This window comes from Schistocerca piceifrons, chromosome 7 (genome assembly GCF_021461385.2).
Source record: "Schistocerca piceifrons isolate TAMUIC-IGC-003096 chromosome 7, iqSchPice1.1, whole genome shotgun sequence".
Lineage (NCBI taxonomy): Eukaryota > Metazoa > Arthropoda > Insecta > Orthoptera > Acrididae > Schistocerca > Schistocerca piceifrons.
Genome location: NC_060144.1, coordinates 486,475,672 through 486,547,760, shown reverse-complemented (window position 1 = coordinate 486,547,760; position 72,089 = coordinate 486,475,672).

Genomic DNA, 72,089 nt, shown 5'->3' with positions numbered 1-72,089 from the left:
CAAGGGCCCGGGTTCGATTCCCGCCAGGGGCGGAGATTTTCTCCGCTCAGGGACTGGGTGTTGTGTTGTCCTAATAATCATCATTTCATCCCCATCGACGCGCAAGTCGCCGAAGTGGCGTCAAATCGAATGACGTGCAACAGGCACACGGTCTACCCGACGGGAGGCCCTCGTCACACGGCATTATTAACACTAAACTGACACACTATTTTTAGCGCAACGCAATCTGACTTTCAAAAATCCCTACAAGAGAATGGCCCTGACTAACAACAACCTATGCCTTTAATGAATCACTTATCTCGCAAAAATCTTCGTTACTCGAATTACCGCAATACAGCGAGCGCCAACACTGCCAGCTAAATAAAAGATTCTAACTACTGAAGGCACTAACTACTGATAGGCATAGTTAGCAAATGAAAGATTTTGATAGAGAACAAACAATGTATTTACCTTAATAGTCTTCAAAAGTCATTGCAGATATGAATCAGTTCATGACATCCAGTCTTACAAATTTACTGTCTCTGATGGACACACGTCCAGATCGTCCGCTCTCAAAACTCCACCGTCTCTCTCACCACACCCACCACTGCTGGCGGCTCACCTCCAACTGCGCAACACTATGCGCTGTTAACAGCCAACTGCCCAAGACTAAAATAGCGAATGTTCCAACAATGCCAACAAGCCACAGACTGCACACAGCACAGCCAGTGATTTTCATATAGAGCGTTAGGTGACGTTACCAGCATAAAAACCTAAACAGCCTACTTACACCTTTAATGTAATATTATACCTCTTAACATGACAACATTTTAAATTTTGGCAATAATTCTATGAAATACTGAAAACGAAATTATTGCTCCTGGAAGTTCTTGGATAGGCAACCTGCGACTGGAATTGAGTGATAACATGCTACCGTTATAGCCGTTCCCCGATGCAGATACACTTCAGTCGCTGCTGTCTAAGGACTGGACATTTCAAACTTCCGTTCATTCCGATGGTTCACCACCTCATAACGAGATAACACACGAGGCATACATGGATATTCAGTTTCCCTGGAGGTGGGTAGATCATAGAGCCCCAGTGGAGTGGTCGTCACGTTGCCTGTATTGAAGTTCACCAGCTTTCCATCTGTGTTGACATATGAAGGCAACTATGCATGCGTTGAAGATCAGAAATGTTGCACAGCACAGGGAGCGAGCTATTGGTGCTTGAGTTCGCATTCCGGTACATATGTTGGTTGAAGTCTATGAGGAATGGATGAAGCCGATAACCACCACCTTACAGCTTGTTGGACAACACGAGGACAACATCCTGTAGGCTTCATTTGTCTTGTTCTGCGTAAATTGTGACAGAACTCGAAAATGAATAAAATTTTGCTTGAGTGAAAGTCCATCACTGTTTTTGTCATATAATTCTCTCTTTCGTATGTTACATGACCTCTTTCTCAACATGGCGGTTTCCAAAGTGGCCACAGTGTTGATAACATTGCCTCGCATTTCATGGTAAACAAATACGCCACTGTTGTAAAATACTTTATTGACCGAAGTCCCGCGGGACAGTAGTCCCTATACACTACCGGGGTTTCGAGGCCATTGTCTCGTCATCAATTGTATCTCAAGTCTAGCAATAGCAGGACGTCATGTCCCTGCCCTAACAACTAATGGGCAAACATCTACTGTAAGTGGCCCCTATAATAACATCCCAATTTCGGATTCCAGCCACAATTTTGGATGTTATTTGGGCGGAAGTTAACATCAGACTCTAACGCTGTGCAGAGCACAGATGTGTCTGAACACACAGTGCACCGAACAGTCCTAACGCTGGGCCTCCGCAGCCGACGACCCATGCATGTGCCAATGTTGACAGCACGGCATTGTCAACTACGACTGAAATGGGCACGTGACTATCCGCACTGGATGTTGGCGCAGTGGCAGAGCATTGCATTGTCTGATGAATCCCGATTCTTTCTTCATCACACGGGTGGGAGGGCGCGAATCCGTTGTCTTCTAGGGGAACAGCTCCTTATCACCGTTACTGTGGGACGGAGACAAGCTAGCGGCGGCTCCATTATGCTCTGGGGGAACAATCACGTGGGCGTCCATGGCTCCATTCGAGCTGCAGACCACGTTCACTCCTTCATGACGATCATATTCCCCGACGACAGTGACATTTTTCAACAAGATAATGCGCAATGTCACAAGGCTAGGAGTGTGATGGAGTGGTTCGAGGAACACAGCGGCGGGATCCAGTTGGTACGTCCCCCCCCCTCTCTCCCCACCCCCAATTCGCCAATTCTGAACCCGATCGTACAAATCTGGGACGTCATTGAACGTAGCGCCAGAGGCCATCGCCCCTATCCCCGGACTTCACGGGAATTAGGTGACTCGAGCGTGCAGGTGTGATGCCAGCTCCCTCCAGTAATCTACGAAACCTCTTTCCTTCCATGCCACGACGCGTTGTCGCTGTTATCAGTACCAAAGGTGACCATAACGGCTATTAGGTAAGTGTGCGGCGGCGCGGTTCCTTCCGTCCCTTTACGACGAACCTGCACCTACCTGTGAACATTGTCTCAGCAGATCATCAGTATGGAAGCCGAACGAAACCTACTGTACTTCGATGTGAACCAGGCTGCAATTAAAGTCACTAATCTACGTTTCGGGAGAAAGTTTTCACACGAAATGAAAGGTTGGAAATTTTGTCCTTGATTAATATATTTTGAAACTTAGGTGAACAAGTATCACTGCCAAGCCCGTGCTAGTCTTAACACAGTCACTCACAATCCCTTTCACTCACGTTAGCAAGTTTATGGTGTTGCATTTCCCGAAAACGTAATAGCTACAAAGATACTGATTGTTTTTGATTGACAATGCTCGCCAAATATTAAGTCTGTCGGTACCTAATGCAGTCACAGTTTTTAGCCACCGACCTGCTCAATACGCCACGCGGAATTTATGTCTTTTCTCGTCACAAAATTCACTTAAAAATTCCGAAATTTCTACACACCCATCGGAATAATTATGCCGTCACTTTACAACACTTTTGATGTATGAAACACTGCTAGATCCGGTAACTTATCATTTCCGTCGGAACTACTACTACACACGTCCGAACGGCTAGGCTCCGACTCCTCTCTAGAGTACTCCAAGTCTTCTCTACCAGGAAAGAAAGGCGCGCGAAGAATATTGCTTTACCACTGGTCAGTTTACTCAACAGCCAATAGCAAAACAACTTTGTCCCGCGTCAGTCCGCGCTTTTCATCAATAACCAATCGCAAAATAGTAAGCCTAACGACTGCGCTTTTTACCGTCGAAATTATCTAATATCCTGAAGTTTTGTTTATGCATAAAGTTATTTACTATTGTTATTTATACCTGAATTAACTTTCCCTTTCCTTTACAAATCTATTCTACAAAAATCCCCTTTGTCCACATCAATACTTCTTCGAAATGTTCCCACACTAAATCCCACTACATAACTCGTTAAACAATTATCTTCATATTAACCTTAAACCACACTCACGCATCACTCATACTGCCAATACACATTCATAACATTTTACATACACAAAAAGCCGCTACGGTCGCAGGTTCGAATCCTGCCTCGGGCATGGATGTGTGTGATGTCCTTAGGTTAGTTAGGTTTAAGTAGTTCTAAGTTCTAGGGGACTGATGACCTTAGAAGTCTCATAGTGCTCAGAGCCATTTGAACCATACACAGAAAGACATAATAACACTTTATGAAAATACTAGAACAGTTTATGAAAAACATTCAATTACTTTAGTCCACTCTAGTGGGCACAATCGAAACTAAAGCGCAATACCCTGTCCAATACTGTCCTCTATCGGCTGATACATAAACTACGAGCGAGTCCAGTCTCGCGAAACCATCTCACTATCCAGCTCTGAGACACATCTCCCACAATAACCGCCTCCAAGGCAGGATCGGCATACGGAGCTACACGCCTCAAGTGGTCATAATGTTCTGGCTGATCAGTGTACACAGGGCGCGCGCTTTGCGTCGGTTGGTAACGACTTAGAAACTGCAAGACCGAAGTTAAAACCCGCTCGTCAGAACCTGACTAACGCAGCTAACGTAAAAGGCCTCCAACACGCGGATCATCAGCATGCGCGAGCGTAACTGCAAACGTACAGCTTGTTAGTCTAGAGCGGAAGCAAAAGTGCGTTGCCACACTGGCCGCGGCTCGCGAGCAAGAAAGCAAACCGGCAGAACAGCGACTACCGGCCGGGTTGCCTGAACAAGAAAACCTGACACACACACACACACACACACACACACACACACACACCACGAAAACAGCGAGTCACACTGTGAACTTCTAAAACGCAGAGCAGGTATTCGAATAGGCCAAGTAACGGTCAAAGCCACGCAGGGTTGAAGCTTGTACAGAAATGTACAGCCGATGTAAACCATATTACAAATCTCTGGAAACATTCTTAAACCTAATTCAATAATCCATCAGTCCATGACCTTACTGAAAACGGAAAAGCCAAAGAGGACCCATCTAATGGGGTACTTGCCGGGAAAAACACAAGTAAGCAGAAGCCACCAAAGTACAGGAAACTAACTCGCTATGAAACTAAATCACAGACGCTGAAAATTGTAGCATAAATACAACGCCGATACTCTGCGTTTAATAGTTAGAAAATATGATTTACAAGGAAACACGTTGAATGTAACCACCAGATCACAACACTTAAAAGGAGAATAGGATGTAGAAATGTCCTCCACAAAAGATACTCCAAAACCCGTGGAAGCTTCTAGTACACTGATAATATATTGCAACTCAGTGTTCAGAATACTCTGTAGATTAAACTGGCTTGCAAAATATCCACCGTAAATATCAATAGCTTACAGACAGACGTAAAAATACAATGTTGTTGTTGTGGTCTTCAGTCCTGAGACTGGTTTGATGCAGCTCTCCATGCTACTCTATCCTGTGCAAGCTTCTTCATCTCCCAGTACCTACTGCAGTCTACATCCTTCTGAATCTGCTTAGTGTATTCATCAATTGGCCTCCCTCTACGATTTTTACCCTCCACGCTGCCCTCCAATACTAAATTAGTGATCCCTTGATGCCTCAGAACATCTCCTACCAACCGATCCCTTCTTCTAGTCAAGTTGTGCCACAAGCTCCTCTTCTCCCCAATTCTATTCAATACCTCCTCATTAGTTATGTGATCTACCCATCTAATCTTCAGCATTCTTCTGTAGCACCACATTTCGAAAGCTTCTATTCACTTCTTGTCTAAACTATTTATCGTCCACGTTTCACTCCCATACATGGCTACACTCCACACAAATACTTTCAGAAACGACTTCCTGACACTTAAATCTATACTCGATGTTAACAAATTTCTCTTCTTCAGAAACGCTTTCCTTGCCATTGCCAGTCTACATTTGATATCCTCTCTACTTCGACCATCATCAGTTATTTTGCTCCCCAAATAGCAAAACTCCTTTACTACTTTGTGTCTCATTTCCTAATCTAATACCCTCAGCATCACCCGACTTAACTCGACTACATTCCATCATCCTCGTTTTGCTTTTGTTAATGTTCATCTTATATCCTCCCTTCAAGACACCATCCATTCCGTTCAACTGCTCTTCCAAGTCCTTTGCTGTCTCTGACAGAATTACAATGTCATCGGCGAACCTCAAAGTTTTTATTTCTTCTCCATGGATTTTAATACCTACTCCGAATTTTTCTTTTGTTTTCTTTACTGCTTGCTCAATATACAGATTGAATAACATTGGGGAGAGGCTACAACCCTGTCTTACTCCCTTCCCAACCACTGCTTCCCTTTCTTGTCCCTCGACTCTTATAACTGCCATCTGCTTTCTGTACAAATTGTAAATAGCCTTTGGCTCCCTGTATTTTACCCCTGCCACCTTCAGAATTTGAAAGAGAGTATTCCAGTCAACATTGTCAAAAGCTTTCTCTAAGTCTACAAATGCTAGAAACGTAGGTTTGCCTTTCCTTAATCTTTCTTCTAAGATAAGTCGTAGGGTCAGTATTGCCTCACGTGTTCCAACATTTCTACGGAATCCAAACTGATCTTCCCCGAGTTCGGCTTCTATCAGTTTTTCCATTCGTCTGTAAAGAATTCGCGTTAGTATATTGCAGCTGTGACTTATTAAACTGATAGTTCGGTAATTTTCACATCTGTCAACACCTGCCTTCTTTGGGATTGGAATTATTGTATTCTTCTTGAAGTCTGAGGGTATTTCGTCTGTCTCATACATCTTGCTCACCAGATGGTAGGGTTTTGTCAGGACTGCCTCTCCCAAGGCTGTCAGTAATTCTAATGGAATGATGTCTACTCTGGGGGCCTTGTTTCGACTCAGGTCTTTCAGTGCTCAAACTCTTCACACAGTATCATATACAATATTAAAAAGAGTTTACTGCTGACAAGGTGTATAGTTACATTATTAGTAGTTACAACAAAAGCAGCAAATATAATGTAGTTCGAAGTATCTGGCGACGGGAATTAATCATTTTCTTCCAAGAAAATATGATACTGCTCCCCGCATATTGCGAACGACAAGTGCGGATTTTAACTAATCGTGAGTAGTAGGTAAGAATGATCAAACGTCGAACTTCAACTACTGCGAAGAGAATAGATAGACTGTACCATAGTACGAAGCTCTAATCAGAACTCGAAGACTGTGAAATACGCGTGTAACGTTCTTTGACGTTAACGCCTGTCACATCATAATCATCACAACCCGACGGGAAATCTGTGTGGATGGCGGTATATGGTAGTTCAGTTACTCATTTTAGTAACAAAGATGAGGAATTAGAGGGAATAAATCTCTCCAACAGAGAAATATTGTTCGGTGGCAAACCAAATATACAATTCAGGAAATCAGTTTGGTACATCATCCTGAAAGGTTTTTGTACTGGTATCACGGAATGACGCTTCTCAAACTTCAGAACACAAAATGATATCTGCTGCAGAGTAGCCATTTTGAAACATGTGGCCGTAACCAAGCAAACAGAATAGAACTAACGCTAGGGGGCAATGAATGTATACTGGACAGTGTATTCGTTGCTCCAAGTGGCGCAGTGATACAGTACAATAGTTTCTAATACGCATATACTTTTTGAAACACCCTGTAAATCAAGGGTAATGGAATTTGATAGAATTAACCACAGTAATACTGATGAAGTTAGATTAGGAAATACTAGACTGGAAGTATTCTAGAAGTTGCGATATTTGGGCAGCAAAACAACTGACGATGGTAGCGGCAAATAGGATCTAAAATGCAGACTGGGGAAAGGAAGTAAATCGTTCCCGAAAAACGGGAATTTGTTAACATCTAATGTAAATTTAAGTGCCAGAAAGGTTTTCTTGATGGTATTTCTGTAAAGTGTAGGCTTCTACGGAACAGAAAAGTGGAGGGAAAACAGTTCAGAGGAGGAGAGAATAGAAGTTTTTGAAGTGTGCTGCTACAGAAGAGTGGGGAATATTACACTGAAGAGCCAAAGAAACTGACATACCTGCCTAATACCGTGTAGGGCCCCCGCGAGCACGCAGAAGTGCCGCAACACGATGTGGCGTGGACTCTACTAATGTCTGAAGTAGTGCTGGAGGGATTTGACACAATGAATCCTGCAGGGCTATCCATAAATCCGTAAGAGTACGAGGGGTGGAGATCTGTTCTGAACAGCACGTTGTAAGGCATCCCAGATAGACTCAATAATGTTCATGTCCGAGGCGTTTGGTGGCTAGCGGAAGTGTATAAACTCAGAAGACTGTTCCTAGAGCCACACCGTAGCAATTCTCGACGTGTGGGATGTCGCATTGTCCTGCAGTAATTGGCTAAGTCCGTCGGAATGCACAATGAACTTGAATGGATGCAGGTGATCAGACAGGACTCTTACGTACATGTCACCTATTGGAGTCGTATCGCCGGCCGCGGCGGCCGAGCGGTTCTAGGCGCTTCAGTCCGGAACCACGTGACTGATACGGTCGCAGGTTCGAATCCTGCATCGGGCATGGATGTGTGTGATGTCCTTAGGTTAGTTAGGTTTAAGTAGTTCTAAGTACTAGGGGACTGATGACCTCAGATGTTAAGTCCAATAGTGCTCGGAGCCATTTGAACCATTTGGAGTCGTATCTAGATGTATCACGGGTCCAATATCACTCCAGCTGCATACGCCATCAACAAGTGTCAGCGTAGGAACCATTCAACAAAACATCATCAGTATGGGCTTACGGACCCAAGGGCCCAGTCGTGTATCTTTGATGACTGCACTACGCTCTACAGAGCCTCCAACAACTTGAACGGTTACCTGCTGAAACGCAGGGTCCATGGATTCAAGAGGTGGTCTCCATACCCGTACACGTCCGTTCGCTCGATACAATTTGAAACGAGACTCGTCCGACCAGGCAACGTGTTCCAAGTCATCAACAGTCCAATGTTGGTGTCCACAGGCCCAGGCGAGGCGTAAAGCTTTGTGTCGTGCAGTCATCAAGGATACACGAGTGGGCCATGATATTTTGTTGAATGATTCGCAAGCTGACACTTGTTGATGGCCCAGCATTGAAATCTGCAGCTATTTGCGTAAGGGTTTCCACCTCTGTCACGTTGAACGATTCTCTTCAGTCTTGGTTGATCCTGTTCTTGCAGGATCTTTTTCCGGCCACAGCGATGTCGGAGATTTGATGTTTTACCGGATTCCTGGTATTCACGGTACATTCGTAAAATGGTCGTAACGGAAAATCCCCACTTCATTGCTACCTCTGAGATGCTATGTCCAATATCTCGTGCGCCCCGTTCAAACTCATTTAAATCGTGATAGCCTGCCATTGTAGCTGCAGTAAACGATCTAATAACTGCGCCAGACAGTTGTCTTATATATGTGTTGCCGACCGCAGCGCCGTATTCTGGCTGTTTGCGTACCTCTGTATTTGAATCTCTTTGGCGCTTTAGTGTTGATGGGTGGTAGATTGGTTAACTAACAAAGAGGGACTGAACGTGATAGTGGGTATGTAAGGTGTCAGGCAAATCCAACACCTTCCATGAAAACCCTGACATGATAAGCAAATCCAGTAGTATGTCACATAGCTCCGAATAAATCGTGACATTAAATTAACCAAAGTAATACGAGTAACGAGTGAGCAAATGGAATACCACAGACTAATACAAGAATGCCTAAATGCATGTCATACCTTCCCACCGTGAGACAGACGCAGTTCCTAGGGGAGAAACGAGAACAGAAGCCGAGAGCAGAACCGTGTTAAGCTATAAAGTTCTACGATAAGGGACGGACACCCACGTCGTCAGCCAACCGCCAAGACCACCCCCACCCCATGTTAAAAGATAGAGCCCTCCAGAAGAACAGTATAAATCTTATAACAACACTAAAAGGGCCACACCAGCTGCATGTTTTAGCGCGAGACCTTTACGCGTCTCTGTTACGTTGCAAACGTTAAAAACATTGCCCCACCACGAAAAGTATAACGTTTCTCATTGGATAGACAGAATTTTTGTAGACAGAGCTTAAGGTTAACATTGAGACCCTGATTGGTCAGTTGAAAACACAGCCAGATAGCTTTTTTTTAAACCAACTTAGGTAAATTGTAGTAACGAGAAGTTAGGAGAGAGTTGCTTCCGAGACGGTGAAGGTGGAGCTGCGCCGCCCACTGCCCTCCTGAAGCTGCCTAAGCAATGACAAGGTAATGAACGCACGCGATGCTGCATAACAGCGCATAAAGCTTCACTCAGAACTGCAGAAGTCTCATCTGTTTCACCCCCGTTTTGCGTAATACTAGTGTCGATCGTCAATTAAAGCTCATGGTATTCACATTTGCTACAAAGTTCAAATCTGAAACGCGATGATTTTTCTGTTGTATAATTATTGAGAAGCCACATCAGCCACTGTAATTTACGACAAGTCAGATAAGTAATTAAAGATAATTGAGGGTCACTGTAGACCATTTTGATGGTTTTCTCTCTTGTGAAACTTAATTTAAACTTAGATTATAGATGTGATATGGCATAGGTCATCCTTTGATCCATTGTCGAACTTGGAAACCCATTCAGGGAATATTCGTTCACATTTTTGTTGAACGCAGTTGATTTTTATCATCCTGTATTAAAACGTTTCCTTTTATCAATAGTGCAATTTATAAACATTGTTTTGTGAGTAGAATAAAATTTCCAATGGTAAACTTAACTGCTTTTTCGACGTTATTTTACCAGCTAACTAAAAATAGGAAAGCCTTGAACCCCTTCCACTAAATTTAGTTAGTATTAAGATTCTTTTACAGGGAGTGCAGTGGAGCTGACGCTGAAATCATTAAGTATTTGGTTATATCATCGCTAGTCTCACTGAACTCTTCTGAACTCTACATGTCATGTGTGGTCTGGCGTCTCCTTGCCAGCAACAGGTCCCAGGTTCAAACTAGCCAATTCCCTAAAAAATACGCTCAGAGCGTCGTTGCGTGAAAGTGGTAGGGAGACACGACATAGAACAGACAGACACCACGCAGAATGTTAGAGGTAAAATAAAATTATACCGCAATTTGACTAAAGTAAGAGATCGATTGATGGACCACGTCCTAAAGCGCCAAGGAATAATTAATTTGGGGTGGGGGGATGTGTGGGAGTAAAAATTACAGAGAGAGAGCAAGGGCTGAACACATTCAGCAGGTCGAAACTGATACATGTTCCAGTAGCTATGCAGAGGTGAAGAGGACTACACAGGATAGAGGAGCGTAGAGTGCTGCATGAAAACAGCATTGGGACTGAAGGTAACCAGCACCACCACGGTATGACTTGAGAATTTATGCGATTTATAGAAGTATCTACACGATGCTAATCAATGTGGCTGTGGGCAGGATGGTCCTGTGTGGCATCCCGTCAATCCCGTCTGCTACTCTGACAGCAACGGTACACACCGGACGCTGAGCTTCTGACCGTAACTAGTAGCGCCACTGGTTTGCTGCCGCTGCCGGCGGTTCTTCGACCGGCACTGCGAGAATGTAGTCTGAGGAGCAGACCTGCCGTAGCATCGCCCAGCGGGATCGCTTCTTTGCCGCTTCCGACATTCCTGAGGCACGTCTGAAGTCTGTTCGTCATTCCGGAGCCGTTCTCCGCCGTCTCCTCTCACGTTCCTGGGTCGTTGCAAGTATGCTTTCGCGGCTCTCTTCCTTGTATTGCTTCCGTGTTTCTGTCGCTTTGGTAGAACTCGGTCGCTAATATATTCAGCATGCCTTAACCCCTATATTGACTGTTCCATCTATACCAGGGCGTGCCAGACTCCATGCGGGCACAGTGTCCGGGATGCAGGCGGGCCAAAGTTCGGTCTGTCTCAGCTTTCCTCTTTCCTCTTTTCTTCACGGTAGTATCCCGTAAAGCGCGGCATTTCACTTAGTATTGCGGTGCTGCATTTTTCGGCCAGCACGACTGTTAAGTTCGGTAGAATCGTGATGTCAACGCTGTTTACCCTTGGCTATTTGTTCGTGATATAACGGGCGTTCACAAGTCCTGTGGCCGTTTGCACAAAAAGAGGTAGTCTAGCGATCTGTCGTCACAGATCGTAAAAAATTAACGTGATTGACAGAAGAGAGGGATGAGAATTGTCAGGATCTATTACGCAGTTGCACAATCGACATGTGCTGCGAATTTGCTGAGAAACGACGTTACAACAGTACGCAGAAAGAATTAAGACTTGCCGGACGCTGTGGCCGAGCGGTTCTAGGCGCTTCAGTCCGAAATCGCGGTGCTACTACGGTCGCAGGTTCGAATCCTGCCTCGGGCATGGATGTGTGTGATGTCCTTAGGTAGTTAGGTTTAAGTAGTTCTATGTCTAGGGGACTGATGACGTCAGAAGTTAAGTCCCATAATGCTCAGAGCCATTTGAACCGTCTTCGCCCATTTATGAGTAATACATCGATATGTGCTCCGACGCACATATCGATGCTATTTGTTGAATGGTTCACACGCTGTCATTTTTTGATGGCCCATCATTGAACCCTGTAGTAATTTGCGGAAGGGTTTCACTTCTGTCACGTTGAGTGATTCTCTTCAGTCGTCGTTGGTCCCGTTCTTGCATGATCTTTCTTCGGCCACAGCGATGTCGGAGATCTGATGTTTTATCAGATTCCTGATATTCACGATACACTCGTGAAATGGTCGTACGGGAAAGTCCCCTGTAGTGTTAGCAGTTAGCCAACACTACGAACACTACCTGAGTAAGGAAGCCGATATGCACGCGTTAACCCACGCAGGCTAGAGATAGGTCTGAAACAGGATACGTAATGAATGCTATAAAGAAAAGTACGTAGCTGCTGGAATACTTTACTTTAATCCATCATTGTTGTACATCGCTCTTGACGATACAAGTGAGACACTGTAGATACATGCAATGTTTCTAATGGCGCCTTGCTAGGTCGTAGCCATTGACTTAGCTGAAGGCTATTCTAACTATCTGCTCTGCAAATGATCGAGGCTTCGTCAGTGTGCATCGCTAGCGAAGTCGTCCGTACAACTGGGGCGAGTGCTAGTACGTCTCTCTAGACCTGCCGTGTGGTGGCGCTCGGTCTGCGATCACTGACAGTGGCGACACGCCGGTCCGACATGTACTAATGGACCGCGGCCGATTTAAAGCTACCACCTAGCAAGTGTGGTGTCTGGCGGTGACACCATATCCCCACTCTATCGCTACGTTGGAGATGCTGAGTCCCATCGCTCGTGCATCAACTATAGCACCACGTTCAAACTCGCTTGAATCTTGGTAACCTGACATTGTAGCAGCAATAAGCGATATAACAACTGTACCAGGCACTTGTTATCTTACATAGGCGTTGCCGACCGCAGCACCGTGTTCTGCCTGATTACGTATCTCTGTATTTGAATATGAATGCCTATACTAGTTTCTTTGGCGCTTCAGCATGTAATGACAATTGCCTTGACTACAGGAGGAGAACAGACATGTCAGTGAACGGATGGAAAGTTCATAATTTTGTTAAAAAAGATAATGGGGCTAGAGGGAGATTTGAACACGGATCTCTTTGTTTGTAGTCCAACACCGTGACAACACAATCATGTCACCGCATTCTTGCTATTTGCGCGTTGTTGTACGTCTTGACCTTCGACCGTTCACAGTTCCTAATTTTGTTCTTTTTTCTCCTTTTTCCATGCTCGATCTGTGTTCAGTTTTTGTCGGACTATCCACTGGGTCATTTCACCATTAAATCTACGGCGGGGGTGGGGGGTGGGGGGGGCTGTTCTATGGCTCTATGGGGAGTTTCCCTTGTTAGAAGTCAGGTAATCTGCAAAAATACAGTACCGGTACGTACTTTACTTTGTGTTCTCCGTAGGCAACGTGCGTAGTCTGCAGTACTTTTTTATTTAGAAGGTAAATAGTCACTACTATTACTGCTACATTACTTTATCAGAACAATCTGGAGACATTTTATTGGGCATTAGTATGGCGTATACACACCCTTCATCTTTACGACGCGTTGAACTCTGTTGAGGAGCTTTCAGCGAGGTGTCTGGATGTCTGTGGAGAAATGGCAGTCCATTGTTCTTCAAAAGTGAAACTTACTGATGTTAGACACTTAGGTCTGGAGCGAAGTCAGCGGTCCATCTCTCCCCAAAGGCGTTACATTGGGTTCAGGCTTTAACTCTCAGCAAGCGAGTCCCTTTCAGGAATGTTACTGTCCACAAACCATCGCCTCACAGACGTTGCTTTATGACAGCCGGCACTGTCATACTGATACAGTCATCGCCTCCGAGCTGTTCAAAATGCTGTAAACTGTGCCCATATTCTTTCTCAGCTTTCTTAAGGGCTAAAGGGGGCTACACCCTAAACAGGACGAACACCTCCATACTGTAATATCACCTCCTATTTACTTCAGTGTTGGCAATGGCAGGTGAAGTTCTTCAGGCGATCAGCAAACTCAGACCCTGCCATCGGATTGCCACAGATTCTAGCGTGATGAATCACTCCAAATCACTCTTTCCAGTCATTCACTGTCCAACGCCGTCGCTCTTAACACCACCTCAAAAGTCGCTGAACTCTGACTATAGAAATGTGTGGGTTATGAGGAGCTGCTTGACCATCGTACCGCATTCTTGTTAACTCCTTACGTAGAGCGGTTGTGCAAGCTAGATTACTGCTAACACTTGGGAACTCAGGAGTTATTGCTTCCACTGTTACGTTTTTTCAAATACCCTCCGCAATGCTCGATGGTCCCTATCCGTCAGTACGCGAGGTCTCCCTGGTCTAAGTTTAGCTGCGATTGTTACCTTCCGTCTTCATTTCAGTCACATCACCAACAGCCGAGTTGACCAGGTTTATAAGGGCTGAAATGTTGCTGAAGGATCTGTTAGTCATGTGACATCCAATGACTAGTTCACGTTCGATGTCTCGTAAGTGTGTCTGTAACTAAAATTGATCGGAAGACGTCCGAAGTCTGAACGAAACCGGTAATCGTTATTAAGACTAATGCGACAGCAAACTGCAACGAAATATTAGAAGATACGAAGTCGAAATACTTTAAAAAAGCCATATGTAATGGATAATGACTAAAACCATTGGTCATGAAATGTCTAAATTCTTCTTCATTCGCCACTATTCTTTTGGCAGAAAAACTGCCAGCTGTCTCTGAGCTCGCCGGCCGAAGTGGCCGTGCGGTTAAAGGCGCTGCAGTCTGGAACCGCAAGACCGCTACGGTCGCAGGTTCGAATCCTGCCTCGGGCATAGATGTTTGTGATGCCCTTCTAGTTCTAAGTTCTAGGGGACTAATGACCTCAGCAGTTGAGTCTCATAGTGCTCAGAGCCATTTTTTTGTCTCTGAGCTCGAAAAACTTGCTCTGGCGTTGTACTATCATTTCGTGATTTTTTTTTTTGCTTGTTTCACTTGCCAACGTGAAAAACTGAAAAAAATACGAAATTGTAAATGTTTATATGTAAATGAACGGAACCTGACTGACAGAAAATTAATATCGACTAACCTCATACAAAAGCCTGTTGTTGCAAAACACGGCGCGTAAAAATGGGATTCTTTCGGGGCTCATTCTTGTGTTCTATTGGTGATAGACAGGTAGGGTCAAGTGCGCTCGTCCTTAGGCTAGGGACCATTTGTATGCCCAACAGAAAGATCGTCTTAGTGTCACTATTGTACAGTACAGGGTAAAAATATGAATATTACAACCTTCCATCTTTTTGATTTGCAGCTCCTTGTATTGGCAGTGTTTGCAATTAATATTTTTTTGGATGTGAGGTCCGCCAGTTACGCAAAACACCGTTTTGCCATCATCAGTGGGTTTTCGTTTTTATTTATTCTACAATGTGAACATTTTTGTTAAATGATTATAAAATTATGTGCATTTTTAGTTCAAACAAAAGATCGTTTCTTTTTGTAAATACCTTTACAGTTGGTGTGCATGAATTTTATGGCTTACTTTTGTGTTAATTACAACAGGTAGCTTGTCATCTGCAACCAAACGATGTTGATGAGAAAGTTTTTTGCTAGGAGTTAACCTATCTTCTAGAATGTAATTTAGTTTTTCGCGATGTTTTCGCGCCTGTTTTCGTTTTCATTTAAGTTTTCGTGTGGCAAGCACTTCCGTTCTCCGCATCATGCTCAGATGTTGTAATGCATACGTAACTATAACAAGTATTTTCCACAAAATAACGTAGTAAAACACTTTTCACTACACCAGAACACAGTGTGATTGTGGTTTGTTGTGTGTCCCAGCCCAGTCAGTGTTGTTCACGAGAGAGTTCGGCGCCAAATTTGAATTTTGTTTGCATTTTGTCTTTGTGTGTATGTATTCCCTTTGTGTGTAATGGTGCGTCTTTACAGATTTTAGTGGTGCCGAAACATGTTTGGGTACTGAGAAAAACGGTGTTTTGCATAACTGGCGGACCTCACATTCAAAAAAATTACAACCTTCCCTTGCTTAGACACATGGAGCAAATCGGTTGATCATTCTTGCATTCGATGTGGTTTACGGTATTCCTTAAGAGGATTATGGAGGCACATTAGCTCGTGGGCGGTTCTTTGGAAACACCAGAAAGGATTTTTTTTTTAATTTTTCGTATCAAAACCGAGACTGCGGGTTTGAAGGCATCTGTGCACAGAAGTTGATGAAATTTTTAAGATACATTTCTAAGACCACAGTCTCGAACAACTTCGAAACTGTTCTCGATAGCTTTGTTTTGGAGATATAGAGGTTAAAAAAACTTTATCCTTTCTGTACACGTAAAATACACACTTAAAATCCGGCTTTATTTCAATTTCACGTAAATAAACTACCAAAATTTTATTGCCTCGTAAAGTTCTTCTCATATGAGCGACATGCCTTGCGGTGGCAGGGACAAGAAGAGGACCAATGGAAAAATGCTTCTAGCGGAACACAAAAAAGGCGAATAATCTCCTGTTTAAAAGACCGACTGAAAAGGGGTATCAGCTGCCTCATTTCTACCTTCCTCAGCACCTTTAAAATTGTGGCGTGTGAACATATTCGCGCTTTCTTATGCTGAGAGAGGGGAGAGACACACAGAGGCTGTAGGAAAGATGATATTTGGTTTGTGGAGCGCTCAACTGCGCGGTTATCAGCGCCTGTACAAATTCCCAACCTTTGCTCAGTCCAATCTCGCCACTTTCATCAAAGATGATGAAATGATGAGGACGACACAAACACCCAGTCATCTTGAGGCATGTGGAAAAGAGACGGAAAGTAATAAATACTGGAGGATAGAAGACATTCATTGTTGCATAGAAAGAGCGAGAGAGAGAATGTCAGTGAGAGAGAAAGAGAGGGATACGGTGGCAGCGGAACATAGTTGACAGTGACAGAACATTGCTAGGGAAAAAAGTGAAAGAGACGGAGCCAGTGGGAGAGGAATGAAGAAAAGGAGAAAGTGGAAGTGGGTGAGCGCCAGTGAAAATAGTACACATTATATGACACTGACAACGAGGAAGAGAAGGAAGGAATGAAGGAGAGTGTAGCAGTAAGAGAGAGCAAGAGGGAGACAGCTAGAGTGAGAGGAGATAGCAGCAGTCAGACAAAGCCAAGGAGACTGCGGCTGTGAGACAAGAGACAGTGATAGAGAGACACAGAGATAATGAGTATGAGTTAGACTGAGTGAGAGAGAGAGAGAGAGAGAGAGAGAGAGAGAGAGAACGAGCAAGTGAGAGCAGATGGGTGTGAGTGACTTTGAGCGATGGACTAAGGGTGTAAGAGAGATAGTCAGAGGAGTTTATGGGAATGAGAGGTGACTTTCACATTAAAAAGAACGCGAGTATGTTCACATGCCAAAATTTTTGGGAAAATTTTTACAGGTGCTGAGGAAGGTCGAATGAGGCTCCTGGTGTCCCACTTTCCAGTCATTATTTTGAACAGCAGCATGTTCGTCTTTTTGTTTTCAGATAGGAGCATTTTTGCGCTGGTACAAACCATACTCTATTAGAATGAATCTTTAACCCTGCGGCGGAGTCTGTACTGTTTTGAAACTGTTTGCCAGACTGTGGGAGAACGGCTGTGAAGTTTGCAATGCAGGAGAAAAGCAATGCTGTAAGCGAAGTTGTGAGGGCAGGCAGTAGGTCGCGTCTGCTTAGCTCAGTTGGTAGTCGGCACGGTGGGTCAGTGTTGTGGACCAAGAGGCTGGCCACACTCTGTAATAAAAAAAACGCGGAGTGCAGTGTACATCGATATGAGAGGTGTCATGCGGCATCCGCACAGAATTGCTGAAGGAAAGGCGATGACACAAAGAAGGAAAGAAAGAAAAAGTCGGTAAAAGGATGGCTTGCGAAATGGCAAGCCCCGCGTTTGAATTCCTGTCCCTTACACTGCTTTTATACTCTCTCGGTTAAGTAATTTGTGAATAATGACGTGGATAGTGAACTTAATAGTTTTCAGTTTCATATTGTAATAAATGGTTCAGTTTCCTTTACCTATCCCCTTCATCGAAACTGATTTGCCAACCCCCCAACTCCAGCCCCTACCACCTAACTTGGATGCAGGTCACGCGTTCTTGATCAGTATGGCGATATTTCTTTAGACATCCTTTAATATTGCGTTCTGTACAGATGTGACAGGCATATTTCTTTATTTTAGGTGGATATTTGTTTTATTTTTATGAAAATGCAGCCAGTGGTTATTAGCGGCGGAATAAGTAGATGTACCAACGAAGTTAAGAGCAGAAGAGTCTAAGAGGCGGGCCTCTGAAGGAACTGATTCCACAGTCTGGCAGTAGTGAACTGTTTCATCGAGACTAGGAATATTACTTTTCATCGAACAATAGATTTCATGTTTTCAAGCAAAGAAGTCAGGAGAAGTGTAAATAGAAAATTTTATACACGGAACGATGCTTCATTAAAGTGTCAAATATTTTTTTACGAGAGAGAAGAATTTCATTTATTGGTTTTCGTTTTCGAATTAAGTATCTCTTTGCCGTTCAGCGGAGGGTAATTGAATTGCTTGACGCTAATTTAAATTGAAACAACTAATTACTGTCGTCATTCCTGCTGTTTTACCGTCTGTTCCCTCTCGTATTGGCGATGAGAGAACATTGTAATTGTTTTGATAGTCTGTTGTTGTAAACTGGTTTTCTGTTCTTAAATGTGTGTGTGTGTGTGTGTGTGTGTGTGTGTGTTTAGTAACGTGAACCCGAAAACGTTGTAAGTTGTGTACTTACGTAAACGCTGTGAGGTGAAATAAGTCTCCAAATCCATCTGCAAAACCGTGAAAACCGTGTATTAAATACACTATCCTGTGAAATTCTGTATAGTACAGTATAGTACAGTGCAATGAATACTGCTACAATGCGTGACGTCACAGCGCTTGTCTTAAGCTTCGAACAACCAAAATCGACGGAATAAAAATTTTGCTTAAAATTAAAAATCGAATTTTGAAAGAATAAATATCCAAATGTTTTGTAAAAATTTCCCTGCAAATTTACGTACCAAAACATACTAAATAAAATTCAGAACTCCAAATGGCACACAAGCGAACACATTAACACGTAACACTGCACTGTAAAAATAAGACTGTCTGAAAAAAAATCGGAACTGAACTTTATCTAAACTGAACCTGATAATAATTTTAAAATTTAAAGCTTGACTGTGAACGATTTTAATCTCTCCTGAAGTTGGCAAGCTGGCACTAACTAACTTTCATAATAGCTTGTGGCAACGAAAACTCATTGCTGCTCGAAAGTGGTGAATATTAAAATACAGCGTAGCAGCAAACTAGCTAGAAAACAGAAAAGCAAGGATATGCAACTATAATGAGCACCCAACATGCTTCATATTGAAGGAATGTATTCCACTCAGTGGAATGTGGCGACATACAATCGAAAAACAAATTTTCGTGAGGCGACGGTGGTAGAAACTCGACCTACTAAATGGTTGGAAAGACCTAGCATTAAAAACTGCGTTATGACCGTTACTCTTAACAGTTATGTACAATCATCTTCACAAAAATCTGTAATTACATAAAAAATGATTCTACCACGAAATTAGTTAGTAGTGTGATTAAGGCGTAGTGACTCAGTAACTCTGAGCAGGTAACTTTCTTTAATCACGTCTCGACAAAATCAGACCCGAACAGCCTTTCTAAAATTCATAATAATTTACGCCGGAGCAAGCAATGCAACGACAACATTACGTGAATATCTTCACTCCTTTTAAATCAGTCTACCAAAAAGCAACATCCTCTGCACTTACATCTCTGTGCTCTGCTAGTTATTTCCAGAGCACAAAGCAGCGTGACCAACATCTGACACTTTCTTACTTCTCACTGGATGCTACAAGCAATAGAAATACTACTGATGACCAAAGATGACATCGCTTATTCTCGCAAGGGAACCTCCCCATCGCACCCCCCTCAGATTTAGTTATAAGTTGGCACAGTGGATAGGCCTTGAAAAACTGCACACTGATCAATTGAGAAAACAGGAAGAAGTTGCGTGGAACTGTGAAAAAATAAGCAAAATATACAAACTGAGTAGTCCATGCGGAACGTAGGTAACATAAAGGAGAACGTGAGGTCAGGAGCGCCGTGGTCTCGTGGTAACGTGAGCAGCTGCGGAACGTAAGGTCCTTGGTTCAAATCTTCCATCGAGTGAAAAATTTATTTTTTTATTTTCAGTTTATGTGACAAACTCTTATGTTTTCATCACTTTTTTGGGAGTGATTATGACATCCATAAGAAAACCTAAATCGGGCAAGGTAGAAGAATCTTTTTACCCCTTCGCCAAGTGTACAAGTTAGGTGAGTCGACAACATATTCCTGTCATGTGACGCACATGCCGTCACCAGTGTCGTATAGAATATATCAGATGTGCTTTCCTGTGGAGGACTCGGTTGCCCTATGACCTTGCGATCAAATGTTTTTCGGTTCCCATTGGAGAGGCATGTCCTTTCGTCTACTAATCGTACGGTTTTGCGATGCGGTCGTAAAACACAGACACTAAACTTATTACAGTGAACAGAGACGTCAATGAACGAACGGACAGATAATAACTATGCAAAAATAAAGTAAATTTTTCACTCGAGAGAAGACTTGAACCAAGGACCTCACTTCCTGCAGCTGCTCTCACTACCACGGGACCACGGCGCTCCAGAGCTCACATGGTCCATGATGTTGCCTATGTCGCCCATGGACTACTCAGGTTGTATATTTTGCTTATTTTTTCACAGTTCCACACAACTTCTTCCTGTTTTCTCAATTGATCTGTGTTCAGTTTATCAAGGCTTATCCACTGTGCCAACTTATAACTAAATCTGAGGGGGGTGCGATGGGGAGGTTCCCTTGTCAGAACCTTTGTGGCGTAAAATATCGAGTATCTGAAGACCTCAGTTTCAAAAATATCGACTGTACAGATGTGAAGTGTGACACATTGAATAGAGAGCGAGTTAACATCAGTTTCGTTGAATAACAAAAATAAGCTGGAAACCTTAAAACATACATTATTTTTGAAATTGCTGCTTCGATTGAGTGATTTACCTACTGATAAGAAGCGAGATTGTTCGGAAACAGGTTATGTGCATGTGGATTTTCACGCTTCTTCACAGAGTGATACAGAACTTTGAGTTAAAGGGAAAAAAAACGGTCATTCTAAAATCAGTGTCTCATTCTACATACATACATAATCGCAAAAAGCACGTCCATGCTGTCCCTTATTTTGCACTTGCGTGTGTTTAGAATTGCTCATCGCCCTGAATTTCCTTCATTTACAACTGAAAGTCAAGGAATTTGTGAAATACATATGTAAATCTATAAACACTTGAGCCACTTTATTGTACTAAAGCCTTTATCTCCCTTTCGAAATTTTTACCCATCGCTTTTCCTTTCATTCAGTATTTAACTACTCCATGATTCCTCTTGATACGTGCTGCCAACCTATTCTTCCCTTTAGCCAAGTTTTGATAAATTCTTTTCTCGCCCATTTGTTTCAGTATCAATTCATCAATTATTCGATCTACCCATCTAATCTTCAGCATCCTTCTCAAGCACCTCATTCTAAGAACTTACGCTCTCTCCATTTATATATTGCTCAACGTCAGTGTTCCACGACTATGAAAGGGTACACAGCATATAAATATATTCAGAAAGTATTTCCGAACACTTATAATTATAATCTAAGGTAACGTATTTATCCTTTCACAATTTTTTTTCTTGGTATTGCCTGTACGCATTTCAAATCTCTCACTTCTGAAATTGTTAGCTATTTTACAGTGGAAATAATTAATGTCTCATTTCCCGGTCTAATTACATCCGCATCATCTTGTTTAATTCGGCTACATCCGGTTACCATTGTTTCACTTTTTTGGTGTTAATCTTGTAACCTCTTCGCAAGTCACTATCTATTATCAATTGCTCTCAACAGTCCTTTAGTCTGTTACAGAACTAAAATGTCGTCCGCAAATCTCATTTTTTATTCCTTTGCCCTCAGCATCGATTCTTTCCCAAATTTAGTCTTGGTTTCATTTAGTGACTGCTCAATGAACAGATGAATAACATGATGTTCAGGCACGTACACTGCCTTCCCAATTATTTCTTTCTTTACATATCATTCGGCTCTCACAACTGAAGTCTGGTTTCTGTAGAAGTCTTAAACAACCTTCAGCTTCCTCTGCATCAGCCCTCTTACCTTCACATTTCCGGGTAAGATTTAAACTTTTTTTTATGTCTACAAATGATTTAAATCAGAGTTTTCCTTTCTTCATCTTATGCTATATAGTAAGTCGTTGAGCTAGTATTGCCTCACACGACGTTATATTTTTATGCAGCCCGTACTGATCTGTCCCCGGGTTGGCTTTACCAGTCGTTCTAATCATTCTGTATGCAATTCGTGTTACTGTTTCCTAACTATAATAGCTACAAGACTTCGGGCAATAATTATACTGTACTGAGTGTCTGTGAGAGATGGTGAGCACATTTTCGTTACCACTGATCGGTTTCGCAGTCACTCTGTCAAACAGCGTGTTGTCCGGCGACCCGTTAATCTTTCGCCGTACGTCCACCTTCAGCTGAATGCTGAACGATGTGCGTGGGGCAGAGGCAGCATAGTCGTCACGAGCGCTTCCAGATAACGACGATACTAGGAATTCTCTGAGCCAGCGTCCTTGGCGTAACGGTGCAGAGATAAATGCGGCGGCTTCAGTAACTTCTACAGTGAGATATGCTGTTAATGTGGGAGCACGAGTTCCGCTGACATGCCGCCTGTTGGTCTTCAGTGTTTACCTTTCCCTCTTCAAACGAGCAGCCGCTAGAGATAGTTGTAAGAGCTCACAAATGCGTCATGCGGTGCTCTCCCACATAGTATTGACAATGCGTTGTACTATAGCGCTACTGAACAGCGTCGGGGTCCGTCATTCAGGTTGATTTTCTCGTTTCGTAAACACACCAAGTTTGGTGGTTTGCCCTCCCGTGTCCCCAAGTAACAAGTGAGGAGAATTCGCCTTATTTGTTTATCTTACGATGGAGCCTCATCGCTGTTCAGGCCTTCTCGATACACGAGGGGCGTTCAGTAAGTACTGCAACAGATTTTTTCTCGACCAGTTTCGATAGCAGAAACGCGGAATTTGCTGTGGGACATCGTGGAATATTCCCACACAGCCGCTGCAGTTTCATGAAGTTCCAATGGGTGGCGATGCAATACGTGGCCTTCAAAATGCCGTCTGTAATGTAGGTGCGTTCCAAGCACCGAGCTGTCATTGAGTTTCTTCTGGCGGAAAACCAGAGCATTGCAGGAATTCATAGGAGCCTTGCAGAGACCTGGGAGTGATCAAAAGCACGGCGATTCGTTGGGCCAGGCGTCTGTCGTCCTCCCAACAAGGTCGCGCAAACTTGACCGATATCCTGCGTTCCGATGGGAAGCGCACAGCCGGGACTCCTGCAATGTTGGAACGTGCGGACACACTCATTGGAGGTGATCGACGGGTCACAATCAAAAACGTCCCAGCACAACTGGACGCATCTGTTTGGTAGTGCTGGCACACACGTCCACCAGTTTGAGTACTCGAAGGCGTGTGCCCGCTGGGTACTTTGCCACTTACGCACTTTCCGACTTTCATGTGTTTGGCCCAATGAGGAATGCACTCCACGGGAAACAGTACCTGGATGATGGCGAGATTGTCGATGCAGCAAGACATTGGCTCCAACATCGACCAGTAGTGCGTTACCAGATGACGTACAGGGCCTCCTAGTAAGGTAGGGAAGGCTGTCGCATTGAACGCAGATTGTGTTAAAAATAGGGTTTTGTAGCTAAGAGTGGGAAATAATATGGAGTATTGGAACCTTGAAGAAAAAAAAAACAAAAGAAACCACAATCTGATTTCGGAAAAATAGCGTTGTATTACTTACTGAACACCCCTCGTAGCTCACGTTCATATTTATAGCGTTAACTTTCCTCTGTCAGTTATTTTAGTTATTTCATATATACTGTGGTACCTTGGCATGGAAAAGCAACATTCATGAAGTACAGGTTCTACAGATTTTTAGCTGTGCAACTCAGTGATGATACCGCGTATTAATGAGGAGTTAAAGGTAACTCCGTTACGTGTACCCCACCCAAATCAAGTGGACAGGATAGCTCTTACAAGCTAGCCAGCATGAATTTCGAAAGTATCGACCATACGAAAACGCACTTTTCACGTGATGTCCTAGAAGCTGTGAATCAATGAAGTCAAACGGATTGAGCATTTCTTGACTTCCGAAAATCATTTTACTTAGTACCACATCAGTACTTACTAATGAAAACTGTCCATATGGAGTGTCAAACTAATGAAAACTGTCCATATGGAGTGTCAAACGTAATTTGTTGTTGGACAGATAACGTATTGGTAGGGAGGGCGCAGCACGTTGCTTTGTATGAAGGGTCATCGATGGATGTAAAAGTATCTTCAGGTATGTCTCAATGGGTTGTGTTAGAACCATTTTTGTTCGTGATGTATATGAACGTCATGGCTGCAATATTAATAGAAATATGAGACTTTTAGATGGTGGTAGCTATCTATGCAGGAGTAACATGAGCAGAAAAGCTGTACAAATATTCTCTCAGATATTGGTAAGTTCTCGAAGTGGTGCAAAGACTGGCAATTTACTTGACGTCTTCGTAAATGCGAAGTTCTGCTCGTCACAAAACTAAAGGACGTATGGATATGAAATCGAGCCATCAAACAGGCTCCTTTCTTGATAAATCAGATGGTATATATAGATTCATTGCTAGGATAGTGCGAAAATGCAATAAGTACAAGAGACGGCTTGCAAAACACTCGCGCCACCCATCCCAAAATATTTCTCAGGTGTGTGGGATGCAAACCAAATAAGCCTACATGAACTTACACTAAGGAGGACAAGAGGGATAATGATGGGTTTGTTGCATTCATGCGAGGGCGTCATGCAGACGCTGAAGAACAAGAGCTGGCAGACACTTCAAGACAGAAACATACTATACGATGAAAACCTACTTAAAAGGTCTCAAGAACTATCTTGAAGCTAGAAGTGTAGGATTGTAATAAGAGGGGCGTTCAATAAGAAAAGCAACGCACTTTTTTTTAAACCAGATTGGCTTTATTCAAGATTACAACACACCATATTATTCCCCACTCTTTTGGCTACAAAACCATGTTTTTCAGCCTAATCTTCGTTCAGTGCGACGGCCTCTTCCTAGCAGAAAGCATCCTTCATTTTTATGGTCTTCTGTTAGGTGGCGAGGAGCCCAGTGGGCAGACACCTTTATCTACCCCAAACTGGTGAACGAGTGAGTCAGCACTACCAACAGAAACGTCCAGTAGAGCAGCGAGGTGTTTGATTGTGATCTATCGATCACCTCGATTGTTTGTGTCCGGACGCACCAACATCGTAGGAGTCACAGATGTGTGCGGTCGGCTGGCAAGCGGAATATCGGACAGGTTTACGCGAGTTTGTTGCGATGGTGACACACCTCGCCCAACGACTCACCGTGTTTGTCTACACTGCAAGGTCTCCGTAGCCATACTGCGAGCATCTATGAACATGAGCGATGCTTTGGTTTTCCGCCAACTGATTGAATGCACCTCCGTTTCAGACGCCATTTTGGAGGCTAAGTACAGCGCCGCCACCTTTCGCAACTTCACGGAACTAAACGGGCTAAAGCAGGGATATTTCACGCTCTCCCACAGAGAATTCTGCATTTTTTTCAACCGAAATTGGCCGAGGAAAAAAGTGTTGCATTACTTAAAGAATGTCTCTCGTAGAAGTCCCTATATATCGCTCCCGTATGGACTGCGAGGACATGATTTGTATGATGAAAACGCGCGCATGTGCATTTAACTATAAACATCCTTCACGTGCTCCATTAGTGAATGAATGGAATGGAAGTAGTCCTAATAACTTTACAACTGGATGAACGTTACCATATGCTAGAAAATAGGTTATCGAATATAGATGGGATCGTGGTGCGACAATACTATCGACACACGGAATGTTTGGCCACGGTTGTTGTTGTTGTTGTTGTTGTTGTTTTCAGTCCTGAGACTGGTTTGATGCAGCTCTCCATGCTACCCTATCCTGTGCAAGCTTCTTCATCTCCCAGTACTTACTGCAACCTACATCTTTCTGAATCTGCTTAGTGTATTCATGTCTAGATCTCCCTCTACGATTTTTACCATCCACGCTGCACTCCAATACTAAATTGGTGATCCCTTGATGCCTCAGAACATGTCCTACCAACCGATCCCTACTTCTAGTCAAGTTGTGCCACAAACTCCTCTTCTCCCCAATTCTATCCAGTACCTCCCCACTAGTTATGTGATCTACCTAACTAATCTTCAGCATTCTTCTGTAGCACCATATTTCGAAAGCTTCTATTCTCTTCTTGTCCAAACTATTTACCGTCCATGTTTCACTTCCATACATGGCTACACTCCATACAAATACTTTCAGAAACGACTTCCTGACACTTAAAATCTATACTCGATGTTAACAAATTTCTCTTCTTCAGAAACGCTTTCCTTACCATTGTCAGTCTACATTTTATATCCTCTCTACTTCGTCCATCATCAGTTATTTTGCTCCCCAAATAGCAAAACTCCTTTACTACTTTGGCACATTTCCTAATCTAATTGCCTCATCATCACCCAACTTAATTAGACTACATACCATTATCCTCGTTTTGCTTTTGTTGATGTTCATATTATATCCTCCTTTCAAGACACTGTCCATTCCGTTCAACTGCTCTTCCAAGTCCTTTGCTGTCTCTGACGTAGTTACAATGTCATCGGCGAACCTCAAAGTTTTTATTTCTTCTGCATGGATTTTAATGCCTACTCCGAACTTTTCTTTTGTTTCCTTTATTGCTTGCTCATTATACAGATTGAATAACATCTGGGAGAGGCTACAACCCTGTCTCACTCCCTTCCCAACCACTGCTTTCCTTTCATGTCCCTCGACTCTTATAACTGCCATCTGCTTTCTGTACAGATTGTAAATAGCCTATCGCTCCCTGTATTTTACCCCTGCCACCTTCAGAATTTTCAAAAGCTTTCTGTAAATCTACAAATGCTATAAACGTAGGTTTGCCTTTCCTTAATCTACTGGCCACGGTTTTCGGTGATAAGTCAGATCGAGCACTCGTTACAAGTGTTTCACACTAAACAAGTTTAATTACAGTGTTAAATTAAAAGTTACAAGAGTAGGATGTGAACAAGTCTGCGTCGGTGAATAGGAGCCTCCTAGCTCCAACTGAAGTGGACGGCTCGGACAGTACAATCATTCACTGGAGAGAGTTCTCGCATAGAAACGGTTCCAATCTGCTCCAGAAAGCTAATACAGTTGCTAGGCAACTACTTGGCGAAAAGAAGAAAGCGGGACGATCTAGTGAGCTCGCCGTACGGCTCTTCAGTGACAGTCACAGCGGCGGGAACAAGCTTCGCCGTCCTCGTTGCCAATGGTAGACGCCTAGAAAAACCGCGTTCGGAACAGACCCGTCACATAGGATGTAGGCACCAATCTACGTGTAAAGGGTGATTTTTTTTTTCCTAAATCAAGGCGAATTGCAGGAAACAATTCGTTAGAGGATGAGAATCTAAAAAGGTCGCATGGGAATACGGTCGAAAACGGGTTCTAAGGGAGGTACACCACTTGCCCAGTGTAGGTCTCAACGACTGAAAGCACACCTGAGAACACATTAGGCAGGTGGGAATGTTCTGTCTGTACTAACGTTTTACTTGCACACTCAAGACGCAGTAAGGTTTGTCGGTGACGGCAGCGCGCTCACGTGTCGGTAATAGGGAGTTTCCACTTCTCTGCTGTTGCCGAGAGGATAGTTGATATTTTTAAAAATATCAGGAATCCGATATTTAAAAAGCTATCATTACCGTTCCTCGATGGACCAGCAAAATGTTTGGTTATATCGAAGGAAAAAATATCGGCCTATAATAATATCGGCTGCGCATTATAAATATATTGCCGGTTTTAGAGTTCTATATTGATTTATTATTAGATACTCCGTACTCAACAAGCTAGCAGCCTGCCTATCCCCCTTAGAGCAATAATTGAAATAAAAACACTTAATTTGAAAAGTAGTAAGTTAATATTAGGACTTTGAGCAGTTGAAAAGTTTGTGTTACAATACTTTTTGGTCGACTGTTGCGTTGTTAATTGACAACCGTGTACATTATGCACTGTGCTTCAATATTTCATTCCAGTTAAACTCTTATACCATATTTTCTTAATCTGTCATTGGCTGCCGGACGGGGTGGCCGAGCGGTTCTAGGCGCTACATTCTGGAACCGCTCGACCGCAACGTCGCAGGTTCGAATCCTGCCTCGGGCATGGTTGTGTTTGATTTCCTTAGGTTAGTTAGGTTCAAGTAGTTCTACGTTCTAGGGGACTGATGAGCTCGGAAGTTAAGTCCCATAGTGCTCAGAGTCATTTGAACCATTTTTTGTCATTGGCCACATGTCGAAATTAACGCTGATGTAGGAAAATTGCGTGGTGAAGCTAAACGTTGCAGTTCCTGTTGGTAGCACCGAGCTCCGATTACGTTAGCATTTCTCGTGTTTTTAACGCAATTGGTGTGCTATTTCTTCTTGGAAATCTTAGTATTCCATTGTCACTGCCCCCCCCCCCCCCCCCCCCTTCCAGTGCAATCGTGCTATTTCTTTTGTGCCACCAATACAGAAAGACAGCAGGCGATGAAAGCTCAAAAGCAGTAAGTCTCCTTCATGCAGTGAAACTAAAATTTGTTCTACTGAGATTTCAAAAGCACAGTTTCAAATAGTTACCGAAAATTGCGAAAAAAGTATAGTATAAAATAAAAATATCACCACTCGATATTGCCATTTTGATACCGATATCGATATGTCGTGGCATAATATATAACCGATGTATATCCGTATGTCTAGAAGTAGTATCTATACATCGATATTTTATCAATATTACTAGTTGCCGACTCACTGGTGCGGACTTGGGCTGCGTAGTGCTGCGCTGAGAAAAGATGGCCCGGTATACCAACCAGCATCAGGCGGACATGGTCTGTACATACAGATAGGCAAATGGCAATGGATGGCGGCACCATTACAATACCGCGAAGAGTATCTACGTATACATACATACTGCCCAAGCCGCCTAACGGTGCGTGGCAGAGGGTACCCCGTACCACTACTAGTCATTTACTCTCATGTTCCACCCGCAGATAGAGCAAGGGAAAAACTACTATCTACATGCCTGCGCTTGGTCCTTGATTTCTCTTATCTGATATGGTGGTCCTTACGCGGAACGTATGTTGGCCGCAGTGAAATCTTACTGCAGTCAGCTTCAAATATCGGTTCTCTAAATTTTCTCAGTAGCGTTTCTCAAAACGACCGTCGCATTCCTTCTACGGATTTCCTTTTCAGTTCCCGAAGCATCTCCCTAATACTTGGGAGTTGTTCGAACCTACCGGTAATCAGTATATCTAGCAGTCTGCCTCTGAACTGCTTCGATATTGTCTTTTAATCCGACGTGGTGCGGATCCCACACACTAGTGCAGTACCCAAAAAAGGTCGCACTAGCCGCCTCATTTACGTATGAACCACAATTTCCCAAAACTCTCCCAATTAACCGATGTAGACTATTCACCTTCTCTACCACATTCCTCACACGCTCGTTCCATGTCATATCACTTTGCAATCTTACTCCTAAATATATAATCGACCTGTCAAGCAGTACATTACTAATACTGTGTTAGAAAATGATAGTATTGTTCATCCTACTAATCTGCAATAACTTACATTTTGATACATTTACAGCTACCTTTTTGTGTAAGTTGTTTTGCATCCACCTACGATCACTCAACTTTGACACCTTACCAATGTTCCAATGTGTGTGAAATCTTATGGGACTTAACTGCTAAGGTCATCAGTCCCTAAGCTTACACACTACTTAACCTACATTATCCTAAGGACAAAAACACACACACACACACACACACACACACACACACACACACCCATGCCCGAGGGAGTACCCGAACCTCCGCCGGGACCAGCCGCACAGTCCATGACTGCAGCGCCTTAGATCGCTCGGGACACCTTACCGTACACCACAGTAACATTAGCAAACAGCAACAACACAGAAGCACGGTACTATCACCCCTCTCTGGGGCACTTCTGACGATATCTGTCTCTGATGAACACGCGCCGTTGAGGACAACGTATTGATTTCTATCAATTCGAAGTCTTAAGAATCACTCGCTTGTCTGGGAACTTACTCCATGTGATCGTATCTTCGTTAAGTCTGCAGTGGAGCACCGTGTCAAATGCTTTTCGGAAATCTAGAAATATTGAATCTACTTGTTACCTTTCATCCATATTCCGCAATACATTATTTGAGAAAAGGGAAAGCTGAGTCACGCACGAATGATGGTTTCTAAAATTGTGCTGATTCGTGTACAGAAGCTTTTTGGTTTCCAGTGAGTTTATTATATTCGAACTGAGAATGCATTAAAGGATTCTGCAGCAAACCGATTTTAGGGATATTGGCCTGTAATTTTGTGGGTCCGTTCTTTTACTTTCTTATATGCAGGAGTCACCTGCGCTTTTTTCTAGTCGCTTGGGACTTTGCGCTGGGTGAGAATATGCGAGGACTGCAAGGCTACGTAAGGGGCCAATGCCGTAGAGTACTCTTCGTAAAACTGAATTGGGATTCCACACGGATCTGGGTTTTCAACACTTTCAGTTGTTTCTCTCTGGCAGGGACGTTTATAACTACGGGACTCTATGCGATGGTCAAACGACAGCATGTTCGTACGATTCTCCTGTGTGAACGATTTCTTAAACCCTAACAGCAACTGCACCTAAACAGTTTGAAACGGTATTTCGTCGTTTATGTGAGGTAACGGTGAAAGGTGAGTGCGACCAGTACGTGCGCAGCTGCGAGGAAACAGGAATGGAACACGGTAGAGTATGATAGGTGGTAGCAGCCCCGGGCAGTTGGACCGCCAGATGGAGTAAAACACAACAGCCACCATGCGTTCCACTTACATTGCGTGCAAGCCTTATTACCTACGGACTTGCCTCCGCTGCGACGGTTTTGTTGCTAGTTCATCGCAGAGGCGACCACAGTGCTGGTATTTCTGTCATCCATACTATTCGCAGATGAGACTACCATTACGAGGGGCGACATCGTCAACGGTCATGTCACCCACTTGTGAGTTACGGCAGTTGCCTATGATATGGTGACAGCTAACCATCAGCACTGGTTCAGCCTCAATGTGTGGACAGAGATCATTGGCGACCGCGTCGTGGGACCAGTCATCCTTCCACCACGCCTCACAGGCGAGGTATCTGTGCACTTCGTGCGGCTAACCCTACCTACCCTGCCTACCCTGATGTAGGACGTGTTTTTGGTGCTACGAATCGTTGCGATGTGCCGGGGTGGAGAAGAGTTTGTACCTCTTTAATTCAGACGAATTTTGCGTGATAACGAGACATGCAGTCGTCCCCCTCCTTATCTACCAGCTAATTAATTATGCGCGCAACGGTAAGGGAAGAAAATGATGATGGACCCTGCTAGTTGGTAAAATAAGGTGTGCACACTCACAAGAGAACTTTGTCATAATAAACAACAGGAAATGGGATTCTGCCTATATCTATGAAATGATATGCGGATTAAATATCACAATGAGATTTATTATATATCAGAACATAAACGTACATGATTATCGACACAGAGTGGGTTAATGGACAGGGTATACTGAAATGTTATGAGAATAAGAGTTGGCTTGAGAACAAGGGGCTCCTGCTCTCTGTGATGCAAACGATTGACGATAATGACTGGAGGTCCTAATGAATCAAATATTAATCTCCCGACTATGTAGCAATATCGCAATTAGTAGTGAGAGCTCAAATGAGATCACATAGAGAAACGAGCAAGGTGGACTTGTAGCAAAGCAAACGCTCATGCTGCTGAGGGATTCAGTATAAAATTGATAAGGTCCTACAATGCCGGAGCCACAAAATACTGTACCAGTACTGAAATCTGCAGCACGTCGTAGGCAGCGTCCTGATGATGTAGGCGCCGACTTCTGCCGTGCAGCAACTCTGTGTCAACTTCTGGCCGCGAAGGCTGTCCAGAATTCTAAGTTCTTCCGAAAACGAGTGACCAAGTCGCAAGACCGTCCGACTCCGAGGAAGATCGGATCCCCAATTCCCCCTCTGTGATGTGATGCAAGAGCGAAGCCAGCATTTCTCAACTCCCTAATCTCCTCGAAAACCGCGAATCAGCATTTAGTGTTGATTCCAGAATTCCTCCACGCTGTCTCGGAACATCACTCGCGCCAATAGCGACCGTTCCCTCCAATTTCGAGCAGGGCTTTAAGACGTCAACTATCCTCAGTTTAAGTTGACCAATCATGCTCCTGCTATTCAGCTGATGGCACTGAACTTGCCGTTTGACCGGCTACGAAAACAACCTGCCTAGACCACCGACCATCCGATGCCAGACAGTCGCACTCAACAGGACACGGTCCACAAGTATTCTCAGAATCAAGAGGACAATGCAGTCAGTCGGTGCCAGGAATCTTCGTTCCGGACGCGCCGGAACGGTAAACAAATAAACTGCGGCGACACTCAGATGTGTCACAGGTCGTTTCGCCCTGCATACAATAGGCGAAACTCGACCGACGTCAGTCGTTCCGCCAGGCGCTTAAGCCTATTGTACGAACCCCACAGAATTCAGGTAAGTGCAGCCCCCAACCGGAAATGCCGTGTCTTCCGATTCTTGCCTCGCCCAGGCCACCCACGGAAGTAAAAGAACATGTTTAGGAATCAAGTGAAAAGTATTTTTTGAGCTCTCAGTACAAATACTCTCATTACAATAACGTTATTCGGTCTGTTACTACCGTGAAATGACGTAGAACATTAATAAAATTGATAAAAATGAGGAGACATGCAAAAGAGGGCATGAAACCTCTCATCGTAATGGGTGGTGCTCCACCTCATTTCGGCATTTCTATACGGAGTCATCTCGACAACATTAACCGTGGCCGATGGATCGAACGAGCTAGTACAGTCACGTGCCCCGCCTGGTGGCCGGATCTCATCCCTTTAGATATCTACCCGCGGGGAGAAGGGGCGAGGGGGCGGCACGTGAAGTCGTGTACGTGGAGCCCATCACGGACGTGCAGACATTGGAACAACGTGTTCACGCGGCCTGTGACGTAATTCGGTTGCAAAATGGCGCATTTCTAAGTGAGCATCAGTCGCTACTGCGTCGTGGTTGCGCTTGGTCAGAGGTCCGTGGGGGCCGCTTGGGGCGCATTGTCTAACGGTGGTCTCATCACAGCATGACAAGCACTACGTTGTATTGTATGGACATTATCACTATTAATAAATAACCTGTAGCGCGGACAACATGTGTTTCCTACACTTCGTCAGCATTTGGCAAAATCATTCTGTATAATCCGTAAGACATTGTACGTGAGTGGCAGAGATCACTTTATTGCTACGCAGCACGTATCTGTCGTATTCTGTTGACGTAGTGAGAGTTTAGCACGTCTTGATCTCTCTCACCTTTGGTTCATGATCGAAATTTACTATGGAAGCAGCAGAAATGTCGCACAGACTTCCTGGGAAACCTGTTCTCTAATTATCCATAATGATTCCGCGAGAACATTGTCGCCTTTCTTTCTAATATTCCCATTTAAGATCGCCAGGGATCTCTCTTGCATTTTCATTCAGTCTATAAAGTCCTATTTAGCTTCTACCATCACCTCTCTGAACTCGCCAGAGATTTCGTTCTGCTTGATAAGGGCTCCAAATGCTGGAACAATGCTGTAAAACTGCTCGCAACTCAGACAGAAGTACACCTTTACTAGAAGGTATAGGAAAACCAACATTAAAATTAAATAATCGAAATACACTGACGGAAAAAAATCGCAACAACAAGAAGCAGCTGTACGATCTTAACTAAAGTTGGTAGCTGTGTTTCTACATCTGAAAGATGATGTCTATTCAGATTTCGCTCCTGTCGCTTAAGAGCAGCGCTAGTACCGCCACTATGAGGCTGCAAATGAGGTTTGGTCCAACTCACCAGGAAAGTTCCTCGACGTATGCACCGGAGCCAAAGTGATGTGGAGCGGACATGGAATCGGTTCCAGTTTACAGATTGTGCAACGGACATTAACGGCTCAGGCTGTCCACGGCCGACGGGTGCACTGGATGATAGTTATCTACGAAATTTGAGTCAAAGGAACTGTGGGCAGAGTGCTCCAAATGTTCGAATGTGTGTGAAATCCTATGGGACTCAACTGCTAAGGTTATCATTCCCTAAGGTTACACACTACTTAACCTAAATTATCCTAAGGACAAACACACACACACACACACACCCATGCCCGAGGGAGGACTCGAACCTCCGCCGGGACCAGCCGCACAGTCCATGACTGCAGTGCCTGAGACCGCACGGCTAATCCCGCGCGGCCTGGGTGCTCCAAAACTGAATTCGCCGTTTGAAGAGGCTACAGGACATCATGTATCACAACAAACTATTAAGAGACGATTACATGAATGGAATCGCCATTCACGACGACCGTGTCGAGTACCCCCTCGTACTCCACAGCACATGGACTGCTTTGTGGATGGGCAAGAAATCAAGGAGAATGGACGCCCGAGGATGGGCGTCGGGCGTTTCTAACTGACAAAACTCTAATCTGTATGTTCACAGCTCGTGCTCTAGTGGCTAGCGTTGCTACCTCTGGATCACTGGGACCCAGGTTCGATTCCCGGCCGGGTCGGGGATTTTCTCCACCCGTGGACTGGGTGTTTGTCTTGTAGTCATCATCATTCGAGAAAGGAGCGAGACTGAGCAGTGAAACTATTGGGACTGATAGCCACATAGCTGAGAGCTCCAAAAACCGAATATCATCATCATCATCATCATCATCTAATATGTTTGTACTGTTACAATCGCAGACAACGTATTTGGAGGCAAGCCGGTAGTATCGAACGCGTCCGACACTGTGTCCCTATTGCGTAATAAGATGGTGGAGGAGTGGTGTTTCGGGATGCCATTAGATGCTGCCGCCGGGCACTCCTCGTTATTGAGAAGGCCGATCTCACTGTTGTGAAAGATTCTGCAACCAGTAGTGGAACAACGTCGGCAGTATTTTGTTGAATATTTTATCATGATGAATAACTAGTGTTCTTCTTTCATCACGCCAGGATCACCGGAATGGTATGGCCTGCCTGTTCTCCGGACATGAACCCGAACAAACATGTGTAGGATTTAAATAATCTATTTTTGCATGTCGACAAGGACGACGTACTCTGTGCGACTTACGAAAAATGGCTTTTTAAGAGTGGGACAATGATCTCATCGATGGTATGCCACGACGAATTCCAGCTTGCATCTGAACAAGGGGACGTTCCACCACGTATTGACTTTGCTCAGGAATGCTGTGGGAGGGTGGTGGGAAACCATAGGAAACAGACGCTTTTGTCTTTACTCAAGTGTTTGCTTTTTCATTTGGTGGTGTAGACACGATGCAAATGACTACATACACATGCCTCAGAGCCACGTTTTGTTTCTCTGCTATGAATTACGAAATAAAGGGTTGATGTAAAACTTCTGTGGAAGTATGTATATTGATGTAATTAAAGGTTAGTGCGTTATCATGGGGAACACACATTGTAATTTTAGCGCCTTTTGAACATTTGTCGTCCACTATAATATAATAAGTTGTATTGGTCACAAATTCATTCTCATTCGCATAACTATAAAGAGGTACCTATAAACCTAGGTATCGATCTTCTGTTCCGCGTTAGTCAATTCGAATACAGTGTTGCTTGACGCTCTCCCATGTGAGGAAGAACGGAAACTTCACTAACGGCAACGTAACGACCGTAAATATCTTCACCTCGACGGAGTTTTTATTCAAACAAGGAAATGTTTCGTAGCATGACGCAGCATCTCCAGAACATTTATATTCAAAATAGAAACAGAAGAATAGCTTTACTGCAGTTAGCAGGTAAATGAGTGTTTTCAACTATCGTAATAAGTATTTACTGGTATTGGACAGTCATTTTAATATGTGTACGGAAATCCGGAATGATCTGACGATACTGATATAGTCATGTGAGTAACGGGTCATTTCCAAACATACATAATTACTGCATTCCAGTTTAATTGACCGGGTAACAGTATTACAACGTATAGGTCGCAGCTAATTTTGATCTGTAACAAATTAACTGTAATTCCATAGAGGCAAACATACTGTATTATTCGGTTGAGCGTTAAGTTGCAATTCTTCCGAAACAGCTGTTCTCATTTCAGCTCTCCAAGCTGTCATGGCAGCGTAACTAAAGTATGTGCCAAATATTTGTTGATTTATTCCACTGTAGTAAATAATGAGACCGAGAAATGCTATTTGTACCAGCAAAAGTTGTTCTTACCTGGACTCGCAACTTAGTAGTGGTTTCTGCCACATAATAGTGGTCCCCGCTTTCGGTCCCTATAGCCATTAATTAAGTGTTGCGTAGCGGTTATAGATTTCCTTTTCTTTTCAGCCACAGAAGTTACTTTAGACCATTTGTATTGGGATATAAGCTCGGCGGACCAAATATCATTCACTTTTTAAAAAGGCGCACGGGTCGCTTCGGAGCACTGGAGATGATTTAAAACTGGGTTCACGCTGTCCTGAGGCCCTCTGTCGCAGACGTGAAAATTATTCATGGAAGTGAAATTGTTTGTATGTGCGAATCACTTGTATCGAACCAACACATAATAGGAAGGGGCGATGTGGTGGTGCGATAGAATGACAGAAATCAAATAGGACGTGCCCATAACAACGCCGAGAATGAAGTTGACGGAATCATCGGTGGCCGTTAAGTGTGTGCAGAAGTTAGTGTACCACCAGCAGCCACAGTAAGAAGGTGTTTGAATAGTTATAGTGAAAAGGTACGAGGGTATGTAATAAGTTCATAGATATGTGAGTGGTCTGAAGACTTCTTAAATAATAGAACCCAGTGTGTTGCCTCGACGGCGAGTGTTCATCAGAGACAAGGGTATCGTCAGGGAAGTGTGATATGGACCGCTGTTCTTCTGTATATACATAAATAATCTGGCAGACAGGATGGACAGCAATTTGCAGTTGTTTCCTGATGATGCTGTGGGGTACGTGAAGGTGTCGTCGTTGATTGACTATACGAGGATACAAGATGACTTAGACAAAATTTGTAGTTTGTGTGACGAATGGAAGTTTCCTCTAAATGTAGAAAAATGTAAGTCAATGCGGATGAGTAGAAAAACAAAGCTGTAGTGTTCGGTTACAGCGTTAGTTACATCGATTAAATATCTGGGCGTAACGTGACAGAGTGATATGAAATGAAACGAGTATGTGAGGATTATGGTAGAAAAGGCAAATGATAGAGTTCGGTTCATTGGGAGAATTTCAAGAAAGTGTGGTACACCTGTAAAGGAGACCGAATGTAGGACGCTAGTGCGACCTCTTCTCGAGTACTGCTCGAGTGTTTGGGCCCCTTACCAGCCTGGATTAAAGGAAGATATCGAATGATTAAAATTGTCGGATGTCGACCTGAAAGATAAGCCAGGATTTTTTTAAGTTATATTTAAACACAACATAGTATGAGGCGGATTTCGCTCCGAAAATGGGGCGACGGGAGCGTTTGGACTCAGTTTCAATAAAAAAAAGTTACTGACCCTCTCAACGACGTTTGGGAATCTTCTTATGACTACATGTAGGTACAGAGTGGAAAACAACGTTTTTAAGTTAAAGTAAAACATGATACTCGTGCACATACTTTTTTTTAATAGCGTGAAATAGAATATTCAATTTTTGGCTAATGTTACTGAGCAGTTTTTATTGCGTTACTACTCGAATTGTAACTTTTACAGACGGAATATTCCGCTCTGGATAAAAGAATCTGCTGTCACAATCTCTCTATTGCTTTTCATTGACAGTATTCCGCTACGGTGAAATTGTCGCAGAAAATTAAAGACTTCACATTTTGCCTGCAATAACTGTTCAACCTCGCTCAGCTAACGTGATAAGCTTCATCTGCTAGCGACTCATTCCCTGCCGTTTTCATACAGCAAATCCTTTTTTCTTTCCTTTTTTTTCGATACATTTAATGTTCGGTTGCGTTGAAGCAGTACAGGAATCACGCAATATACCAAACTGCAAAATACGGAGCTTTAGCTTCATTCAAATACAATCCGCTGTTGTCTGTTCGGTTTACTTCTATCAGCCAATCACAGCATCAATAACTTACCTTTTTTAATAGGCGTTGAAAATAATTACTATCAAAGCAAACTATAGCTGCAATAACTGATATCGCAAAGTAACTTTTTAGCCAGTCTTTGCTACAAACGTGTTGCGAATGCTAACATATTCGTGGGTACTCAACTTGCAACTGTTACGCCCGTTTGTATCTCAGTGATAGTTTCGATGATTTCAGTGTAGTGGAGTCGGGCTCGGAACCTAGTGTAGTCACAAATTTAAATGATCCGAAGCAGTCATCGTGAGAGCACGCTAAACCGTATTCTCTTCTCGCTTTTGAGTGGAAATTCAGATGGATGCAAATTCAGATAGCCAGGGAACGACATCGTTAATTAATCCGCAACTTAATTTCTTCCTCCAGTAAAAATTGTGAGGATATAGCCAATAAATCTACAGTCTGCACAATTGTGTTGGTTACACAGTTCCTAAAATTTTTTGACAGTGCCGTGAAAACTGAACAATTTGGTCACCGCGTTATTCTGAAGTGTGTTCCCATATGGCTATGGAAGCTGGACCTTTTTGAAGTCAAGCAAAAAGCGCTTAGGTGTGGTGGAAATGCGGCTTTGGAGAAAGCTAACGAATGCTAGTTGGACCGAAAGGAAATCCAATGAAGCGGTTTTGAAAGAAATCATTATGCGAAGAATACTCACAGACATTAAATATAAGGGAATGTGAGTTTTTTGTACATCACACTTAGTTCCTTGAGTTTTTTAGTGTTTGCAGACAGATACTAACGCTCGTCACAATCTGGGTATATCTCTGCATACAGCCTCACGGCTTTTTAATGCAAAATAGGCTCTGTTGCGGTATTAAGCTCTGTTTTATTTCGTGAGAGATGTCATTTGAGCGTGTGTGTATCGATCCCAGGTATTTAAACGGCTCAATTCTCTCTAAGAAGTATAACTGCTCAAAGTTATTGAGGCTGGCATTTCTATCTGGTAAGTAAATACTTAGATGTAAAAATGAACCTAAGAAGTTGCTACAAAATTAATACTGTAATAGCTGATGTGAATTAAACAGAGACAAGATTCATCTTGTATCCTTTGTCACTTCTCTTCTGGTTCTCTCGCTTGCGGCAGTTTAGCACGTAAGAATCCTTGTAATTGTACTTAAGAAGTTCGATGATGATGATGATGATGATGATGATGATGATGATATTAATATTGTGGTTACTACTTTCGTCCATGTTTCATTTGTAGATCACTATTGTTACCTTTTGGTCACTAATGATATGAAAAAGTTACTCTACCTCAATTTAACTGAAACTGGAAAGAGAGAAGTTCGGTGACGTGTCGATATGCGCACCAGCTGTGCGCCATTACGAGCAGATTGTCCGCCCCCTGTAGATGAGTGGTCAGCGCGACAGAATGTCAATCCTAAGGGCCCGGGTTCGATTCCCGGCTGGGTTGGAGAGCTTCTCCGCTCGGGGACTGGGTGTTGTGTTATTGTCCTAATCATCATCATTTCATCCCCATCGACGCGCAAGTCGCCGAAGTGGCGTCAAATCGAAAGACTTGCACCCGGCGAGCGGTCTACCCGCCGGGAGGCCCTAGTCACGCGAGCACGTTTAGACAGTACAGAAAACTTTGATATCTAAACTTATCACCGGAAGTCTGATTCACGCGAGTCAACGTTATACAAATTCATTGCTGCATTGTATTAATACAAAATCGGTCCCCCGTCGCTAAACGTACCTGCTCGGCAACAATTCAGGGTCTGGCAACCAGAAAAGCAAATGGTTGAAACGGCTGTGAGCACAATGGGACTTAACTACTGAGGTCATCAGTCCCCTAGAACTCAGAATTACTTAAACCTAACTAAGCTAAGGACATCACACACATCTATGCCCGAGGCACGATTCGAACCTGCGACCGTAGCGATCGCGCAATTCCAGACTGAAGCGCCTAGAACCGCTCGGCCACACCGGCCGGCGACTGAAATAAGACTTGCACTTGGTGGCCGAACCCGACAGGGACATCCCGGACAACCATGCCATACGTTCATCTTTTTCATAACGGACCATTCGCAGTAGAAGTTGTAACACATTGCTATCACCCTACCAATTGTGCTCTTCATATTTAATTCCTCCGGTGATCACTGTGGCGCATCCCAAATTCCAAAAAATTATGTTTTGGAATAATGCTACAACAGCAATTTTCTCAGTTCTTAAAAATTCAAAAATTTTTTAGTTTCTTCCTCTTTTGTGAAAGATTGGGTTATATCTTTCACACACAGATTTTATTTCGAACTCAGTCGCATATTCTGCAGTGAATGTCTGCTCCATTGCGTTCAGAGTTCTTGCAGCCATATCTGTCATCCGCCAAAAGCGAGCCCCTGCACTGATTTATAAAAGATTGTTTGTTCCCTTCGCAGCAGGTGTGCATCCATGACCTTCTCAAAGTCAACGTTGAAAAGGAGACACGCCAGCGCATCTCCTTGTCTTACATCATTTTGTATACCTAGTATATTAGACTTCATTTCTCTCGTTCTTCCAGTACTCTGTACCTCCTCGTCATTCTCAGACGTCTTAACTGTTTTCGAAAGTTCCCTCTTCCATCAAAGCTCAGTACAGTTGGTTCGTTTGTACACCATCATATGTTGCTTTGTGACCAATGAAGAGGTGATGCTTGCCAATGCTGAATTCTATTGTCTGGCCTAAAATTTGCCTTCGCTGAAATTCTTTTACATAGCTGATTTACTTGAGAGAAATCCACGCTGATATGAGCCAATGTAGTGGAAAGAGACGTTCAAACAGTTAGTTAGAGAATAATTCATATCCGAACAAATTATAGTCGACATGAGAATATGTTCAAGAACTCTGCAGCAAACGATCCCGGCGGAGGTTCGAGTCCTCCCTCGGGCATGGGTGTGTGTGTTTGTCCTTAGGATAATTTAGGTTAAGTAGTGTGTAAGCTTAGGGACTGTTGACCTTAGCAGTTAAGTCCCATAAGATTTCACACACACTTGAACATTTTTTTTTCTGCAGCAAACCGATGTCAACGATACTGTATTGATCTGTAATTTATGAGAATCCGCTCTTTTACCCGTCTTTTATACAGGAGTCATCAGATTTTTACCACACGTTTAGCACTTACAAGCGCTGGGCGAGAGATTCGCGATAATGACAAGCTACTTAAGGGGCCAATCTACAGAGTGCTCTCTGTAAAATCAAACTGGGATTCAATTTGGACTTGGCCACTTACTTGTTTCCAACTCTTTCAGATGCTTCCCTACGTCACTTACGCTTATTTCTGGGTCCTCCTTATGGGAGTCACTGCGACAGTCACAAGGCCTTATGTTTGTGGTCTGTCCGATCCTACTGCGTGAATGATTTCTTAAATGCGAGATTTGAAACTTCGGCTTTACTTCTGCTGGCTTCTATTGCCACACCAGACTGGTCAAGGAGTAACTAGATAGAAGCCTTCCACTCACTTAACGATTTTGAGGAGGACCAAAATTTTCTAGGGTTCTCGACAACTTCTTTCGCTAAGCTATGACTGTGTTAGTTGTATGCTTCGCGCATCGATCTTTTTAAAGTGGTCGAATTCCTAACTAAATTCTGCCAGTCGTCATTACCGCTTTCTTTGTGGAACCAGCTTTGTTTATCAGCTGTAAAAGAGAAATCTTGCGGTCAATGGTGCCATTTGTCTAACAGTAAAAGAATTTCTACGGTAAGCTTTGTAATCTCTTCGTCAGGTTTGGAGTTGTACAAGGAACAGAAGTCAATACTGAACGGTATTTTAATTTTTGTTCTTCTTGTGTAAAAATTGTTGACTAAAATTATACTAGGTAAAACATTATTGCTGTATTTTGGGACGTGTATCAACACAAAAAAAACAAAGTGCCTCAGTATTCCTGGCACATAAAACAAAATCTTCTTTTATTGGCACCAGTCAGTTCCCTGGCATGGCACAGATAACATTCTTAATACTTTGATTTTCTAAATTCTCATAACTTCTTGCAGCAATGAGCTGAGTAGCATGATTCTGTAGGCTCAGAGTACCTTCGTTGTTTTTTAAATTAAAATAAACTATGTGCATAAAGAGATATATTGCTTGCTGATTGTCGTGAGAAACGTGGATTTGGCTCTCAGAGCATTTGACGTTTCCACTCTTCGTTCGTATTTAGATCACTCGGTGATACGAAAGAGTTGGTACACTGCAGTATTTCACAGATTAGAGACGAAGAGAGAGCCGACAGTCTGGAGGATACCTGAAGACTTCCAAATCGCCGCTGGGAAAGTAGGGGGAAGGATTACAGAAGAGAGAAGTCGATGCGCGTAACACCACAATTGTTCAATGGTTGGAAAGGAGGGGCAAGCAGAAAGCTGTAACTTGCTATTGCTTTCAGACATCCATCTAAAAAGGGTTTGGAATTCCTGTGCCTTTTCACTGCCGTAGCAGTTACGTGTATTTATGTCGGAGACTTTTCGCCAAGTGCCTCGAATGAAAAGAGTAAAAGAAGTTGATGGGCTTTGCGAACAGATGACGCAACCATTGTGGAAAGGCATTCGCCTTCTGCCTGAACGTCTGGTACTATTACATCAGTGGCTTTCTTATGCTAATCTGCAGCTGTCTTCCTTGATTAGTTAGTCGTACGGATGTGAAGAGAATTCTAGACGCCGCTTTCCAAGTCCAGTTTTCACTGTACTGAGGAAAGCTTTCTTTCGCCGTTATATTCCTCTTGCGGCAGGTATCTTGTCACGTAACGGGTACTTAGTTATGACGTTCGCTACTCGTTTTAGGTATTCTTGCTTTGTACGTTTCTTCCAAGCGCTAGCGTGTACGCTACAAAATGCAGTTTTGTGAAGTACCAGGTCATTTACGTACGTGGTATGCATTACGTTTTGAAGATCCTTTCAGCAGTAAGTTAGAATATCATTTGATCTATTTTTAAATCGTATTGACACTATCGTATCAATTATTGGACATTATCGGACAACCTTACGATCAAAAATATCTGTGCATAATCAAAATAATTAGAAACCTATTTTAGACATTTTCCCTTTATAATAGCTAAAGTATGGTATAAAGTGCAACCGGAAAAAAAAACTATTGGCAGCCTCTTACCCATGAGATACAGTCTTAAAGTTTGATTACCGAAGTAGGAGTGTCATGTTACCATGGAAAAGTCAGTGCTGTGCGCTCAAATACACATCAGAAGCCGGCCTGGGTGGCCGAGCGGTTCTAGGCGCTGCAGTCTGGAACCACGCGACCGCTACGGTCGCAGATTCGAATCCTGCCTCGGGCATGGATGTATGTGATGTCCTTAGGTTAGTTAGGTTTAAGTAGTTCTAAGTTCTGGGGGACTGATGACCATAGAAGTTAAGTCCCATAGTGCTCAGAGCCATTTGAACCATTTTGAAACCCATCAGTACTGAAAAGAGAGATCATACCTGCAGAATTTTTTAAAACTGTCGTAATAATATATATAAAACATGGAGTGTAAGAAGATAAATAATAAAACGCAATGAATAAAACTATCCCCAGTGTAATGAAACATTAAAGGCAGATCAACAATTTGGATTGCTATGTTTTATCGTTTCTCAGTTTCTCGCTGATCGACAGTCATCGTAATCGAGCAGATGTTCTCCATAATAATAGCACCATTTATTAAAAGACCAGACTTTTTTATATTGAAAAGATACATACTATCCTCTAATTCAAGGTTGCGCTTTGTACCGTTCTTCGCCTATCATGTAGGACAATGTTTTATAAAAGTTTCCTGACTAGTATTTCCATAATGCAGTAAGTTTTTGATGGTGGAATGGTCTTTTACGGTACTTAGTATCGAAACGAGTAAGTAATTGACTAAATGAAAGTTAGAGTACAGACTCAAGCAAATCAAAAGGGATTCAAGTATATCGTGAAAACGCGACAGTTTTTTTTTATTAGCTTGTGCTCAGTTACACTGTTTTTCTTCCTCTCACGTATGAGCCACCATGGACTTGGTTTGTTTCAACTGTTTCTAGTTTCTTTTCTCTTTCGTTTCTCTCGTCATTTTTCAGCGTCTCTCTCTCTCTCTCTCCTTTGTTCTATTCAAGTGGCTCCAGTATCTGCTTGAGTTTTTTGGCGTTTCAGTCCTTAGGGTGTGACCATAGAAATCTATTCTATTCCTAATCATGTTTATACTTCCTTAAATATGTGTATAAACTTCACTCTTATGAGGTCTCCTGTAATAGGTTTGATCGCTAGCTGGTCCCAAAACGTAACTTAGTGTATTCCTCTCTGTGATATCTAGCACTCACATCATCATCATTTGTTAACATGTACTGCTGCTTAAAGTGCTTCTGAGTGAGTTAATGTAGAGTGCTGTCTAATTTTTAGCATAGAGGGATATCGATTTGTTATTATGTACATTGTTCATTAGGCAGTATGCTGTTTTTAGTTCATTTCTTTGTCTTTCGTTTCTTGCTACTTGTTTCAGGGTCGCACTCCCATTTTAAGCCATACTGCAACAGCACTGGTTACAGCGAAACTATGAAGGCTCTTGGGAAAGTCGGGTTAGATAGGTCACGAAGTGGAAACCTCAATGAATCCGACGAAGCTGTGTGCACAGACGTTTTGGTCAGCGTCTCTAGAGTGCTTGCGATCGCGTCACGTCGCTCTTTTCAGTTTTGAGAGCCCAGTGAGCTGTAAAGATTACAAGAACAATAGTGTCTCCCGCCAAGTAAGAGTGCCCGGTGAGAAGTTTCGCACGGTTTCATACAGCCGCACACAACGTAACTGCCACGCATTTCCTCCTCCTTATCAACCCTCGACAGCGCACTGTAGGGGCAGTGAGGACTGCTCTGCAGCGTTTTCGATGGGACGAGTTTTATCACACACCATGTAGCCCGAACTTACTTTCCTCTAATGTTCATTTCTGCTCCCATCAACCGCTCGCCGTGGAGAAAAGATTTTGGCACAGACAACGAAATGAAGACCATCGCAGAGAAGTGGCGGAAAGCACAGGCGGCTGCCTCCTGTTACGAGGTTATTGGAAAGTTGGTACAACGCTACGAGAAATGCTTGAGTCGGAGCGGCGACTATGTAGAGAAGTAGCTAGAAGACGTACAAAACTGTTGCAAATAAAACATTTTAGATTTTCACTGTGGTTTCCACATCGCAAAATGCGTATGACATCTTCCAAGGATACCACATATGCAGTTTTAGTTCGGCTATGACCAGTGATGTAGGATACGGGTTACCAAAATTTCATTGAGTTTCAACGTGTTTATAGTCGATGCACGAGCGATGGGACACAGCATCTCAGAGGTAGCGATGAAGTGGGGATTTTCCGTTACGACCATTTTACGAATGTACCGTGAATATCAGGAATCCGGTAAAACATCATATCTCCGACATCGCTGCGACCGGAAAAAGATACTGCAACAACGGGACCAACGACCACCGAAGAGACTCGTTCAACGTGACAGAAGTCAACCCTACCGAAAATTGATGCCGATTTCAATTCTGGACCATCGACAAGTAAGAACCACTCAACGAAACGACATCGATATGGACATTTGGAGCCGAAGGCCCATTCGTGTACCCTTGATGACTGCACGACACAAAGCTTTACGCCTCGCCTGGGCCCGTCAACACCGACATTGGACTGTTGATGACTGGAAACACGTTGCCTGGTCGGACGAGTCTCGTTTCAAAGTTATATCGAACGGATGGACGTGTGTGGGTATGGAGACAATCTCACGAATCCATGGACTCTGCGCGTCAGCAGGGGACTGTTCGAGCTGGACGAGGTTCTGTAATGGTGTGGGACATGTGCAGTTGGAGTGATATGGGACCCCTGATATGTGTAGATACGACTGTGACAGGTAACCCTTACGTAAGCATGCAGTCTGGTGACATGCATCTATTCATGTTCATTGTGCGTTCCGACGGACTTGGGCAATTCCAGCAGGACAATGCGACACCCCAAACGTCCAGAATTGCTACAGACTGGCTCCAGGAACACACTCCTGAATCTAAACACTTCCGCTGGCTACAGAACTGCCCGGACATGAACATTATTGAGCATATCTGGGATGCCTTGCAACGTGCTGTTCAGAAGAGATCTCCACCTTCGCTTCCACCCTTCCTATGTACCTTTTATGGTTCGCATTTGGCACTGGATCGAGCATGAATCCTAGCTCATCGACAACAGCTTGACAACTTTTTAAGACTGCTATCTTCGTATATGCTATATTAATCTCTAGGTCCCATAACCATGGTCGTAGATGACGTCTAGATACCACTCTGATAGGTGACACATACGAAACATCCTGTCGTATTACTTGCATACATTCATATTCATCCTGCATTGCGACGGACTTACGCAATTCCAGCACGGCAATGCGACACCTCACATGACCAAAATTGCTACAGACCGGTTCCAGGAACACTGTTCTGAGTTTATATACTTCCGCTGGCCACCAAACTCCTCAGAAATGAGCAGTATTGAGTATATTTGGCATATCTTGCAACGTGCTGTTCAGAAGAAATCTCCATCCCCTCGTACTGTTACGGATTTATGGACAGCCCTGCAGGATTCATAGTGTCAGTTCTCTTCAGACATTAGTCGAGTGATTGCCACGTCGTGTTGCGGCACTTCTGCGTGCTCGCGGGTACAAAGTATTAGGCATGTGTTGCAAGGATTGTGTCAGAATTCTCCGTTACATTGAAAACAATATAGCCAAGTTAACGCTATTCTTTGCATTCTGTAAAATTGGAAATAAATAAGTACTCGCATATCGATAGTAACTATCTGAAGGCGAAACATGGCAGCGCGATTCTAAGCATTGTTGTGAGACCAGGCCTGTCTGCAAGAGTGGAAGTAGTAGAGCTCGGAGACAGAAGACGTGTCATGCTGCCCTCACGTCAGTAATGGCATATCTTACCACACTCAAGGCCTGATTTCATTTATATAGCCAGGAGAGATTTAGATGGCTTAACTACGCCTGAAGATGGAATTAAAGGTAACATTCGCAAGCATAGCACAAAAGGAATTGGAGGGTTAGGCTCGTGATAGTTACTCCGAGTTTGCAATAATGCCGTGTTTTGCTTGTCAGTTAAAGAAGCCTCCTTATCATCCAAATAATAATGATTATTCTCCACATTTAATTAATAAATATGCTGTGGCTACTAAATGTTAATGTAACTTTGAAACTCGTCACCAAACTCATTTAGTGTACCCAGTAAAATCATTAGGGTGATGCAACTGTGCATGGATGGCTCCCAGGCAGCAGTGAAGTTCAGAGGATCCATCCCCCACCTTTCCAGTTAAATCAGGCTTACGACAGGGAGACGCTCTTTCATGTGTCCTCTTCAACCTTGCATTACAGAAAGTGGTTCGGGAGAGTAATTTACATCTATACAATGATCTCCGATTCTAACACAGTGAAGAAAAAATCCTGGCTTATGCGGATGATACAGTGTTGCTGAGTGAAACTGAAGAAGAACTGAAAGACATGTACAGATCTCACAGGCGGACTGCAAGTGAAATCGGGCTTTTGATTAACTAAGAGAAAACCGAATATATGGAAATAGGTCGAGTCATAAACCCAAATCCGTACTTTGAAATTGACCAACATTCTAAATACAGAAAAGTTCTCCAGTTTAAATACCTTGGATCACGTTTCAACAGTATAAATATCATAACAATGGATATAAATGAAAGAATAGCCTCAGGGTCAAGATGTCTGTACTCACTATTCAACCCACTCAAAAGTAAAGCTTTAGCAATCACCACAAAGATAAAGATATACAACACTACTATCTGCCCCATAGTACTGTACGGTTCAGAAAGCTGGACGCTTACAAAGAACGAAAGAGAAAAAAATGAATGTTTTTGAAAGAAAAGTAATGAGAAAAATCTGGGGACCTGTGCTGGAGAATGGCGTATGGAGAATTCGAAAGAACAACGAAATTTATCAGTTAATGAAGCAACCTACTATCATCCAGAAATTAAAAAGTAGGAGACTGCAATGGGCTGGACATGTGGTCAGAATGGAAAACAACAGAGTCACCAAGAAAGCATTTGAAGGAACTCTCCAGGTAACAAGACCATTGGACCGACCTCGTACAAGGTGGAAAGATGACATAGAGAAGGACATCGCAGCATTAGGAATTTCCGCAGGGTGGAGAGAGTCTGCGAGAGATAGAAGGCGGCGGAAGCAGATCGTTGATGCAGCGCGTGGTCTACAGGGCCTGTGAACGCTGAGAGAGAGAGAGAGAGAGAGAGAGAGAGAGAGAGAGAGAGAGAGAGAGAAAGAACTTTGAAACTGAAATAATCTGTTAATCTGGCGCCGGCCGCGGTGGCCAAGCGGTTCTAGGCGCTTCAGTCCGGAACCGTGCGACTGCTGCGGTCGCAGGTTCGAATCCTGCCTCGGGCATGGATGTGTGTGATGTCCTTAGGTTAGTTAGGTTTAAGTAGTTCTAAGTTCTAGGGGACTGATGACCTCAGATGTTAAGTCCCATAGTGCTCAGAGCCATTTGTACCATTTTTTTTGTTTGTTAATCTGGCACTCAGCCATTGTTGATACGTATGGCATTGTCATTGTCTGTTATTGGTCTTTATGATTTCTGGAGTTTCAGATACACTTAATTTATGAAATCCCTTCTCACAAATTATTTAGTAGTTAAGAGGACCAAACAAACTCCTTTTTATGAAATTCATTCGTAGTAACAATAAGCTTTAGCCGCTGCTGCTGCGAACTGCTGTAAGCCATATGGAAAAAGGCAGTCATCTGAACAGGTGAGTGCAAAAATTAGGGCCAAAACAGAGACACTGACACACCATAACATGTCATTACTCTAATCCAGTAAATTCCGTTGCACAAGCCAGATTCTGTATCACTTGCAAATTCTTATTCAAATATGCAGTCAGATAGCTTCTCCAAATGTTATTTTCAAGTTTTTCATGTAATGATCTGTTTAGGGCTTAAATGACAGTTGTAACATCCACGAGATAAATTTTAGCTACAGTGCGACGAGAGGAAATTATTCCGCTAACAGTTATAAACATTATCTATCTGACATATGATGAAACAATGAAATAAAACGATGATAAATATTAATTATTTATATAATATTTTACGATGTAATTGGACATATCGATGTGTATCATACAAGACAATGATAATTGTAAATTCCTTGTATGATCTGCGTTTGTCTTCCTTTGTTTTTACCTTTCTTTGGTTGACTTTTGTAGGTTGCGGACGCAAGACGTATATCAAACTGAGGTCTGTTAAGAAATTGTATTAATTTTTTAATTATTACTTGAGAATAGAGTTCATTATTATTATAAATGAGTAATTATTTCTAACTTTAATTCCTCTCTCAATAATCATTATCTGTGTTAATTATTTATTTCCGCTGCAAGGAGCGCAGCCATTGATGATAGCGATTTGTATCGCGTTTTTGTGTGTGTTTCTTACGAAAGTATCAAAAAAATGGTTCAAATGGCTCTGAGCACTATGGGACTTAACGTCTATGGTCATCAGTCCCCTACAACTTAGAACTACTTAAACCTAACTAACCTAAGGACATCACACAACACCCAGTCATCACGAGAAAGTATCAAAGGTTTGCTTGATGAAAATTAGTCTAAGTAGTGCACAATATGAAAGTAAAGTTTAATAAGCATTAATTCAAATACTTATCCTGTTAAAAGGAAATTTGCTCTAACAGTAGAAAGTCTCTGTCAATTGTCTGCCGCCATCTTAACAATTATCTCAGCGGCAAATTCAAATTACGCAACTCTGCAGACGTAAATGCCGAAGGTAATACAAATGTGTAAAAATAAATGTGCACCGGTGGTCCCGAACTCATTTTAATGAAAATAAATCGAATCAGATTGGTTCTTTAAAAACAGTGCTTATGGCATGATCCACATAACGAACTTTTCTTGCTGATGTATGGAGCCGAAATAAATTATACACGAGTTGCGAAGAATATTGTTCTAGGTAACATACGTCATTGTTGTGCGTTGCTGATATTCGGTGGTTGTAATGATCATTTTGTTGAAGATAACTGTTTCCATCATAATCAATAGTTGTATAGAATCTGTTATATGAACTGTGATTTAGTGACACTTCACAACTTACAGACAACACTTTAACACAACGTTAACTTAGTTCTTCAGCAACTTGACCAGATCTTTAGCCGGGAGAAAAAATTACTTTGTAGTTAGTGACTGTAATAAAATAACATTATCATTTTCATTTACGAATTAGTTAAATACCAAACCACTGAATAACACAGCGAACGCCACACAGTGAAGCTGACACCCATACAACACGCACATAGTGTTATGTAAGTTCGATTACTCGTAGCTCAGGTTACTTATCGAGTACCTTTTCACAGACGAACATAAGCTACTCGTATATTTGTTGTAAGTAAGTTACAATGTACGAGTTTCATTGACTCTGGAGCCAGTAGAATTCTCCTTGGAAAGTAAAGTAATGACAGAAAAACTAGGTTTCGAAATTCAGTGTTTGTCTTTCGCGAGATGTGCTGCACGCGGAGTTAGTGGTTGGATGGCAATCTCGCCCGCTTGCCGGGAGGCGGTCGGTCTCAACTGGGTGACCTGGATCCTCCGCGACGCCGCGGGGTTCCCGAGCGAGCCACTGCCGGCTCCGGCTGCGCATGCGCATAGGAGAAAGCCAGGCTCTGGCCGGCGAATGCAGTCGTAGAGACGCGACACGCACTGCCCCCCCCCCCCCCCCCCACCCCCCCGCTCGTACGTCATGTGTCCGCGGTATGCCTGGCTGCCTGCCTTCTCTCCACTGGTCGGACTCAACAGGTTACGGCGCCGACAGCCGACAGCCGGCCGCGCACCTCTCTCGCGGGTCTTCCCTGCATGCGTTTCTCTGGAAAGCGGCGCCTCCCGGTGCATCAAATGCCAGCGTACGGGGACTGCCTCTCACAGCCGAGCTGCTTACACTCTGTTCATCATAAGCTCGACAACACTGAGCTAATGTACTTGTCTCCCATCGTTGTTACGTCATTGGTTTCTGCTTCGCACGGAACGGAAACCACAATGTGTGGTGTATAGCGGCAGTCGATTAAAATGGCACTTTCACGATGCAGTCTAATCCAGTTAAGGTGCATTTAGGTGGACCACAAGTAAACCCCGACGCAATCAGAGGGATGTTGTAGGTTTAACAGGTATATCTGTTTGTGGCATCACAGCTCCTAAAAGGAAGGCCCGATTTTAATGCAGTTTTTATTTGGATAAGTTCCACGAGAGTTGTTCAGCCATTTAAATTTCATCAGCACCGTCTCTTGATATATCGATGGTAGGCGATGTAAACCTCCATTTTGTTGAATTTTACGGGTGAAGCAAAGATAGTTTCGTAAAAAATATACACTACTGCCCATTAAAATTGCTACACCACGAAGATGACGTGCTACAGGCGCGAAATTTAATCGACAGGTAGGAGATGCAGTGATATGCAAATGATCAGCTTTTCAGAGCATTCACACAAGGCTGGCACCGGTGGCGACACCTACAACGTGCTGACATGAGTAAAGTTTCCAACCGATTTCTCGTACACAAACAGCAGTCGACCGGTGTTGCCTGGTGAAACGTTGTTGTGATGCATCGTGTAAGGAGGAGAAATGCGTACGTTTCCGACTTTGATAAAGGTCGGGTTGTAGCCTATCGCGATTGCGGTTTATCGTATCGCGGCAATGCTGCTTGCGTTGGTCGAGATCCAATGACTGTTAGCGGAATATGGAATCAATGGGTTCAGGAGGGTAATACGGAACGCCGTGCTGAATCCCAAAGGCCTCGAATCACTAGCAGTCGAGATGACAGGCATCTTATCCGCATGGCTGTAGCGGATCGAGCAGCCACGTCTCGATCCCTGAGTCAACAGATGCGGCCGTTTGCAAGACAACCCTCTGCACGAACAGTTCGACGACGTTTGCAGCAGCATGGACCATCAGCTCGGAGACCGTGGCTGCGGTTACCCTTGACGCTGCATCACAGACAGGAGCGCCTGCGATGGTGTACTCAACGACGAACCTGGGTGCACGAATGGCAAAACGTCATTTTTTCGGATGAATCCAGGTTCTGTTTACAGCATCATGATGGTCGCGTCCGTGTTTGGCGACATCGCGGAGAACGCACATTGGAAGCGTGTATTCGTCATCGCCATACTGGCGTATCACCCGGCGTGATGGCATGGGGAGCCACTGGTTACACGTCTCGGTCACCTCTTGTTCGCATTGACGGCACTTTGAACAGTGGACGTAAGATTTCAGATGAGTTACGACCCGTGGCTCTACCCTTCATTCGACCCTGCGAAACCCTACATTTCAGCAGGATAATGCATGACCGCACATTGCAGGTCCTGTACGGGCCTTTCTGGATACATAAAATGTTATACTCCTTCCCTGGTTCTCCAGATCTCTCACCAGTTGGAAACGTCTGGTCAGTGGTGGCCTAGCAACTGACTCGTCTCAATACGCCAGTCACTGCTCTTGATGAACTGTAGTATCGTGTTAAAGCTGCATGGTCAGCTGTAGCTGTACACGCCATCCAAGCTCTGTTTGACTCAATGCCCAGGCGTATCAAGGCCGTTATTATGGTCAGAGGTGGTTGTTCTGGGTACTGATTTCTCAGGATCTATGCACCCAAATTGCGTGAAAATGTAATCACATGTCAGTTCTAGTATAATATATTTGTCCAATGAATGCCCGTTTATCATCTGCATTTCTTCTTGGTGTAGCAATTTTAATGGCCAGTAGCGTACTAGTCCGCGATCGTTGTTACCTCATTGGATTCTGCTTCGCACGGAACGAAAACCACAACGTGTGGTGTATAGTGGCAGCCGATTCCAAGGCCACTTTCACGATGCAGTCTAATCCAGTCAAGGTGCATTTAGGTGGGCCACATTTAACCCCCGACGCAAACAGAGGGACGTTCTAAGTTTAACATGTGTATCTGTTTGTGGCATTGACCCTGAATAAAGAAAACTGTGAAGTTATTGGCATGAGTACTAAAAGAAATCCGCTAAATTTCGATTACGTGATAAGTCACACAAATCTGAAGGCTGTAAATTCAAGTAAATACTTAGGGATTACAATTACAACTAATGAAATGATAATTAAATGGACACCCTAGCTGCAAACAGCCGTTGATGTACTTCAATGGAAATGTTGAAAATGTGTGCCCCGAACGGGTCTCGAATCCGGGATCTCCTGCTTACATGGCAGACGCTCTATCCATCTGAGCCACCGAGGGCACAGAGGATAGTGCGCCTACAGGGACCTATCCCTTGCACGCTCCCCGTGAGACCCACATTCCCAACATGTCCACATCACTACATTCGTAGTGCGGCTATGGGCAAACATCTATTAGGCGCACTACGAATGTAGTGGTGTGGTCATGTTGGGGATGTGGGTCTCAGGGGGAGCGTGCAAGGGATAAGTCCCTGCAGGCGCACTATCCTCTGTGCCCCAGATGGATAGAGCGTCTGCCATGTAAGCAGGAGATCCCGGTTTCGAGTCCCGGTCGGGCACACATTTTAAACATGTCCCTAATGAAGTACATCGACGTCTGTTTGCAGCTAGGGTGTCCATTTAATTATCATTTCATTTCTAGCAAGTCTGCATGGTCATCAACGGTAACTGTTCTTTCGGGAACAGATACTACCGTCATATATAATTACAAATAACCTAAACTGGAACGATCACATGGATAATATTGTGGGTAGAGCATATCAAAGACTGCGATTCATTGGCAGAACACTTAGATGTGCAACATCTGTACTGAAGAGACTGCTTACATCACTCTTGTCCGCCCTATTCTGGAGTATTGCTGTGCGGTGTGGGATCCGCATCGGGTGGGACTGACGGATGATATTGAAAAAGTTCAAAGAAGAACGGTTCGTTTTGTATTATCGCGAAATAGGGGAGATAGTGCCACAGACATTATACGTAAATTGAAGTGGCAATCACTAAAACAAAGGCGTTTTTCGTTGCCACGGGATCTTCTCATTAAATTTCAATCACCAGTTTTCTCCTCACATAGCGAAAAAATTCTGTCGGCACCCACCTACATAGGAAGAAATGATCATCACGATAAAATAAGAGAAATCAGGGCTCGCACAGAAAAATTTAAGTGCGCGTTTTTCCCGCGTGCCGTTCGAGAGTGGAACGGTAGAGAGACAGCTTGAAGGTGGTTCACTCAACCCTCTGCCAGGCACTTTATTATGAATAGCAGAGTAATCACGTAGATGTAGATGTGGCATCGCAGCTCCTAAACGGAAGGTCCGATTGAAATGCAGTTATTTGGAAAAGTTCATGAAAGTCTGTTCAGCCATTTAGGTTTCATCAGCGACATTAAGTAAAAATGTTTTCATTCGGTCAGCGCCGTCTCTTGATACATCGATGGTAGGCAATGAAAACCTCTGTTTTGTTGAATTTTACGGGAGAAGCAAAGACAGTTTCGTAAAAAATATATATAAACTGATACAGCTAATGTTGCTACTTGTGTATCTATACATTAGAAGCCTGGCTATTCATAGATTAGACTAACTGGTGCACTTTCAAATCTCTGTTTGATAATGGAATCACGAGGTTTTCATACACAGATACTTACGAGGTTTTCTATCATCGATATGCTACGCAATACTGAAGAGCTACATCAAATTAAATTACTCAAAAAGATTTAAATAAAAGCCCGCGAGAACATAACGGTTACCTTTTACGTTTGACCAACAATGATGAGTTTCGTCTTTTGATGTCCCCATTTCAGCACCTACCAAGCTGGAAAAGGAAGACAGTGACTTCACTGTAAAAGATAAATACATGCTCTAGCAGACTTTTCTGTAGTTCTATTTGAGGTATGAAATTATGTACCAAATCATATGATTTTGACCCAAAATGTACGCAGCATGTTGCAAGAAACGCAATGACAGACAATTTTCTACCGACTTGATTTAGAATTATCAAATCAAATGGTTCAAATGGCACTGAGCACTATGGGACTTAACATGTAAGGTCATCAGACCCCTAGACTTCGAACTACTTGAACCTAACTAACGTAAGTACATCACACACACCCATGCCCGAGGCAGGATTCGAACCTCAGAATTATCGCTACTGCTTCCTTCTTCTGTTAACTAATTAGCTAAGTATAAACTGAAACATAGTCAATGAATACGCATGTGAATTACAAAAAGAAAGTCGTCAATCGCATAAGTAAAAAATACACTACTGGCAGTTCAAATTGCTACACCAAGAAGAAATGCAGATGATAAACGGGTATTCATTGGACAAATATCTTATACTAGAACTGACATGTGATTACATTTTCACGCAATTTGGGTGCATAGATCCTGAGAAATCAGTACCCAGAACAACCACCTCTGGCCGTAATAACTGCCTTCATACGCCTGGGCATTGAGTCAAACAGAGCTTGGATGGCGTGTACAGGTACAGCTGCCCATGCAGCTTCAACACGATACAACAGTTCATCAAGAGTAGTGACTGGCGTATTGTGACGAGCCAGTTGCTCGGCCGCCCTTGGACAGACGTTTTCAATTGGTGAGAGATCTGGACAAAGTGCTGGCCAGGGCAGCGGTCGAATATTTGCTGTATCCAGAAAGGCCTGTACAGGACCTGCAACATGCGGTCGTGCATTATCCTGCTGAAATGAAGGGTAGAGCCACGGGTCGTAACACATCTGAATGTAACGTCCACTGTTCAAAGCGCCGTCAGTGCAAACAATAGGTGACAGAGACGTGTAACCAATGGCACCCCATACCATCACGCCGGGTGATAGGCCAGTATGGCGATGACGGACGAATACTCGCTTCCAATGTACGTTCTCCGCGATGTGGCCAAACACGGATGCGACCATCATGATGCTGTAAACAGAAACTGGATTCATCCGAAAAATGACGTTTTCGCCATTCGTGCACGCAGGTTTGTCGTTGAGTACACCATCGCAGGCGCTCCTGTCTGTGATGCAGCGTCACGATCTCCGAGCTGATAGTCCATGCTGCTGCAAACGTCGTCGAAATGTTTGTGCAGTTGGTTGTTGTGTTGCAAACGTCCCCATCTGTTGACTCAGGGATCGAGACGTTACAGCCATGCGGATAAGATGCCTGTCACCTCGACTGCTAGTGATACAACGCCGTTGGTATTCCAGCACGGCGATCCGTATTACCCTCCTGAACCCACCGATTCCATATTCTGCTAACTGTCACTGGATCTCGACCAACGCGAGCAGCAATGTCGCGATACGATAAACCGCAATCGCGATGGGCTACAATCCGACCGTTATCAAAGTCGGAAACGTGATGGTACGCGTTTCTCCTCCTTACACGAGGCATCACAAGACCGTTTCACCAGGCAACGCCGGTCAACTGCTGTTTGTGTATGAGAAATCGGTTGGAAACTTTCCTCATGTCAGCACGTTGTAGGTGTCACCACCGGCTCCAACGTTGTGTGAATGCTCTGAAAAGCTAATCATTTGCATATCACAGCATCTTCTTCCTGTCGGTTAAATTTCGCGTCTGTAGCGCGTCATCTTCGTGGTATAGCAATTTTAATGGCCAGTAGTGTATCTCACGTCACATTTTCGTGTTTCGCCCTGCAATATATTTGTGTGAGTGTGAAGATAGAGCGTCGATCGACCTGTTTCTGCTAGTAAAATAGAAGTTTAAAATGCATGAAATAAAACTTGAATTAAACATTTATTATAACTCAAACACAAAAAACTCTAAAATTAAAAAAAAAATGTATCGCCCCTTTAGTTTAATATATGTATTAATGTTTTGATCCGAGCGCTGTCGCTTCGCGGGACGAATAAGTAAATAAAATAAAAACAGAGCACTTCTAAAAATGATAAAGTATGAAATTTAGCCGGCCGAAGTGGCCGTGCGGTTAAAGGCGCTGCAGTCTGGAACCGCAAGACTGCTACGGTTGCAGGTTCGAATCCTGCCTCGGGCACCGATGTTTGTGATGTCCTTAGGTTAGTTAGGTTTAACTAGTTCTAAGTTCTAGGGGACTAATGACCTCAGCAGTTGAGTCCCATAGTGCTCAGAGCCATTTGATCCATTTTTTCATGAAATTTAAATGATGGTAAGTTACTTACGAGACGCAGATAAATATCAAAACGACAGTATCAAATCGTCGAGTCTAAGAATTAATTTACTCCGAAAGAATTCGCTGTATTGACACAACCGTCATCGACGCCTGCGCTCACGTGAGTGCCGCACCTGGTCACGCCCCGCGCGACTTGCACTTGCGGTATAATGAAGCGTGAGTCAGTGCGCCATCATAAAACCACTGCAGGACATAGCCCTAGTTAGATGATTGACGCGTGAAACGAAGTTCATACTTAATTATGTAAAAATATGATATAAAGTTAACAGGTAACTCTATTCTTTATCAATGTTAGGCTAATTATAGGCGGATTGGTTTTCATATTTTAAATAATAAGTAATTATTACCTGACTACACTCATGCTGATAAATTAAGGATAACTGCAGAATGTGGTGGCACTACACAAAACTGGCTCTAATAGCACGAGCACATAGGGAACACACACGACATAGATCTGTAAGTCCGCGGTATTGGTGCTAAGTTGAGAAAACCGTCCCGAAACACACGTGCTACGAAACGCCACTGTTTCCTGCGCATCTACCCCGACATCGGTATGATCACCATGCACACGCACACAGGCCGCACAACGGGTTGGCGTACTCTGGATCAGGTGGTCGAGCAGCTGCTGGGGTATAGCCTCCCATTCTTGTTCTAGTGTCTGTCGGAGCTCCTGAAGTGTCCTAGGGGTTCCAAGAAGTGCAGGGATACGTCGACCGAGAGCATCCCAGACGTGCTCGATGGGGCTTAAGTCTGGAGAACAGGCAGGCCACTCCATTCGCCTGACATCTTCTGTTTGAAGGTACTCCTCCACGATGGCAGCTCGGTGGGGCCGTGTGTTATCGTCCATGAGGAGGAATGTAGGACCCACAGCACCCCTGAAAAGGCAAAATGACGCCCCGATACACCTGACCTGTTACAGTTCCTCTGTCAAAGACATGCAGGGGTGTACGTGCACCAAGCATAATCCCACGCCACACCATCAAACCACGACCTCCATACAGGTCCCTTTCAAGGACATTAAGGGTTTGGTTTCTGATTCCTGGTTCACGCCCGATGAAAACCCCCCGAGAATCACTGTTCAGACTATACCTGGACTCGTCCGTGAACATAACCTGGAACCACTGTTTCAATGACCATGTACTGTGTTCTTCTTATCAGGCTTTACGGGCTCTCCTGTGACCAGGGATCAGTGGAATACAACTTGCAGGTGTCCGGGCGAATAAACAATGTGTGTTCAGTCGTCTGGAGACAACTGTTCCGGTGGCTACGGTAAGGTCCGGAGCAAGGCTACCTGCAGTACTCCGCGGCCGTCTGCGGGCACTGATGGTGAGATATCGGTCTTCTTGTGGTGTTGCACACTATGGACGTCGCGTACTGTAGCGCCTGAACACGTTTTCTGTCTGCTGGAATCGTTGCCATAATCGTGAGATCACACTTTGTGGCACACGGAGGGCCTGTGCTACGGCCTGCTGTGTTTGACCAACCTTCAGTCGACCTAGTATTCTACCCCTTATAACGTCATCCATATGTGTTCTTTGAGCCATTTTCAACACACAGCCACCATTAGCACGTCTGAAAACGTCTGCACACTTAGTCGCTGCACCGTACTCTGACATGCACCAACACACCTCTGCGTATGTGGACTGCTGTCAGCGCCACCGTGCGACGACCGCAGTTCAGATGCCCCGCATGGTCATACCCCGAGGTGATTTAAATCCGCAAACCGCCCATCAGAGCGTCGTTTCACCATGTATCAGCATTATCCTTAATTTATGAGCATGAGTGTATTTTGAGGTGTGGATACGGTACTCGCAGGGCTGGGAGAGATGACGCCACAAAGAAAAGACTTATATCCAGCAATAATGAAAGTATGGTTTTCTAGAAACGATAGCTGCTGTTAACTTATTTTTTAATTTGCTTAACAGTCCTCCGATGCGGAGACCCTTGGATGAAAGTACCGCGTCGTTGTAGTTAACCTTTCCCTATTAAACGCCTTATAAGACGGAGACTAATGACAGTACGAGTACCAAACTTGATAGCATTAATTCGGAGGACATGGGGAAGATAAATAATGCACTATCAGTTCAACTGAAACACTTTTAATGTGTTGGTACTGTTCATTATACCAATTAGATACCGGTACCATTACTGCTACAGAAGGGCTCAATATGGCGCTCATCAGTGTCCAGAAGAGTCTGAAAGCGCAGGATTGCAGTCTGCACAGCGGAACGAAGCATGTCCCTAGGTATGCTAGCTTTAGATCAGCACATGTGTGAATGTTCCTTTGGTAAACCCTGTCCTTCAGGTAGCCCCACAACCAGGAATCACAGGTAATGAGATAAGGTGGTCGTGCCGGCCAAGCATTTGTAAACGATCGGATCATAATTAGATCGTTCCCAAATGTGCTTCGGAGAAGCAGGTGAGCTTCAGAGCGATGTGCGGTGAGGCCGCGTCTTGCGTGAAAACTGTTGAGTTCAATGCGTCTCTCTCCTGCAGGTCGGGTATGACATGCTGGCGAAGCATACCGCAGTAACGCTGGCCAATCACACTGCACGGCTTTGGTCCATGAGTGCTAACCTGTTCAAAAAAGAATGGGCCAGTTATGAGCGTAGCCGTGAAGCCACACCATACGATGATACGTTCACGATACAGAGGAATTTCATGCACATTGGCTGGAGGTGAGGATCCCCATACTCGGCAATTCCGTTTGTTTAGCTCATCCGTCAGAGAAAAACGAACCACGTGTGTTCATAGCATGGTCTAGGGCGAGCCCTCGTTAACGTCGATCGCTGCGAGAAAGTGGAGAGCAAATTCAACACGTTGTTGTGCGTCCTGTGGTGCAAGCTGCTGTACGATATGGATATTGTACAGGTACCATTTGACAATGGTTCGAAGTACATTACGACAGCTGAACATCCCGAAGTCTACTGTACGGTACACAGCACACGCACTGGCTGATGATCGGTAATTGCGCGTAGCGTTGTCTGCCATAGCAACAGCGATTTCCTCAACCATCTGTGGTGTAACCGGTCGTTGGGGTCTGCCTGGAACGACGCCTAGTTCTCAAAGCTCCTCCTCATGCTCTGCACAGCACGTTGAGAAAGAGGACCCTTCCGTAATTCTTTTAGCTGGCGATATTCTCGCCGGCCGAGGTGACCGAGTGGTTCTAGGCGCTACAGTCTGGAGCCGCGCGACCGCTACGGTCGCAGGTTCGAATCCTGCCTAGGGCATGGATGTGTGTGATGTCCTTAGGTTAGTTAGGTTTAAGTAGTTCTAAGTTCTAGGGGACTGATGACCTCAGAGGTTAAGCCTCATAGTGCTCAGAGCCATTTGAACCATTCGATATTCTCGAAGTGCAGCTGCAGCATTACTGTTGTTTTGATAACAGAGCTTTACCAGTAATGCCCTGCTCCTTTTGTTCAAGCTCATGTTGACACGTCGTCAAGTGCACAACGACTGGTCTGTTGTCTGAGACTACGATGACTGATCACAGCACCTGGTAGCCTTAGTTATAACTGGACGGTAGTGCTGTGACACATGGAAATCATACACCTCATACTCTGGACATTAATTCCACGAAGTTTGGTGTTCGTACAGTAATTAGGGAAAGTTTGATTATAACCACCTGGTATTACTACTTATACCGAACTTAAAGGGACAATATAATTATTTTTTTACTTGCTAGAAATTTTTTGTGACGTCAGTTTTAGTTTTCAATTTAAGTTTTATTTACGGCGGTATTGGCGCAATAGCGTTGCCGTTAATATTGATGCAATGTGACCGTAATAGACAGCAGTTTTGCGGTTTGGCTGACAGACATTGCTGATGTTGCAGGCTGTTTCTGGTACTTCTGTTGCTGAGGTGTTTATTATCAAGGGTGGAGAACATTACGTATTGTGATCACGTAGGGATTCCCGGCGTAATAAGTCTTGAAAGTCCCTTCCGGCAGCAAACCCGAAGAGACTTTCAAAACATTACGTATTGGACGGCAATATCTTGTCTTTGTTCTTTCCTGTAAATACTTCCCTCTTGCTATCACCTTCGCTTGCTACTTCTATCACCTGAGCTAAAACATTGTTTCGCTTTTGTTCGAATGTTCGTGCGCGTACATATAGCCGCATGTGTTGTAGCTGTTTCTGTTGTGGACAGCAACGGAGAGGTAAGCAACGAGGGAACCATGAATTTGATACATGTGCTTCATCTACGACCATTGTTATGGGACAAAGAGATTAATATAACATCTACAAAGATCGCAATCGCAAAAAGTTGTCAAGCTGTTGACGATGAGTTCGGATTAATGCTCGATCCTGTGCAAAATGCGAACCGAAAAAGTTGCATAGGAAGGATGCAAGCGCAGGTTCTAACAATACCACCACTTGCAAAGTAGGTTGGAAATCAGATTAATAATGTTGCTCACGCAGCATATGTTCGCTTTATCGGGCAACATCAAAGTTATTGACTGTGGATGGTATCGTTAGAATGGAAATAGTGAAGTCACTGTAAAAAAGTCATTAATTTTGGCATTTATCTTGAATGGACTCCCACGTATATTTCGTCGAAGTTGTTATGGCTCATCTTGTTGATTCTCGGGTGATTCCCCTTTGACTGCTACAAGGTACAGATCTGTATTTTAGCAATATTTGAAGACCTAACAAATGCGTTTTTCAGGAAATTCTTAATGATCAAACAATCGCAGATTTGAACAGTAGGGTACGGTAGAAATAATTTTAGATTTGGTGTTCACGATCCACATTTTTATTAAACATCTTGTAAATTAATATATACTACTTCTTAATTGTCACATCATCAAGGAAACAGTTTTGTATCAATCTTCATATATTTAATTTCCACTTTAACTAAACACAAGACTTAACTGTTCTTTTACAAAGCGAAATAACAACTTAACTTCTGGAAAGTGAAACAAAGACTGCTCTGTGCGCATTCGCGCCAGAACGGTTAGCCGAGCGGTCTAGGCGCTGCAGTCACGGACTGTGCGGCTGATCCCGGCGGAGGTTCGAGTCCTCCCTCGGGCATGGGTGTGTGTGTTTGTCCTTAGGATAATTTAGGTTAAGTAGTGTGTAAGCTTAAGGACTGATGACTGTAGTAGGTAAGTCCCATACGATTTCACACACATTTGAACATTTTTTGAACAAAACGGTTAAAAGTAAATCAAAGATTATCACAGTCTCACAGAAATGAATACACACAAGAACCATATCACTGTAATATATCGATACATCGGAGTACCTATACATTAATAATATACAAAAATGTCCGTTACTTCGCAGAAAAGTAGTAAGATATTACTGGTATCGAGAACTGGGGTTGGAGTGCTGTAATGGTCACGTAACTAAAGAACCATTACAACGTGGAGATCTCTTTCGAACAGCACGTTGCAAGGTATCCGACATATGTTCAATAATGTTCATGTCCGGGGAGTTCGGTGGTCAGCGGAAGTGTTTAGACTCAGAAGAGCGTTCTTGGAGCCAGTCTGTATCAATTCTGGACATGTGGGGTGTCGCATTGTCGTGCTGTCGTCGCCCAAGTCCGTCGGAAATCATAATGGACATGACTGGATGCAGGTGATCAGACAGGATTCACCTGTCGGAGTCGTAGCTAGACATTTCAGGGGTACGTCACTCCAACTCCACACGGCCCAAACCATTACAGAGCCTCCGCCAGCTTGAACAGCGCCCTGCTAACATGCAGGGTCCATGGATTCGTGAGGTTCTCTCAGTATCCGTACCTGTTCATCGGCTCGATAGAATTTGAAACGAGACTCGCCCGACCAGGCAACATGTTTCCAGTCATCAACAGTCCAATGTCGGTGTTGACGGGCCCAGGAGAGGCGTAAAGCATAATGTCGTGCTGTCATCAAGGGTACACGAGTGGGCCTTCGGCTCCGAAAGTCCATATCGATGATGTTTTGTTGACTGATTCGCACGTTGATACTTGCTGTTGGCCCAGCATTGAAATCGGCAGCAATCTGCGGAAGGGTTGCACTTCTGGCACGTTGAAAGATATTTTACAGTCGTCGTTAGTCCCGTTTTGCAGGATCTTTTACCGGGCGCAGAGATGTCGGAGAACTGATGTTCTTCCGGATATTTACGGTACATTCGTGAAATGGTCGTATGAGAAAATCCTCACTTTATCGCTACCTCGGAGATACTGTGTTCCTCGGCTCGTGCACCGACTATAACACCACGTTCAAACTCACATCTTGATAACCTGCTATTGTAGCAGCAGTAACCGATTTAACAACTGCGCCAGACACTTATTGTGTGATAGAGTTGTTGCTGACCGCAGCGCCGTTTTCTGCCTGTTTACGTATCTCTGTATTTGACTACGCATGCCTACACCAGTTTCTTTGGCGCTTCAGTGTGTTTAAATGTAAACAAAGACTGTTTTGCGCCAAATTTTCGGGAGGAACGATGTAGATGCGTGAGGACTGCATTTATTACATGTTGTTGGCACTGCGAGTATTATTTAATATTTGCTTCTAATGGTTTATGACAAGAGTCATCCACACAGTTGTAATGAGGATCAGTAAAAAGAAAATCGAGCAACCGACGCAACGGCACCATTGAATGGTTCCATTCAAAAGTAATCACTATGCGCGTTAAGACAGTTGTTCTCTGTGGGACGAGGCAATAAACTCATTTGGCGCAACGCGGTCGGCTGCTGGCGGATCCGCAACAGCACCCGCCTCTAGCACTTCCTCGTCGGACCGAAACCGACGTGCAGGAATGTCTTTCTTTAGGTCGCCAAAGACGTGAAAATCACACAGTAAAACATCTTAGCCGTACGGAGGATGTTGCGATGTTGCCCAACCAACTCGCTGAAGTGTTAGGCTTCGTCCGTTGGCAGTGTGGCGCGGGACGGGATGATTCCGTCAGGCAGCATTCCGACAGCGTGAGAGAAAGCGGCAAAGCCAGCAGTGGAAGCATCGCACATCTCCCTCGCCAATGAAATACAAAGCTTTCGACATCTTCGAGCGTGGGACCACAATCAGTGCGCAACGCTATGAAGACGTTTTGCAGAAACTGCGACACGCGATAAAGTCAAAACGCTCACGAATTCTGTCGGACGGAATCGTCCTATTGCACGATAACGTCCGCCCCCACACTGCCAACTGGACGAAGGCTACGATTTTTGTTGGGACTCACTGCAGCATCCTCCGTGCAGTCCTGATGTCAGCTCTCCAGTGACCTGAACAAAGACATGCATGGACGTAACGCTCTGGGTACTGTTGAGGTTTTGTCAGCGGCCGATCACGCTCTACGAAACAGGAACTGACCACCCCATCTCCCAGTGGACTAAACGTCTTCACGCGTGTGTAATTATTTTCGAATGTTGTGGCATGTGCTAGGATTTGTAATTGAGTTAGTGAAGGAGCCATTCTAAGGCTACCATGATTAAAATTTTAATTCCTTACTAATCTAATTCGTTTGAAAAATGGAATTGCCTACCTTGCTATTATTCCTTATTGATTACCTTATTGACCCTCCTAAATCCACCAATTTCGAAATGGAAAAACATACAGATAAAATACCCAGGTTCTCTCCTCCCCAGCCAGATGCCTTTCTTTCGTCGAACACGGTTTATCCTACGGGTATATAAGCGGCTGTCGAAGTTCCTTTCCTCAATTCCTATGTTTCTCTTTAAAATGTCCTACAAATGTGATACACTGTGTCTAACACACTGAAAATACACACAACCAAAAAAACATTAATAACTTCTGTACTTCGCGAAAATAAAACACACTGGAATTTAATTTTCTAGTTTGCTACGATCACAGTGAAGACAGTGGCGGTAAAATTTTTAACCATTTGCTTTAACTTGAATGTCCAATACAGTAACGTATGCTACATTATACTACCCAACTTAACGCAAGCAGTTATTCACTTGCTTTTTGCATCTAAGATGTGCGTACGCGTTTTGCATTTGACGATGTATTCGTTTTGACGCTGACTTGAAACCAATAATGTGCTTACTGTTACGAATCCTCAAATACGTAACTCAAAAAATGAACATTGGACATTCTAGCCTATATATTTCTGCGAAAATGGAATAAAAACGTCGTTTAATACGATAAGTCGCAAGAAGCGATGTAATAAACGACTTTTTAAGTATGAGATTCACGTACGATTTAGATGATACTGTTAGGTTTTGCTATTGTAATCAATACTTCGTTAAAAGCGATGTTGCTATTAACTGTATCGACTGTATTATCATCATTCGCTTCCTGGCTGTCGTCCCTTGCTGACTGTGTAGTTTAAAGATCTATGTGTCGCTTTCTACTAGTAGCATGAGGTGTCGCTTTGATTTTTCAGACTCCCCACTCTGAGCAGTCCGCATTTATCTGGTTGTTTGTGCATCTTGGATGTGGAATTCATTGGCTTATTTCTCTTGTTTATTTGAAAGTGCGAGTTACGAAGACGAGAAACTCTGATTCAAAGTGGTTCAAATGGCTCTGAGCACTATGGGATTTAACATCTGAGGTCATCAGTCCCATAGAACGTAGAACTTCTTAAACCTAACTAACATAAGGACATCACACACATCCACGCCCGAGGCAGGATTCGAACCTGTGACCGTAGCGGTCACGCGGTTCCAGACTGTAGCGGCTAGAACCGCTCGGCCACCAACTTTGATTCCTTTGTTTTTTCAGTCTTTCTAACGATGCCAATCAAAGTTGCACATAATTTCATAAGGTATAAAGCGTCTAAAGCCTAGTCTTCCAAGAATTCAGTAGACTATCTGAGCTACTGACAGTGGAGTAATTTTTGATTACGAAAACTCTCCATTGTTTTGCTTCGAACGACAGGGTTTAGTTTCCATAAATGATCAAGACTGGAGGGGTTAGCTCCAGAACTTCAAGTTTCAGACCACATTGCCGATTGCTCCAAATCAGATGCAAAGTAGATTTTGTTAAACGAGGTGACTCCTTGGCTACTAGTCATCTCCTTTCCTGATCCACTCGCAAATAGGGATAGGGAGAAACGTCTGTCTATATGCCTTCGAATGAGCCCTAATTTATTGTTTATCATCTTGGTGGTCCTTATGCGCAATGTATGTTAGCGGCAATAGAATCGTTTGGCAGTCAGCTTCAGATGCCAGTTCTCTAAATTTTCTCAAAAGTGTTCCTCGAAAAGCACGTCCCCTTCCCTTCAGGGGTTCTCATTTTAGTTCCCGAAGCATTTCCGTAACACATACGTGTCGTTGAAACCTACCGATAACAGATTTAGCAGCGCACCTCTGAATTGCTTCCATGTCCTCATTCAATCTGACCATACACAGATCCCAAACATTAGAGAAGTACTGAAGAATAGGTTACACCAGCATCCTATCCTCGTTCTCCTTTCCAGGTTAACCACACTTTCCTAAAATTCTCCCAATTAATCGAAGTCGACCATTCGCCTTCCCTACCAGTCTTCACATGCTCGTTCAATTTCGTATCGCTTTGCAACGATACGCCCAGATATTTAAACGACTTGATGGTGTCAAGCGGGGCATTAGTAATATTATATCCGCTATAACAGGTTTGTTCTTCCTATTCACCCACATTAACTTACATTTCTCCACATTTACAGCCAGCTGCCATTCATCATACCTACTAGGAATTTTGTCTAAGTCCTTCTGTATCTTTTTACAGTCACTCAACTACGACACATTACCATATACCACAGCATCATCAGCAAACGACCGCAGATAGCTGTCCACCCCGTTCGCCAAATCATTTATGTATATAGAGGACAACAGCGGTCCTATCACATCTCCATGGGGCACTCCTGGCGATACTCTTGCTCTGAAGAACACTCGCCGACGAGGACAACGTACTGGGTTCTATTACTTAAGAACTCTTCGAGCCACTCACATACCTGTGAACTTATTCCATGTGCATGTGCCTTCGTTAACTGCTCCCCGTCCTACTTCATAATTTTCACGATGAAGTCGTGAGCTTGGGAGTAGCAAAACGGAGTTCTATTTTTTTACTTTTTTATCTGAGATCTGTATTCTTAAATTTAATACTATTTTTGTGTCTCCAAATAGACTATTGACCACCTTTACCAGTTCCTTAAGGTGGTCGAGGTTTTCTAACTTCATCTTCCCTGATGACACTATCAAAACCTTCTGAAAGTAAATTAAACAAAAATGTGTATGTAAACTGTGCTGTCGATGTTTCTCTAGATTTTGCTGTGGTATAAATACATCAAACATACAGGATCTACGTGTAGGAGAGCACTTGATTTTTCTGCTACTGTGATGTAAAACGGAAGACATGTTTGGCAAGGAAAATGATAGATTAAAAAAAAAAGGCAATCAACGCCACGCTGCACAACAGACGCATGAGCACACGGTTGAGGGTACTCTGTGCTCTTCGCATAGAGGAAAAAGAGGAGATTTGGGAAGACCAAGAATTAAATGCCGTGGAGGTCCATCAGGCGCTAGCCTAAACCTTGGAGTACAGAACAAGACGAATTTTTACAATTTTCTACGCTTCTTGTTAAGATAATACGACGACAATCTAAAAATAAACTGTACTTCACCCTCACATTCATAAATGTATCTTTCCTATTGTGATAGAGGGCGTAAAATATTTCAAAACCTTTCTCTTTTACTTCCGCTTCTATATTGTAACAGTGAGTGAAACGCTTCTTAATATGTTTGAAGTTATTGAAAAATGAATTTTAATGTCTTTGTGCAAATTATCTGGAGGTGTGAACAGGAACGACATCAAAACGGTTGCATAAAACCGCTGCGAGACTGATTTTCATTGAAAAAATTGTAAGCAAATTCAATACATTGTCGAAATAGCAGCTTAAAAAACACCTCGTTCGACCTAATCTTGATTGATGTTAGCGTATCAAAGACTCAAAATTTCGAGAGCGCAAATTACAAGAAGAATCGAACAACATATTACTTGCCTGTCACGTACAGGGTGCCCTGGGATCTACATGAACTAAATTAAATTTTGGTATGACAGGAAATGCCTCCTACAATGGTACTTCGGGCTTAGGATACCGATGATCACTTGAATTGCACTCAAAATATGCAACGGTCACTACAATTGTCGCTAAGATGAAAGGAGAGTCGACTTGAAGCGCGAGGTAAGAAAGCCTGCAGTCAGTACTGCCCGGAAACTAGAGTCGGTTCTCAAGCCATCAACGCTGAGATGTTGCCATAGAAACGATGACGAAATTACGTTAGTGATCGGTCGCTGTAGGTGCAAGAATCAGCTATGCAAAGTCCACTTTAACTGCCAGGTATCTTCTTCTCGCCGTACAGTGCATAACAGCCTCGAAAAACGCGCGAGACAGGTACATTAATGTAACTGAACTGTTTTCGTAGCTATGATAATAACATTGAATCTGGCGATTTCTGCACTACTGTTGATGCAGTTTGAATGGCGCGTCTTCTGGACGGTCAACTCTCTCTCTGTGCTAAGAGTGGCGTACAGGACACGTATCGCTTGCCTCGGTGGCATTAGTGTCTGTGGATACTGGTGTAAAATTAAGCCTAGCGCACCTTCCAAAAGGCCGCAACAACAGCACGAAAATTCTCATATCAATGTACAAAGTTACTATAAACGATTAACTTGTTTTCAAAACTCCATATTTTCGAAAGTATTACATGTACAAATGGTTGGTTGGTTGGGGGGGGGGGGGGGGGGAGAGAACCAAACAGCGAGGCCATCGGTCCCATCGGATTAGGGAAGGAAGGGGAAGGAAGTCGGCCGCGCCATATCAAAGGAAACATCCCACCACTTGCCTGAAGCGATTTAGGAAAATCGTGGAAAACCTGAATCTGGACGGCCGGACGAGTGTTTGAGCCGTCGTCCACCAGAATGCGAGTTCAGTGAGCTAACCAGTGCGCCACTTCGCTCGGTCATGTACAAACATGATATATTTATGAACGGAAAACTCACAAAATTTGCATTTTGCACTCTCCAAATGTTCCTGGTGAGTTCCCCTCTGGTCACAAGATACGCGTCCAAACGGTAATAAAGTTCGTTCCATACCTTATGGGCAACATCCTGTTAGGGGCCATCGCCTTAGCACATTGGTGTGTTCTGAGCTAGTCCTGTGCTCCTGGCAGTCGGGGTACTTAAAGACCGTTCTTAATGTACCTCCGAAAGAAAACATCACAAAGAGATATTACGTCAGGCGCTTAGGGGTGGGGCTGGGAGGGGTTGGGGTGGTCAAGGGAACAGAACCACGTCATCCTCACCACTATGTCCCATCCATCTATGAAATTCTATCAATCAGCAGTCAGTTACGGAAATAACCAAAAATGCAAAATATCAAGCTAAGAGGTACCCATCAACAGCAGGAAAAACGACCCATAGAGCTTCGTCTGACATTGCACAGAAAACATTCTTTTCAGAATCTTTTGTATGTCCATCCTTTTAGCAGGAGGTCCCTGGGACGACGGCCGTTTACTATCGTGACACAAAATAAAAATACCTACAGCCGTCCTTACGATTTTAAATTATTTTGTCGCTACCAGTTTCAGCGCTTCATCGCTTCATCTTCAGGCTGTCTTTGATGCGGTGCAGGTTGATATGATCCCCATGCATAACCATCAGTTATATCTTTGGATGTCGTATTTGAATGGTTCTCGTGTCTGTTGGCAGTTGATGGTTGAAGTGCTGACACATTATCTGCGTATCCAGTAATGCTGACAACTGATGGGTTGTGCATGGGGATCATATCAACCTGTATCGCATCAAAGACAGCCTGAAGATGACGCAATGAATCGTTGAAACTGGTAGCGACAAAATAAATTAAATTCATAAGGACGGCTGTAGGTATTTTTATTTTTTGTCACCATTTTCAGAATCTCGTTCACACACCGAAATTTAATGATTCTTTGTGTACCACACACACTCGCACACCTTTCAGGATTGACGGAAGGTTGTTTCGTCGTTGAGTACCAGCTAGGAGGCGAAGTGTTCATTCTCAAGTGCTTTCATGATACAAAATTGAATGCTGCGGCAGACGGTACTTTTTTTTTTTTTTTTGACTGAGTATGAAACTTCCCCTTGCCCTCTCCACAGTTGCCTCTGGCACATTTGGTCGACTCCGTTCAAAGGCAATAGTTGTCTCTAAATTGTCGATACCAACACGGAATGCTTTGTTGACATGGCGGCTCTTTTCCATAATTCCTTCTGAATGCAAGCTGTATTGTTGTAACAGATAAACATATCACATATTCCAAGTCACAGACTCTCTTTTCTTGCTTTGTCACAATTTTGCCAAGGCACTGAACTCATAACGCCAACTGATGGGTACAGTTCAAACTCTGCTACTTTACGGTTCTATTCATAGTTGGAAAATATCCAACTTACAAAACAAACGATCATTAATAATGCCGTGTATTTTTACTCTGTAACTTTTTTTTTGTCGGATCTACGTATCGTACCAATCGTTGTCCGTAAATTGTCGATACCAACACACAATGATTCGCTGACACAGCGATTCTTTTCCGTGACACCCAACAGGATTACTCATACAGCCTGCCGAACCTCGGTGCGCATTTACACAATCTTCACGTCTGACAGAGTTCTTAGAAGAGGTCAGTCTGGTATCGGCACTAGCTGGCCACCCACGCCACTTGATATGCCAGTGTGCGATTACTTTGTGTGGGGAACCTTCAAGTCTAAGATGTATCGCAACAACCGTCTTCAAGAACTGCAGCAGAACATTTCGGATGAAACCGCAGCAGTTCTAGCACTCTAGCTTTGATCCGCCTTCAACAACTTGCTGGTCAGGGTAGGAAGGTGCAAAGAAGTGAATGGTGATCACTTTCAACATCTGCCACAGTCAGGTTAGTGCTGTATTTCCTTTGCTGTGGCGTGTTTCTTTCTACGCTGGGATTCTGTTCTCCGTTCCACTTTTATTTGCCCCACTGCAGTTCTTGCTGATATCAGAGTAACGTAGGACACTATTTTATGTCACGAGATGGACACGACGGTGGAGCCAGATAATAGAGAGCTTGTGCAGAGGTTTAACGACGGACCTTCTCGCTGTCCATTCGCCAATACAAAAAGAAGCGCGAGGAGGTATTTTAAAGGGAACAGTGCACCCTTCTCCACAAGCTTTGCAGAGTATTGATGTAAACGCAGATTTTAAGGGTGTCTACATGAAACATCCCTGATTCGCAAGTGCAATTAGAAAGAACGAAGAGACATAGATACTTGCTGTATGAGCCATCATGTAAAGCAACTCAATGTTTTCTGTACATTTTTTTTGCAAAACGATTGCTTTGTTTTGTTTAGTTTCAGGTGCTAAATAATTATCAGAAATAACTGGCACACGAGACAGACCCCAACTCATGTGTTATAGGCGGATACAAAATAACGCATTGCGCCCAAAGTGACTTCCGACGTGAATTTCAACAGGTGCCACCGAGCGAGGTGGTGCAGTTGTTAGCTCGCTAGACTCGCGTTCGGGAGAACGACGGTTGAATCCCGCGTTCGGCCGTCTAGATTTAGGTTTTCCGTGGTTGCCCTTCATCACTCCAGGCAAATACCAGGATGGTTCCTTTGAAAGGGCACAGCCGATTTCTTTTCACGTCCTTGATACAATCAGAGTTTGTGCTCCCCCTTCAATGACCAAAATGTCGACGGGCCGCTAAACCCAGTCTTTCTTCCTTGTTTTTCGATGGGTGCCATCAGGCCTTAAGACGATTAAGGTTTGGTACGATGAGCTCCTAGCCACTGGGAG